Source organism: Chamaea fasciata, unplaced genomic scaffold (genome assembly GCF_029207755.1).
Source record: "Chamaea fasciata isolate MVZ Bird 193981 ecotype frontalis unplaced genomic scaffold, bChaFas1.0.hap1 SCAF_3, whole genome shotgun sequence".
Classification (NCBI taxonomy): domain Eukaryota; kingdom Metazoa; phylum Chordata; class Aves; order Passeriformes; family Sylviidae; genus Chamaea; species Chamaea fasciata.
This window is the reverse complement of record NW_027094088.1, coordinates 21,829,055-21,901,143: the sequence shown is the minus strand read 5'-3', so window position 1 is coordinate 21,901,143 and position 72,089 is coordinate 21,829,055. Positions and strand designations below refer to the sequence as shown.

The following is a 72,089-nucleotide window of genomic DNA, read 5'->3' as shown; positions in this document are numbered from 1 at the left end:
AGATGTTTTTTTGCTCTGAGCAGGAGGCTCATCAGCTGGAAGTAAGAGAGAAGTGTTTTGCTGACTGTCCCAATGATTGACAAATGCTGGGGCTCTACAGCAGCAGGGAAGGGAAGTATTCCCTGAGATGTTCTCCTGGATGTTGCATCAGGGGAAGCATATCCAGGAAACATGTGGGATTCCTGACTACTTTTGTACAAGGCACTGGGGACATCCAAAAAAAGACAGACTCCAGAAGAAGGGGAATTAAATTGAGATAGGAAATGGGGGATAATGGACTGTGTCTTTAGTTTAGCAAAACTAACACTGAGTAGAGGTATATTTCTCCCTATAGATATATTATCAGGGTAAGTGTTGAGGGAGAACTGGTTAAATTAAGGGTGTATTGAATGCCATAGGAACAATTGATAGGAGCCAACTGAATAAATGTTCTTTGGAAAAGGGATGAAGGTTTTAATAATGCAAAGTTTTGGAGCTGCTCTCCAATGGGAGTCACAGGGGCAAGAAAACTACCTGGTTTCAAGAAAAAACTTGAGAAATTTATCAATGAGATTGTGATGTTGTGATATCAATGAGATATGATGTGTCAGACGTAGCAGGGGATGACCTGGGAGGACTCTTCCAGCCCTATTTCCTATGTAAAACTATTCAACAGAGCCCCTGGTCTCCAGAGTATTTTTTTCTGTAAAAAGACTTCAATAGCAAGCTAGGGAAAATGGCCTTTCCTTTGGATTCTTTGTTTGCCCTTATCTATACAGGAGACATAGATCTGATCAAAGTGCCAATGAATCTTGTGGTAGGTTGGATGCAGATCTCTATTATCTGTGTGACAATACCTTTTAGAGGTCCTGCTCATTACTGGGGCCCAGCTACTTTCCATGACCTGACTTTTATGATCCTAGTTCATCTCTTAGCTAAATTCATCTGAAGCTGTTTCCTTGATAGCCCCTTCAATATTTTACAGGATTCTTACAGTTCTTGTGTTGTTGTAACCCTCTGAGGTCCTTCAAAGCAAGCCAAACAATCTTCTACCTTCCACAGTGCTATCAGCTAGCCAAACCCATGAGTAGATCCCCAATTCTCTGAGATAAGATCAATAGCCCATCACCCTCTGCTATCCTAAAAAGATCTGGCAACTGAAGTCTAGGTGTAGCAACTGAAAGAGCTGTTAATAATGGATGATGACTGACAAAACCCTTAGGTGTGAAAGGAGATTTACCAGGAGCATGGTGTTCATGCATAGTGCTCATTGATTGACAGCCCCAACAGGTTAGAGGTTACCCATGGAATACAGTCTTGATGGCCTAGGATGAAATGTTCCCCCTGACCCTTCTGTAAGCTGGTGATACAAAGCACTGGCTAACATATCATTAACTTGCGACACCACAATGATGGGATTAAGACCCAGAGGGCTTTATCTCTACCTTATTAATGGCAATTAAAAGCTGCGTGACAGTTCTAAAACTTGTTGATGTGAAGAAAGTTAGTGCCTGTCTTATAGTGGCACAGTAAATAATTGTCTGGTTGCTTGGCTTTTCGTAATCTGCCCATGCAGCTGTATATTATCATTATTTTGCTGCAAATACAGCTTTTCGATTTATCAACAAAAGAGCAGGTAAGGCTCTATGTAAATAATGATGAAGGACACTTCCAGGTTGGACTTTTTCCCATTTAGATTGCTGAGCATGAAAGAAGCAGAGGATTTTCAAAGCTAATGACAGTTATCTGTTAGACCTGTTTTTCAAAGTCTAATTACCCCCCAAAAATGTTAACCCCAATTTTAGTTACTGCAAACTTCACGTGGCTAATTCATAGGGCAGGTATTAAAATCTCTCTCAACCCTTCTTTATATGGAAAGGGATATTTACTCGTTCTTGGTTGTTTACCATTGTTGGAGTTGTACTGATTTGTGGCAAGAAGTTTCATATCTTTTGGCCTTCTGAATTCGAGGAAATGTGACTACTTCCAGAGCAATATTGTAAGTGCTGTGAACTAGAAGTAGCTCTCTTATGTGCTGCTTCTGTTAAAATCTGAATCTCAATTGAAAGAAAGTATCAAACCCAAATATGTGCTCTGACTGGAAAATCATGTTTCCCTCAAATATTTGGTGACTGTTCTTGTGCTCCTCCTACACATCCTGATTAAGTTCTCTGGTTGTAGCACCTCTCTTTTCAGACTGTTTCTGAACCACCTTCTTCACTTCTGTTTTTCTGTGCAGATGTGCATTAGGTGCCTTTTCATGAGAATTGACTGCTGTGGTTTTGGGGGGACCTTATATGTTGTGAATCTTTTTTGACCTTTTAGGAAGCATGGAAGTTTTTGCTTTCAAGAGCTAATCTCAACTATGTGGAGTGAGAGAGTGGAGGAAAAAAGTCATCAGTACAGCTCCCAGAGAGACTTCTCCCCACTTGCTCCCCAGCAAGCAAGGGCCAAAGACATGAGATCTGCCTTTCTCTGTATTTTTACTGCATTTTTTCCAAGGTTATAAAAGCTGGAGAGCCTTTATGCATTTGGTGTTGCTCTTGATTGCTTTCGGACAAGAGAAAAGGACTCAGCTTTTGGCACTGCTGTAATTTCAGAGGTGTTGGTGGCTGTGGCAGCCTGCAGTGGCCTGTGTGTCGCTGAGCCAACCCAGCTGTGCCCTACTGGCTTCAGGACTCCTGCTGGGTCCCGCCTTCTCCCAGCTCTCCAGAAGCTGTGGGACTGGGAGACATCGCCTGTCATTTTAGCCTCTTGCCACTCCAAGGCAGAGATTGCCTTACACTTGTAGTTTATACAGCCCCAAGCACAATGTCAGCATTACACATTAATTAATAATAGTGGCTTATATTGCTAATCACTTAATTATAAATTATGTCTGCTGGTTATGCCTGCCATCACATATTACTTTGTAGTTACATAGATATACACATAGTGTATCTGGGCTTTTGTAAATCAGCTTGTAGTTGTTCAATGATACAAAGACTATGCCAGCACATAAATCCGATGTAAACTGCTAATCATTTTTAAATGAAGACAAAGCAATCTGAGTTTTAAATCCATAATTCAAGAGAATTACAGTGCATGTGCTTGAAATTTAGGAAGAGAACTTGCTTTGCAGACGTTTCAATTGTAAGCAAAATTCTGACGTTATGCGCATTACATGGTATTTTACCGAAATCAACTCAGTGGCAGATTTGCATAAATGAATGTATTGTATTTTTTATAACTGTGAAAGCTTTAATTACCTAAACTCTAATTAGGCTTGCATTTTTTAGAAAACACAAGATATTAGCTTATTTTGTAGTTGGCTCAACTTTAATGTTTTCCCACATTTGTAACTCATACGTAATAAAATTCTATAAAAAACCAGGGAAAACACAGAGATGAAGGCATCCCTGGAATTTCTGGAGCTGATTGGTTGTTTCTCCTCGTGGTGCACTTAAGCCTCAATGCTTTTCTTGAATGCTGCCCTGGGGACAAAATCACACCTGATATAATTTTGTGGCAGACAGATTTGGTAGTGTTGCATCAAGGGTGAATCTAAACAAGTATATTTTGATAATTTCTTGGAATAAAGATGTTGTGTGGAAGGGAGTTATTGATGATATTATTTTATAGTGGAATTTGGTGTTCTTGGAACTCTTGCAGAGTTCTATGGTTTTTTGTAGAGCAAGATGACAATAATGTCTGGGTACTTGGCCTGTTGGGATTGCAACAAAGATTTAGGCACACAACACAGATTTAAAAGGTTTATCCCAAGAGGACTTTCACATGGCACCCAGTGATGCCTTTCATAAAGTGGGAAAAATTAGCCAGACAAATTAATTGTTATTGCTCCTTTTGCCTAACCTATGAAAGAAATGCTAACTCATCTTATGTTAATTCTGCTGAGTTTTCTCCTTTGCTTCCGTATGAACACGCTTCTTGTCCCTCTGTTGAGTTGTCCAGATTTTGCCCTTTCCTGTGTCATAAAGCTGTGTCAGTTTCCTGTGTGTTTGTCACCATGTGGGTAGGCTGCTGTAATGTGCTCAAACAAAGCTACTTTTGCAGGCAATTGAGAAACCTGTGCTGGATCCGAGCATTCAGCCCAGCATTCACTGAGGATGTGCTGCTGGGAGTGTGCAGCACCTCTGTTCTCTCCTGCTGCTAAGGCAGGTCTACATGCTGTTGACATGCTCATTGTGGTGTGTAGCCTTCCAGATGCTCAGGAGTGCTACTTTTCTGAGTCAGAGGGAGGTGAAGATGCCTCACCTCTTGAAGGACTGTGTTAGGAGAAATTGTATAAATCCTCCAGTTTTATTCTAGGTGCTGCTTGCAGCAAGTGTCAGGTAGACCCAAACAGCACTGCCGCTCTATCATTGCCAGAACAGAAAAAAATGACTATTAATATCTCACCCATTATAACTACTGAGGGTTTCAGCTGTATTTTGTCAGGAGGAATGAAAAAGAGGAAAGGGGCATCATATTTATTTCCTTAATTTTTCCTCCCTTACTCTTTTTAATCCTCTAACATCTAGCAAGAAAGATTTGAGGAGTTCTGCAAATGAACTTTTTAGATGAAAAGTAAGAGATGCACACATTTAGCATCAACAGGTTACATTTCTTGTTTTCTTCTCAAACCTCAAGGCTCCCTTTTTAGAATGCTGACTGTGCCTTTCAGTTAAGTAATTACAGAGCTCTGGGAGACATTCTTCTCTGCAGCACTGGTGGGGATATATCACCGTTTGTGGTATGCTAGTTAGCACTATTTGTGTTAACAAACACCAACTGGAGTGATGGAGAACACGTTATTGAAAGTGCCTTTCGTCTTTCCTTACACTTCATAATATTGACCTAAACATTTTATTTTGAAGGCATGCAGATACCTGTGATTGCAAGGCATCACCCAAGCTTCTGTGCCAGGGCAGACCTCTGAGTGGATTCAGTGATGTCAGCCCTGCTTAGAGCAATCTTCAGAAGCACTCTAAATCCAGAAACCTCTGTGTCCCATTCCCAGCCACCTGCATCATACCTCTGGATATTCTGCAGGCCATATCTGTGTTTCTGTGTGCTGCTATCAGCTGGCTGAAGCTCCTGACGTGCTCCCCTGTAGAACCACGTGTCCCTGCTTGAGGTGTGATAATTGTGCCCTAAAGCTGGTGCAGATAGAGCTATTGGGAAAGATGATCTTGGGTAGCATACAGTGCACAAGTACATCTATATCCTGTTATTTCATGTGGGCCGTCGTCTTCTAAACTCATCCTAAGGGTCGAGACTACTGTGAATGCAGTCTCAGACCCACAAAAGAGTTGTATCTGATTGTTATGAACCTGGACAGAATTAGTTCTTCTCTTCTACTAGGGGCAAAGCATCTCAGGAAACTCAAATAAAGGGTGTATGTAACTGTCTACCTTTTACATCCTTAGTCCCTCTCAGCAAATGAGCCTTTTTGTGTCATACCTTCCTGGATTAGGATTCTAAACAACATGGATAAAGGTGGGGAAAGAGAATCAGGCCTTATGGTATGTTATTTGACATTGATTACTGTTATGTTACTTCATATGTTACCGTTTCCAGACATTTTCAGACAGACAGAAGAAAAGGGGTAGACCTTTTACTTTAGAATAGATGAAACATGTATGTTTTGAAGAAGAAGCAGCAATATTGACATTTTGTGTTTAAGTGGAATCTTTTTCTTAAAACCAGAAATGAATGTCAAATGGCACAGTCAGCTCGAAATCTGTATAAACAAGTGAATTACAACAGCTTCAGCTACTAGACCTGCTTCTTACGCTTCCTGGTAACTTTTGGGTATTATGGCTTCCAACTCTTCTTGTCCTTAAGTTGGTTTATTCTCTTTGTTGTGTGAAAAGCACCAAGGAACTTAGCTATATAATGAGAAAGCACTGAGTAGACTAGGAACTAGTCCATCAAAAGGCTGACATGTTAAGGAAGGTTGCATTAGAGAAGATTGTCCTGCCCTTATTAGCAGAATTTTGTTTGCAACTGCGTGTACAAGAAAAATGAATAAGCTCCAAGAAGAAAAGTTTGATCCAGTATTTAAGTCTCAGCTATGGCACTGGGACATTTGGGTTGATATATTTTACTCCTCCAGAATATTTTCATTTTCTGTACTAGGTCTGGCAAGTCTTTTGGCCCCACAACACTGAGTGCCATGGTAGCAAGAGTCACAACACCTTTCTTCAGTGGTGCAGTGCCCACAGTGAGATTGGCAGCCTCAAGGTAGGTGTGCAGGTTTGTTAGAACATCTAGATGGAGTTCTGGAGCTGGCCATTTGCACCATTGCAAGGTGCTGCCCTCCAGGCACAGACTCTTTAACTGGCACTGTCACCCTGTACCCAGGCTTAGCTCAGTGTCTGACTTTTCTCTCAAGAACCAACAAGGCGACAGCAGTAATTTGTCTGATAGTTTACTGGTTTGTACGTTCATCCAAAACATCGGAGTTCATGTTCCTTTTCTCCTGCCTTAATTCCTTCAGCTCTTTTCTGGTAGGAATAGATCCCATGCATCAAGCTAGGATGAGAGGAGAAGACATTTCACGCCTCTTCTTAAAACAATTATTGTCTTAAAATTCAGGATTAATGGGGATAGAAAGAGAGCGTGAGGATAGCCTAACTCGTTAGCACACCTACTTAGGAAAGGAAGGTTGTATACCGAAGACTGTGAAACATGTAATAGGAATCCAATGCTGCCATTACTGCTGGGCGTGCCTTCCTTCTGCAGCCCTGGTGTACAGAAAATGGAGAGTTCTATGGAGATGGTTTTATATGGAAGGCCCTTCTAGCAGATGTTCCAAAGATGCCTATAAGAGCAGGCTGATCTCCTGAGGTAGATAGAAATGTGTGGATGCCTGCTGGGGCAAAAGGACTTGATGCCCATTGAGTAACGGGGACTTCTCAAGACAGCATTTTCTAGCCATGTATAGAAACAAAATTTTGGAAACTGGGCAAAATGTAATGCAATTGATTGATGTGCCAAAAGACTTCTGGGTGTTTTGAGGCTTATATCTTTGCCATGCAGATGGGTTATATCTTTCCAAGCACTGTTGTGGGTCTGGTCCAGAAGCATTGAGTTTTCTACTAGTAAACTGCAGAAAGTGTCCTTATCTCCCTGAGGAGTTCAGTTATTGTGCCCCATTATCAAATAAATAGTTAACATACAAAGGGCAAAGAAAAGTTTAACAGTATCCCTTTCAGACTGCAACCTGCTAGGAAAATATAATTCCAGCTTGATGTGGGGTGTTTTGACGGGCAGAGAGGAAAAAGGCAAGATTTCAAAATTGTAGGTAATTTGCGAGGAGATGAATTTGTGATTTTTCAAACTTGGTTCTGCATGGTCCTGAGAAGACAATGGGAACTACTGATTCTCAGGCTTTCTGAGACCAGACCCTAGGAGCTGCACCTGAGTCCCCTAAAAATGGAAGATTCTGAGATCAGTGTGAGAAAAAATTTTGGCGGAGTCCCGTGTCACACAGTGGGCTTGTGCCGAAGCCAGGGCCCAGCATCCTTTCTCCAAGTTCTTGTAACAATAAGAACAACCTCCTCAGCAATTGCCTTACAAAAGGTTTGAACATCAGGTTACCCAGAGACATGAGCAGATAGTAGAGCAGTGATGTACAAATGAAAGTCCTACACTTTGACCTCCAACCACATGAAGCCCCATTACAATAAATATCCAACAACACATCCCTTTCCACACCACATGGATGCTGCCTTAGGTACAAAGGTACTAAAATGACTGTTCCATGTAATAAAACATGGTGGGAGAAATTATGAAGTATAAAGTGAGGTTATTGCCTTCACTGCTAATTAAAGTTTACTGTATCTTCTTGCAGCTTTGTTTAATGGGCTCCTACATATCATGGGGTGTTTCTTTAAAGAAATAAAAGAAAGCTCTTTTTAAGGTCACTCACTTGACCTCAATTCATTGTGTTGTGAATGCGGTATTGTAGTAGCACATATTGTGTGGGGTACAACACCATGTGCTGCTCCAAGACTCCTGTGGTAGCAAAGCACAAAGGGCTGCGTTAACGATGATGTGTCAGCCTTAGCTTTGAATTTCCTTGCTTGAGTGCTAGTTTTCATTACTGACACATAATACATGGTGTTAACCATTTCAGGACTGAACTGTGCACAGGGACACACCACCGTTTGTGCTTGGAAATAGCCATTTCTGAAGTGCCAATGATCTGAGGTACAATTATTATTTTATTACTTAATGGCACCAATTAGGGCAAGCATTGTCAACTAGCACACAATGATCTCAGCACCACAGTGTGATATAACTATTACAATGAGTATCATAGCCTGATACTTATGTCATATCGGGAATAAAAAGCTTCAGGTTTTTTTTTTCCTCTTCTTTCTGATTTGGCAAAAAAAATCTGTATTCTGAGGTTTTCACTTTATTTCTTTGTGCCTTCATTTCCTCGTCAGATAAATTCTGTAAAACTCTTTGAATATTGCTCATACTTTATGTAACATTCCCTACCACAAAAAAATTCTTAGCAGTAACTCGTACAGCTCTGTTCTTTGATGGCTAAATCCTTGCTTATTTTCTGTTTTCTCTTCAGTCCTTTTTCCAGTCTGCTAGCTGAGTCTAGATCTGTGTTTACATCATACATCTCAAGCTGCAGCTGCTGTGGACTCTCTTGTTTGGTGGAACTCTGTTACTTTGGTATCTTGGCTCTTTATCTGGCTCGGGTTGCTTCCTCCTCAATACATGTTCCACTCATGAGGCGGGTGATCCAAAGCCCATTGAAGTAAATGGAAAAATTGCTGTTGATTAAATTATTTCACATCTGCACTCCCTGGCTCTACCAGCTTCTTCTATTGTCCACACATCCTGATTCACAAATGTTTTAAATGACAGCTTTAGGAACATGAAAGCCTTTGGGGCAATGGCCTAAAGAGACAGCAGAGGGTAAAATTTGTGAGCATTATAATGCTAGAGCTGTAGTGCTTCCATTAGTCAGTGCTGAGCACCAACTGAAAAGCCTGCTTCAGTCAGGCAAGGAAGGCTTGCATTTCACACACGCAGGCACACAGGCAGCCCCCATCTCAGACTGTAGTTCATCAGGAGGATTATTTCTTTCCAAGTGCAAACTGAGCATCAATTATGCTTGTCCTCCAACCCTGGAAATCACTGTGGGAAAAGCTGGGAACAGGTGGAGGGAGGAAGTCAGTTCCTGTACCTGACCTACTCTCAGGATCACAGATTCATAACAACAGGGTGCCCACAGCCTTCATTTAGGTGCTGGTCCCTGGTACTTCTTTAAAGTGACTCCTTGTGGGGACCCTTAATAGGACAGGTGTAATTTATACTGGAATTTCAATGGACTTCTCAAAATGGTTAAAATGGCAGTGAGGTGTATCAGTAGACCTCATGTTCAGAGGACAGTAGTGGAAATTCAAGTACATTTTCAAAATGAAGGGACTGCTTACCAACATAATATTTGGAAGCAGTCAGGATGCTGTGTACAAGTATGGCAACTTTTGGTAAAGGTCACATGCACTGAATTGCTCAACAACTCAAATATCATTCCCAAGGTTTTTTAATTTTTTTTTTCCTCTTTTCCTCCTTTGCCCCTGTGCCTGCCGTCTCTTGAGCTGGACTGTTATTCCAGGCACAGAAATCATGAGGTAATTACATACAGCCAGGCCCAGATGTAGGGATAGAAATTCAGCACTATGATCTCACCTGTCCTTAGGAGAAAGTTTATAAACATTTGGAAGCCGTTTAAAAGCATTTACAAATCTTTTGATGTTCATTGTCTCGTATTAAGGCATGGATTCAGCTTTACCAATGGAGCAGATGCTGGTTTGTATGCCTGAATTATATAACTTTGTACCAAACCTTTCCGTTCATTACTAAAAGAATAGCAACATCATTAGAGTTATAAATATAGTTACCAAGGAAACCAGTTTACCATAATTGGTTACCCTTGTCTCATTCTTTATCCCAGTCTCTTTCTGTTCTCTATCCCATGGCATCTGACTGTGTTTTCCCCCCCAGTTAAAAGATACGATAACCTGCTATCAGACAGGCTAACTTGTTGATCTGCTTCTAAACAGACATGGATAGACCTTGTCTGCAAAATTTAAATCAGATTTTCTTTCTTTTTCCACTTTAGTTTTTGGGGTTCTCAGGGGAATCTGTCAGTTTATTGTGCCCAAGCTATTGAGAACTGACTCGGATTTCTAGTATTCCCAAATTCATGTGTTGCCACTGAAAACACAATCAAGGAAAAGAGGAAGCAATTCTTGGCTAACAGCTGGAGTTAGCTCCCCTGAAATGTTTAAAATAATCAAGGAAAAGAAGATGCAATATCCTGTGGTAGAGGAAGGAAAGGACTTGGCTTTTCTTTGCCAGGACCTTGAGGCATTTCTTTTCTACAGCAATTGTCTGGTGTGATTTTATTGGGTGTCTTTGGTCCTGATTTCCTACCCATGTAGCAGGTGTAAGCCATGCCATTGATGAGATCAATGACATTATTTGCACAAACGGAATGAAACACTTTGTTCTGTGAAGGCTGATGGGAATGCTCACTTTCCTTGAATTCTTCTGCATTGTCATTTTATTAAGATAGGTGAAAGCTTTAGCTTTAAGTGAATGTCACATCAATTTTATTATGTCTGTAGGCGTCTTTGTTTTTAAAATTCATGACAAGTTCCTTGCAATACATTTTTACTACATTACAGCCACCTGTTCTACCTTGGTGGGTGGCTGTAAATCTGGGACTGTCCTTTCATGTGCGTGTACATGAATGATTGTTTCTTTATGCAGCGTATTAGGAGCTTCCAAAATATATTCATAGCCTGGACCATTCTGGGGGGGCATGTGGATGTTTTATGGATTGGCTTTCCTTTTCTGCTACCACAAAAGGATCACCTGAGGTCCCAATGAAAAACTTCTTGTCCTTCCCATGGGCCACCATATGCATTTTATCCATTCCTAGCCACAGTTAGTTCACTTCTCCTGTATGTTGCCTTTTAAACAATTTGCTCCTAGATCAGCTTCAAATAAATAATTCAGATTTGTGCAATTCTTGACATACCTTTACATTTCATTGTCAATATCTGGCTTACCCAAAGAATGTCCACTATATATATTATGTCTTAGGAAAACATGCCAGCACTTCCTTATGTCCCTTTGGTATTTCTGGGGTTGGAGTCAGAAAAAGCCCTCAGCTTCCATGGAGCTGCAGGCAGATTGGGACAGGACTCCACTTCTTCCTGAGGGAAAGCCCACTTCACGCTGTTGTTCAGGGGTGCAATTGGCTTCTCGAGTTGAGGTGCTGAATGTGAAATCAGGATGACCAACATTCTGTCCCTCTTGTCTGGGTCAGGCTTGGACCAACCATCTCACATCCATGTGCCTTAGTTTCCTAATTTTCAAATGGAGATATTGATATTTGATACTTGCTGTCTCCTTTTTTTCCTCCTGTTTGCTTAATTGCTGCTCTTCATGGTCGTGTTATTGCTGAAAATTCTTGTAAAGCTGTTCATTTCAATATTGTAGCTTTTGATGCTGTTCAGGTGCCAGAGGCCTAAAAGATAAGTGCATTTATTTAATAGGATAAATTACAAATAAACTAACTCAATACATTATTAGAACCCTGGGCTGATTTCAGGTAGAGGCTTATGGGCTTATTTTGTTCATGGCCAATGGAAGCTCCTGGGGGCAGAATCTTCTCCCTCTGTATATTTGTTTTAAAGAGCTGTAAAATAATATCATTATGCAGAGGCTGTCCAGTTCCTTGTACAATATTGTAACCCAAATTCGTGGGCCACATAGAAGGCTCGTGATGATAGAAAGCAGTCTCAAGAGTCAATGCTGCAGGCTAGTCTTTTATTAATCTCCTGCAAAATGAGGTCCCACAGCAGCAAATCACCCAGTGCTGACACATTTAGTGCTTGTCTTCCCTAGTTCACATAAGGGGAAGAGCTCTGCATCCCCATTTCTGAGAGAACGAGGTGCAGCATGCGCTGTGTCTAAGGAAGAGGCTGGGTTTGCCAAGAGCACCAGATGAGACATTGATGAAATCCTGGGAGCGCCTGTGTACTTCTGGTGGTGTGGATTGTAAATCACAGTAAGGGATGTCGATGCTTTAATTATGTGTATGTGATGGTCTATGTGTTTGTGCTTGTGGGTTTTTTATAAGTACGGTAAATGGAGGAGAGAATCTGGCCTGGCTCTGAGGCTGCTGCTGCTACTGGCGAGGCAGGAGAACATTTTGGCAAAGCAGTATATTTATTTTTTTTAAACCTCCCTCCACAGCCCCTCCTGCTGTACTATATTTTTCTTTTTTTTCAGGGTTTTTTGTGTTCCTTATCTGAGGTGCTGCTGGGACTGGCCGTGTGCTGCAGCTCAGTGAGCTCTTTCCCATTTATCTGGTGTGGTTCCCAACCTATGATTTAACCGTGGTGTGTGCAACAGAAAGAGAAAAACAATGTTTGATCTGCTAAAATGTACCTTAAGAGTAAACACACACACATTGATGAAGGTATCAGCTGGGTTCTGCCCACAGTTATGTCAAACAAAGTATGCTAGGAAGTGCCAACTTTCCTTTTGTGCTGTGACACCAAGCGCTGCCAAAAGATATTAAAAAGCTTGCGTGAACTAGGTGATGGCAGCTGTAACTATCTAAGTTATTGCCTGGCAGCTGTAATGCTTCTTCAGTGCTGCTGGCTGCTTTTTATATTTGGTTCCCCATTTGTTTGCCCTTATTCTAGCAACCGATACCACCAAAGCAGGCAATCAGTGTGTTACAGCACATGGCCACTTGCTACTGCAAAATAGGCAGCTTAGTAGTGGCAATTGAGAGACTCTCATGCAGCAGCTGATATAAGTCATATTTCTTTTGGAAGAGAACCAACCTAGCTTTTTTTTTTTTTTTTTTTTTTTTTTTTTTGTTATGTGTCAGTGTGAATCCAAGAAACCTTAGATGAGCTGATGGCAAAAGGCAAACACACACACATGCACGTACACACAGACATTCACATGCACACACACAAAAAAATTCAGCTTTCCGTGTTCTTTCCGTGTTGGCTCTAAATGTGCTAGAACAATATAGCCAGCTCCCAGCCCCTGCCAATCCTACATCTGCTCTCTAAAACCTCCAGCAAATAAGAATTACTGTGGGGTTGTTTAACCAACGCTTACAATATACACACTTTTCATTTTTCCGCTGCTTCTATCTGTACACTGGTGGCAAAGGTTTGAGAGATAATGGAGAATGATACCCACTGGGTGCTTGCTTTTTCAGTGCTGTGAGGTGGGCAGTAGCCACCCAGATCTCTCTGCTGGCATGATTTGGGGCAATATAAAATGTTTTTCATTGCTGTGAGCTTTTGGGAAATTGTCTGTGTGGTGGGGAGTGGGTTTCTGCTGCTTTTAGTGTTTGGTTGTTTTTTTTGTTGGTTTTTTTTTTTGTTTGTTTGTTTGTTTTCTCTGAGGGGAGGGCTTTATATTGTGTGCCCTTCTTTTGAGTTTCTTCTTTTCAGTCATCTCTTAAATAATTCCTACCATCCATGGATGCAATCTTTCTGGGAGATACGTTATTTCTTTTATCCTTTCTCACACTAGTTTTGAAAGTCCTACAACATGATAATATTTTCACAGCATGATCAACCTCAGAGCAATTTCTTCAGCATGGAAAATGGACTGAAGTAGTAGTTGCATCTTGTAGAGGATAGGGCAGAAGATCTCAGTGGAGCTTTTAAATTTTTCTTCCTTTTCTGTGTAGGCTCAGCTGTTACAGAGACCTGAGACAATTGCATGTTGTCTCACAGTAATAAGACACCATAATAATTCTTTCCACCAAAGAGTCCCAAAGCATTCATGAGTGTTTAATTACCTATTCCATTTCACAGATGAGGATGCTGAAATGCAGAGCAGTTAAGTGATGTGACAAAAGACACCTAGGTATTTGATAATGTAACTTGAAAAAGAAACATCATGTTATTAATCCATTTTGAATCACAGAGACTGGATTGTGCTTACCATGATTGTGATTAAAGAAATCTGCATTGCTTCAGAGCCTTGCCGCTAAATTAATTGCTTAACTGTTGTTTTTTACCCTCCTAGTATGCTGTGAGTTTGAAAATCCCCAGTTAACACTAAATCTATTTTGTCTGTGTATTTTGCAAGACAAATCATCACTATTACTTCAAAATGCTGGAGAGATTTGCAGAAAGTGCTCTGAATGGTAGGGTGTTGGTAGGACTGAGGGGAGACTCACATCTGGCGTTACAGATTATCTCAATCCTACAGTGACTACTCTACTGCTAGGAAAGACCTGCGTTGACCTTCTAAATTTTCTGTTAATTTCTCTCTGTAAGGAGAGATCTCTAGAAAAACGTAATTCCTACCTTCTGTTGCAGAAGTCATACCTGTCTACAGTAGTGGAGCATGCCAAAGGAGAGGGGGTTTATTTTGAGAATTCAGATGAGCTCTGCTAGTTCAAAGTTCTCTTGCATTAGGTGGAAACCTGCACATGCACAATAATCTCACGTGGAAAGTCTGGCATAGTTGAGGAGGGAAATCCCCTGTGGGGTCTGTGAAGCAGCCCTAAGTAGTTTAACCTCACGCCTCTCATCTTCCAGAGGGTTTTGTTTGCTGAAATAAGATGACCTGTTCTCTAATTGCCCCAGCACTTGCTTTTTTTCTGTTCATTTTGTGGATAGAAAGGAATGCTCATGAGTCAGATGCACATGTGGGCAACAGCTCCCACAAAGCACCAGTGGTATGAGCCTGTGTCTTGCAGACCACAGAGAGCGTTACCCTTTATATCCCACACACATCAGAGAGGATGGGAAGAATACGCACCTATGGGTTCTCAAATCACTCCTGGCAGTGGGAGATGTTCTTTACCTCTTGGTGTTCTTAACTGCTTGCAGAAAAAATGTTCTTCTTATTCTGTACCTTTACTCCGCTCTGATGAGACCCCACCTGGAGTACAGAGTTCAGCTCTGAGGTTCTCAGCGCAAGAAAAATGTGGATCTGTTGGAGCAAGTCCAGAGGAGGCCACCAAGTTGATTAGTGTGATGGAGCACCTCTCCTACGAGCAAAGGCTGAGAGAATTTGGTTTGTTCATTCTGGAGAAGAGAAGGCTTGGGGTGACCTAACTGTGACCTTCCAGTACTTGGATGGAGCCTACATGAAAGATGGAGAAGGACTTTTTACAAGAGCCTGTAGTGACAGGGTATGGGGGAATGGAGTCAGACTGAAAGACAGTAGGTTTAGATTAGGTAGTAGGAGGAAATTCTTTGCTGTGAGGGTGGTGAGGAACTGGAACAGGTTGCCCAGAGCCTGTAAGTGTTCAAGGTCAGGCTCGATGGAGCTCCTGAGAAACCTGGTTTAGGGGAAGGTGTCCCTGCCCATGGCAGGAGGGTTGGAATGAGATGGTCTGTAGGGTCCCTTCCAACCCAAACCATTCTATGACTCTGTGATTACCACTCTCAACTTAGAGACCTGAGGTTCCTGCTATGTATTTAGAGTTGGTCACCCACAATTGCTGGTCTGTTCATTGAATCTTGTCTGAGATACTTTAAAAGTATTATCCTATCATCTAAATTAATTGCCTAAGAGAAGGTGTTGGTAGGGAACAGTTACCTTGTTTAGGTTTTGTTCCTTTGTCTTCTTTTCAGCATTGTTGCTTTCTCTATGATTATAGAACAATCCAAATCCACTTTCACCATTATTTGCCATTGCTAAATGCAAAATAGATTACTTGGAGACTCTTGTATCTCCATTTTTTTTTTCTCAAATCATACCACAAAATCAAGCATACAAATGCTTTCTTCTGACACACATACCATTGTCAACCCCAATGCATTCAGTCTTTTTGCTGTTGTTGTTTTGTTTTCTTTTCTGGAGGGTGATTTGGGCCATTCCTTTCCTCAAGAAATGTGTGTGTGTGTGTAATGGAAATGCTGACAGACCCTTAACTATAACAGCACGAAAGGCGCCACTAAAATAACAGTGGAACAGATGCTGTCACCACTGCCCCTGGTGGGGAAAGAAGATGAAACAGAAGGGCATTAGAGTTGGTGGATGGCAAATTAATCCTATTGTACTAGCAGCTGCAACCACCAAGATGCTCGCATTCATGCTTAGACACTTCCAGTACACCAAGCTCTAGTAGGGGTGGTTGGAAAGGATGAGGCAATGAAAGGTCACTGGAGCTGTTTATATCTGAACAAGAACAACAGTAATAATCATAAAAAATGTTGGTGCATGTTCTCTACTGTGACTAGGCTCTTTTTACTGTGGCAACCCAATCCATCAATCTGGTATTTTGAGACTCTCAGTATTTCTCGAATGCTGAAGGATAATGCCAATGTAATTTTTGTTTTCTTTTTCCCCTGCACCCAAGCTTCCATATGCTCAAACTCTGATTTTAGATCTCTTTTTTATGCTTATATTAGCAGGGGAAAAAAAATCACTGTTATTTTTAAACAGTGAGTAAGAAAGTTATAATTTTCATCCCTAAGACAATCTGGTTGATTTTGTGGGGGTGTTGTGGAAATTGAAACTCAGAAAGACCTGTGGCCTTAAATGGTTGGATTAAAAAAAGGAATCTTGTTTCCAATGAAGTGGATGGTGTAAATCAGAATTTTAGGGGCTCAATTTATCTCTACAGTTTTTTGGTTGTTTTTTTTTTTTGTGAAAACTTGTTGAAGGGAGCTGTGCAAACAATAGCTTGTGTAAGCCAAAGCTGGCATCTAGCAATTCTTAATGTCTGAATGAAAGTGCTTTTTTCCTCCCCCCCCCTTCACAGTACGTGTTGCCAAGAAAACAAGGAGTAGTTGCTTTAAGCATTTACAAATGGTAATGCACCAACAGCTGGTCTCAATCCAACTGAGCTATTGTAGGGGTATTAAAAAGACAGGCCAGAGTTTGAGATCTACTGCCAACCTCCCTTGTGGAGTTAGGGAACATTTTACTTGGAAAAAAAGGTCTTCTCTTCCTGCAGAGATCCACGGCTGTATTCTCCTGCAGAGCCTGAGCCCTGCCTGGCAGAGTAGGCAAAAATACATCGGTAGGCCAAATGCTTCATTGACATGAAAGTGTAGAACCTAATAGGTCTCCAGCTAGATTATTTATCTCAGTCTAATATTATAGTCTTCATCTGTGTTTCTCGCATTTTGTTTGTTAGATGAATAGTTCTTTCATGTGGCTATATTTGTATAAATTTTCTTGCTTTCCTAGAAAAATCTTTCAACCAAGTGAATATAATACCAGTATTAAGGAAATAAAGTTAATTATTCTGAATTGAAGGATCGTTCTAAAGGGCGTTTAATCTGAAAGGCTTTTCTGCTTTCTGCAAAAAGTACTTACAATCTTTACTCCATTCAGCAGGAATTGTAAAATATTATTTGACTTCTAGGTTTGTAGGTAACTATAATACTTTTTTTGAATATAATTACAGATGAACTATGTTTACAGCAAATGTCCAGATTTACAGAGAGAGCAATAAAAATTATTATTTTTCACGGTAAAGGCCTCTGCTATTAGCAGTACATTTCATATATGCTACCTTTTCTGAATATAAATGCAATGTTTGGCTTTTCCCTGAAAGATAAATGAACCCATTTGTTGATGTGGCACACTTGAGCTGGACATTTATGTGAAATAAAAGGGGCCAAATTAATTGTAAAACAAAACACCCCCCTCCAATGAAAACAGGCAAACAAACCCTCACATGGGCAAATATGAAAAATTTACCTTTTTCTTTCTTTCTAGGGATATTTGTATTTCAAGGGTGTTCACAGAGAGTGGCACGATGCCCACTTGTTTAGGTTTGTGTGTGTGTGTGTATTTATTTATTTTTTTACAATCATATGGCTTGGTTCTGTTTTCCAGGTCTTGTCCGAGAGCTGCTATTCGAAATTAAAATGTTTGTATCCATTTCCTCATTAATCATTGTAATGCAACCTGCTGCAGCTAAATGACAAAACAGATGCAACGATGAAAATTAAAAGTGATGGATACTTATCTTTGGCTATAAAAGCTGCTAACAATTTAGAGAACTAGAGTGCCTTTTGGAGCTAGAATGTGGCAAATGAGAGAACAATAACAGGGCTAAAGAGTTTACTGTTTGTAAACCAGATAACTGTGGGGAGGCTGCATTGCTGTCTAGCACCTGTTTTATGTGGTTTGTCTTTTCTATTGAGTAAGATCAAGTGAGGTATTATATTAAAGTCTGATATGTATAGGATTGTTGGAACTGGATGTAACCTAACCCCAGCAAAACTGCTGGAAACATGACCTTGCTTTTGTATGGTGTTTTGAACTTGAAAATAGGCCTCTTTCTTTTTCTCTACCACACACGCTGGCTTGTCTTGTAAGCTTTTGCTGCAAAATGGAGTCCTTTTCCCTAATGTGAGCAGACCCATCCTGATATGAAATATGCTTTTGAAATGTCACACTTTAAATCTGAATTCCTTACTTTTTTTGTGAAAATGCCATTTTGTGGGAGTACTCACCCTGAAAGGTGTAAAAATACAAGGCTCAGAGTCTTACAGTGAAAATATTTATGGCAGCTCCCTTGGGAACTCCATTCTTGTATACAGTAAGAAGTATTCTCTCATCCATTTCTATCTGCTCTCCTGCTGCAGCTGGGACTCTTACAGGTTGCTCTATGCTATCCTGTGCCTGTGATTTGGCTGTATGCTTCCAAAATGCTTATATACAGCTCTGAAATGAAAATCAAAACCTTCAGGTGCATGCAGTGATTGTCCTGCATGAATATTTTTAAGTGCACAAGGAAGTGTATTCATGCACAAGGAAGGTGTACAAATACTTCACATTCACCCATATTTGAGAGAGTTGGAATGAAGGTCTCTGGAATCACAGAATATTCTGGGTTGGAAAGGACCCACTTGGATCATCAAATTCCAACTCCTGGCCCTGCACAGGACACCCCCAATAGTCACACCATGGGTCTGAGAGCATTGTCCAAGCACCTCTTGAGCTCTGTCAGGCTTAGTGCTGTGACCACTGCCCTGGGGAGCCTGTGCCAGTGCCCAGCCATTCTCTGAGTGAAGAACCTTTTCCTGATATCCATCCTAAACCTCTCCTGACACAGCTTCAGGACATTCCCTCAGGTGCTGTCACCGGGCACCACAGAAAAGAGATCAGTGTCTGCCCCTCCTCTTCCCCTCATGAGGAAGTTGTAACTGCAATGAGGTCTCTCCTCAGTCTCCTCCAGGTGGAACAAGGTAAGTGTGGCTTTCCCCCTAGATCCTTCACCATGTTCATTGCCCTTTGGACACTCTCTAATAGCTTTACATACTTCTTACCTTGTGGCACTCAAAGCCACACACAGGACTCGAGGTGAGGCTGCACTTTTTTCCTCTTATGAGACACTCTGTGCTGACGGGATAAAAAGCAGTGTGACAATACAAGTTCTGTGCATTGCTCATGCTCTGCTTCATATGCAACTTCTCTCAATATATTACTTTTATCCATGTGAACTCAAGTTTCTCTTGAAAATGTAAATGGAACAAAGATTGTGATTTCTCCATTTTCTTCTATCATGATTTATTTGTTTATTGCCTTTAATGATTTCCTTCTTTGGAAATAGAAGTGTTGCCTTGCAATGCAGACAAACTAAAGTGAGGAAGGGAAAAGCAGCTTAGGACATTTTTAACAAGCCTGGAAACCATTTTCTCCAGATCATTAGCTGGAATCTACCCTGGGGAATCTAAGATGATGAGTATCTACTTGTCAGCAAGGAAGAAGTGATATCAGATACTGGGCAGGAAAGAAGAGAATGATGTGCGTGGGAAATTATTAATAGGAAGTGGCAAAAGATAACAGAAGCAGAAAGCTTCTTCTTTTACTTCCTCATCTGTCACTAGGCGTCTTACACTGTTTTAATTCCTTTCAGATTAGTTCTGAAGTTGCTTATTTCTCTATCCATCACCTTTGGTCTGTTTGAAACATGCTGATGGTCTTACTCCTGGCTGCAAAACCAGAAAATCCTGCCTGGAAGCAGGAAAGAGAGCATCCCTCTGGATGTGCAGGAACTGGACCTATGAATGAAGAGTGAAAAAGCCCTCATGTTTAACTTCTGTGGATATCCCACCTGCCACGGCAAGCTGCAGTAAGAGAGGTCAAAATACCAGACTTCTTCCCATTCCCATTGTGTCAAATCATGCCTGCAGGCCTGTGTCAGCAAGCACCCGTGGTGCCATAGCCTGGGGTACACTCAAGCTTGGCTCCAATATCTCTCTGGGAAAAGAGTGCCTGCTCTTATCCTTAGCAGCACTACCTTCATTTGGGTGTAGTCAGAGAGCAAATCCCAATGTTCAGGGAAGCCTGCCCAACGTTAGCTGATAGTGGGTAGAAGTGGCTTCCCTGCTGGAAGCTGCTGCACTCAGATTCTGCTCCTTGAACTGAGAGCTAATGGCTTTGTTTTCCCGTGCATGACAGGAGGAGCATCTAAGTCATGCCATGGCATCCTTAAATCTTGGTGTATTTATCACAGTTGAGACCACTTTGTGCACTAAGCCATGGCTCATTTGCTATCAACCAGTCCTGATGTGAGCTGGTTTCTCCATTCACACTGTTGAACTACAAATCTGCTAATTCAGGTATTTTGTGTGAAGTATTCCAATGGGTTGATTATTTATCTTATTTCTTAAAGTAAGTCCAAACTATTGGCACTCTCAGGAACCATCCTGTTTACAGCATCTTGTTATCCTTTATCCCATAATTTCTGATTACCTAGTACAAGCAACGGCACTTGCTTGAAAAAAAAACCCAGAGTTGTGTTTTCTCAGATTCAGCAGCAAATTGGAGCTGAGTGTCCTGACTTAGAGCTTTTGTCCCTGCACAGGATATATTTTTGAGGACAGAGACCATCTCTGTTATGTGAGTACATGCTTAGCGAAAGAGACACCCTAGATTTACTGGTCAGCTTTAAAAAGAGCCATAACATAAAGCAGTAACAGGATCACCTTCTGAAAATTTAGAGGCATCCCAAAGATTTACCCTCTAAGATATCAGCAATCAGGACTTTAGAACATTTCTAAACTTCTGACTGCCTTGTATTTAATAGTCTCTCATAAATTTATTTCTCCATTCATTTTTCCAATCCCTTTTAGAACCCATTTATACTTCTGGCTTTCACAACCCTTGTGACAGCAAACATCAGAATTTGTGTTGCATGAAGAATATTTTTTTAAAAAATTTTTTTTCTGCTTGATAATTTCATTGAGTGCCTCCAACTCTTTGTATTAACATAACCATTCCTTGTTCACCTTCTTAATACCATTTGTGCTTTTGTAAACTATCACGTCTCTCTTTTGCTGTATTGTTTTCCAGTCTTATTCCTCACTGCAAAAAATCTCTCCTGTGGCTATGGTCAGCTTCATAACATTTTTGTGTTCTGTGTTCTGAGATAGAGACTGGAACTATTCAAGATGCAGGTGTGCTGTGGATTTATGCAGCAAGATGGATTTTTTTTATTTCATTCTGTTTTTCTCTCATTTTCCCTCCTAGTGATTCCTAAAAAAGCCCCTTTGGGCATTTCTGACAGCAGTTGGCACTGAGGTGACCTTTTATAATTATTCAAAGTGACTCCAAGATCTCTCTCCTGAGCAGTGCTGATCACTGCGTACGTATAACTAGAGTTCTATTTCCCCACTTGTTAGTTGCCATTTGCCACCACTGAGTCTCATCTTAGCTCATGACATCCTTTAGCAGCTCTTCACAATTAGCTTCAGCTCTGGCTGTTCTGAGCAACGCTGTATTGTCAGCAAACTTTGTCACCTCACTTGTACTGCTTCCCCAGGTTGTTTATGAATGTAGTGAAGAGCATGCTTGAAACCCTTTTCCCACTGGGAAAACTAATTGTACAGTTTGATTTCTGCTATGAATTTCTTATTCTGGGAATGCTTGGCTTCACTGCAAGTGGAGATGTTCACACTGTCTTGACCTGGTACTGTCTTAGTCCATATGCTCATTGAATACTTCAAAAAAATTGTGAGGCATGACTCCTTTTTGCAGAAACTGTTGGGTCTTTCCCTGAAACATCAAATCTATTTGTGTTTACTAATTTTATTCATTATATTGGTTTATAGCAATTTATCTTCTGCAGAGGTCAGGTTTCCTAATCTCTCATTCTCTCAACCTTCTATGGAGCCCTTAGGAAACACACCAATATTTTCACTTTTTTTTGCCTATTCTTTCTTCAGATAATGAGGCAGAATTGAGGTCTTGGTTACAGGTCTCCAACAGTAACTTAGTAACATCTTTGTTTTGGATCTCTTGAATATGTATTTTCTAATCCAAGTGACTGCTTAATATTCTTTTATTGATTTATCCCAAGGACTCTTCAACTCACCTTTCATTTCCAGTTTAATCTTTTATTTCACTTTCTTTAATAATTTTACATGAGCTTGACATGAACTATTGGGGGCCCTCTGAAAGCCTGGAAAACAGGAGGTGTTGTCTCCAGTAAACTGGGAATGTTCTGGGCTCTTTCTGGATATCTGTGCTTTTAAGGGCAGTGATAACTGCAAATGCTTCATTCCTCTCAGCAGGGAATCCTGTCAGCATTTCTGTATTTCTGGGGGGATCTTGTAACCTCACATTTTGCTTGTGCTTTTCAGGAGAAATTACCTGTATCACAAAGTGCTGTTTTGTCTGTTTTCTAAACACTTCGTCTGGGGCTAGAACATAATCTGTTAGTTTTTGCTCATTTTTCATCATGGGTATTGCTTTTAATTTTAATTTTAATGCTTGTGTCTTTTTCGAACACTGTTGGTGAAACCAGTGTATTTTTTCATCAAACACTTCCCCAATAAGTGATGAGTATATCCTATTTTGGGGTTTAATTCTGTTCCTTCTCTAGGCTGTCTTTACAGAATTATTAACTATCTCTCTGTGGTTTGGAATAGAGCTCATTTAAATAAACAAGAGATCTGCACTGTTATGCGTTTTATATTTGTTTACATTGCATTGGTGAGATGGATTCCTCTCCAAATATGCAAGGGGATTTTTACACCCCACTGGTATTCCACTCTTGGACTGTATCTTTGCAAATGTAACATTACATGATGAAAAGTAAATTTTTGAAACAAACTCCCCATTAGTTTCAACTTGGCTTCTACAGTTATTTTCACTCCTAAGCAAATTCCATTAGGATTTAAATCAGCTGTACACAATTTCCAACATCATCATCCTGATCTTCCTGCTTCATTTAGGGATCTTAATGAAAATGCAGTTGGCTGCTCCTTGTGCATATAGACAGGACCTAATCATCCTGAAGACACATCTTTTGGCAGGGCAACTGATCTAAGTAAATCAGGATGTCTCTGATGTTGGTGAAATGATGATCGATGCTTTTACCTTGATCGAAAATCTGCTTATAACTGTACTTTACATCAAGAAAAGTAACTTTGTAACATACCCTTAAAAAGTGATGAATATTGCCAAATAATTTTATGTTATTAAGAATATCTAAAAATTTCCCCTGCATTTGACTTATTTTGATTACCAGTTCAGACATTCTGTACTGAGTACATCAGGCACATTTCTTGGGCCAGTCTCTCACTAGATAAAAATGGATGGTGAAAGGCTTGTATATTTTTAAAAATCATTATACTTTGTATTTTTTTATTTTTATTCCTCAAGTATTTGATCTTAGATTAAGCTTGCACAGCTTACAATATCATAGTCCACACGTTGAGTCATTGTCATACCCCATGGCAGTTAAAGACTAAGAGAATATTGCCTGATGTTGACCCTCATTTAGTTTTTCTGTTCTGCAATAATGCCAGTGTGAATAAGTGAAATATTTCTGTTTCTAGGATATCTTTACTAAATGTTTCTTATGTTTCTCAGTGCTGAAAGGGATGTTTTGACTGTCAAATGAGCAATTTTTCATGCAACTTTTTTTTGCACTCCCAAATGACAGAAAGGAAATGCTTCCAACTGTGGTCCAGTGCTACATAAAGGACATAAATCTCAGGCTGGTAAGAAAAGAACTTCTCTGCCTACAAGATCAGTCCTGGACTTGTTTGGGCTCCCCCAAAGCTTCTTCAGAGCCTGTAAACAGGTCCTCTTTTGCCTTGAAATTGTGTCTTGGTTTAGATAGACAGTTATCTGCCAGGGAGGGTTGGAGTCTCCCTTAAAATGTAAGCCCCTGCCCCCCTTCTCTAAATTATCATAAATTAGCAATTAAAAGGCTGTCAGGCAAAGATTTTGGGAACAGGTATAGTAGTTCTTTACTAGGGATATAAAAATACAGATGTTGTAGTACAGAAGATTAAGCAAACAAATAAACAAACAAGAAATCCTAGAAAACCCTGACAGAGTCAGAAATACAACCTGACACCCTGTTGGTCAGGGTGTTGGAAGCAGTCCAAAGTAAGCCCTCCTGGAGTGGCAGATGTGGTTCTGTTGGAGTAGAGATGGTCTTGTTGAAAAAAAAAAGGGGTCCAGTAATGGTGAGATGGGTCCGGTCTTCCTCCAGGGAGCCGGTGGAAAAACTGGATACCTAGTGGGACTGTGGCTCTTTTTTATCTAGGTTAAGATGGTTCGGCTCCTCTTCCCTGTGTGGAGCAGCTTACAATAGTGCACTGTAATGTGTAATGTCATTGATGAGCTCTTAATGGTCCATTAGCAGAAGACATTCCCATGGAAGTAGTGAAACAATGAAGAGAGATAAGTAGCACTCCACCATCTGATAAGTGACACTGACCCATTTGAGCAAAGATAAGTAATTCTGCTCCACCCAGATGGAATAGAATAATATGCTCTTTACAAAACCCATGACAAATTGCTCTTTCTAATCTTGGTAATTTACACATTCAACTCCTGACAAGTGCTCAAGAATCAAATCTGACTTTGGCCTAAGGGATTCTCTGCCAGTAACTCTGAGACTTATTTAAAAGTAGACAAGTCTGTCTGTCTTCATACAGACATAGGAATGAGGAGGCATTGAAATAAAGTGATTTACAAGGGAAAATTCTGGTGATAAAATTGATATTCATAGTTTCCTGGCTTTCAGACCTGTAATTGGATCTGTAACAATTCTTCCTCTGTCCTGTGGTTGTCCTATCCTGACTAAAAAAGAGGCCAAACCACGAGCCTGAATATCAACATCCCCAGAAGTCAGGAAGTAGCCTGTAGGTTCTCTCTTAAATACCTTCAGTGTGAAGTAAAATACGTAGAGATCTCTGAATAGTAGTTTGAGGTTTTATTTTCTTTACTAGTTTCTATTTATACTTTTTTTTGATCTACATCTGAGCTGTTGTTTGCAAGTCTGGAGAGGGGCTGGAAGAAGTGAACAGTAGGCTGGTCACCAACCAGTGACTGACAGCTGTGATGAGAAAAATTCTGATGACAACTCTTCAGCTGGGCAGCCTTGGAGGAAAAACAGATGAAATCACTTTGGCTAAAATGGATGTCTGTAGCTTCATTAAATCTCTCACAAAGAAACAAACCCTTGCCTGATAGTTTTTACAAAGACAGGAACAGCCAGAATGCCAAGACCAACACTTCAATGGCATTTCGGTGCAAAATTGCTGATTTCCTCCTTGTGCTGCAAGAATCGACAGCAATACAAAGTCTCAGGCTTAGAATATTTTAAAAGTACTTTTTCCCCTATTACAGTCAGCTTAAACTCAAACATGAGGCAAATGCTGCATTTGAGAGTGCAGCTTTCAGAGAGCAGTGAATCTGGCATCCACACAGTGCATTGTGCTGCCAGTCCTTTTTGATGTAGCAACTCGTGTGCCTCCTCCTGCCTTACGAGCTGGGGCTCTCTGTGCCATGATGTCGCTGTTGTGACAATGATATAGCCAGTTGCCCGCACCATCCCATCTTTTTTGATTTGGAGTTATAAGAAAGAGCAGATTGGAAAAAAACAAGTAAATGTCAACGCTCTGGACTTAAAATTAATCCTTTCTTCTGAGGATCTCATTGCGCTTTTTATACCTAGGCCAATATTCCTGGGAATCACAGAATTAGATGTTCTCATCTAACAAGTATGAGGCACCACAAGTCGAATAGTTTGCCTGGGAGAATACCTGAAAAGTTTTGACTCCAAGAACAGATTCACCCACACTGTGTGCTAGCCAAATAGCTTTTCTTGTCCAGAAGTTCTCTGAGCTGGGGCCTGATGAGTCCAAATTATGAATCCAGTAAAATAAGTTTTACTGTTGCAGTACAGCTTTTAAGGGGAAAGAAGCTGCCTTTGATCAATGTGAGACTTACTATTAGGAGCTTAGGACCTTTGAAAATCAGGACATCTGCTAGTGTATAACATCCTGTGCTCAAATACAGATTACACTGGCTTGGGATCTCCAACTCAGCTGTGGAACACTACTTGTGTGCTCCAACAGTGATAAATGCTCTAACAAGGAGATAGAAAAATACTTCCACTACATATCCTTTGCTGCTGTCTTTCTGAACCTGGACAGCTCATTTGTCTCTCCGTCTCATGGATTCAACCCTTCCATCATGCTATTTTTTTCTCCTGTTATTTGCAGACTTTGTTCTTCCCTTAGCTGCTGGTAACCCACAGTTACACATGATCTACCTGTTGGGCTTTGGATTTCTGTTTTCCTTCTTTGATAATTCCTATCCCTCCCACCTTCTCCCTGTGCAATTTCCTTGTCTGGCCCTTCCTTTGCTTTTGTATCTTCCCACCTCTTTTTTTGTGCTGTGCACCTCTTCACTCCTCCCTGCCTTAACCCTGGATATATCCTGTGCCTTCAACCACTGAGCAGTGGTGATGGCACATTCCTTACAGAACCTCACAGTTACTCAGATGTCAGGCAAAGTCTCCTCAAGTGCGCTGAGGAGAAAGCTGAGGAAGTTGCTGGAGCAGCAGGAGATCTCTTTGAGCAGAAAGTTGGATGTCAACTAACTAATGTCTGTAATCATGTGGTAACAGAGACCTGCAAGCTTTGTGTCTTGTGAGAACACTCATAGAACCCCAGATAAACTGTTTCAGATTCTCATACTTCCAATGTGCAGCAGCCCAGAAGGTGGGTTAGGCAGAGTATTTTGTAAAATGCTCTTAATAAATGAACTTGCATAATTAGGAAATAAACTTTTCCACCAACTTGCCAATAACCCACTTCATTTCCCTGCAGTGGTTTCCGAGGTGAGCTGAAAAGTAGTCATTTCAGTTGAATCTACTCCTGATAAGTTTTTTGCTCTGATTAATATTATGGTCTTTTCTCTGGTCCCTGGTCACTGCCCTTTCTCAGTACAGCCTGTTGGCTTGGATGGTACTTGCAGAGCTGCATATGAACATCTGAGCTAACCTATTAGCTTAGGTAGTGAAAGCAGTTTTTACAGATCACTATGTTACCTTTCCAGGGCTAACAAAATCTCTCTCTCTCTCTCTCTCTCTCTCTCTTTCTCTTTTTTGTTCTTTTACAGGTGTGTTAACCTGGGGAGTTGTTTCTTGTACCTGTGCTTGAGCACTGAGAGTTATCTCGAGTATTTCTCCTTAAAGAACTACTGTCCCCCATCCTTGTCTCCACACCCATCTCTGAAGCTTCTTTCAGGCTTTTCTAATGGCTGGCTTCATATCACTCTTCCTTCAAAACTCCTCTGAGAATTCACTTCAAAGACTCTTATAAACGACAGCTTCAATGACAGGTAAAGTAATTAACCTACTAATAAGAGTAATTAATAAAAAACCCTAGACCATGCTTTCTGTTCTGAAAACTGGCCACAATCAGACAAACCATTTGCTGATTTTCTTCCTGTATTTCCATGTTGTCCATTCTTGTCTCATCTAATCTACATCATGGCTGAGTCCATGCTTACTTCTGTGCATTTTTGTGTATTATTAATGCGCATGGGAGTCCTGATAATACAGCATGTACATGTGATTTGGAAAATATATGCATGTGAATATTGCCTTCCAACTGAACTAGATCCAGAGAGAGAGACATGGGAGGCAGATCTTCTGTTCCCGCAGCTAGTGTGTATATGCAAAGCACCAGACTGAAGGAGCATCTATATTTCTGCTTGCTCAAAGCAGCAGAGACTCTGTCATACATAATACAGAGACATCATTACTAATATAAAACACTGCTGGGGAGAAGGGACACATGGGCGGGCCAAGATGGCAGATGGCTTTTAGTGGCATGCTGCTTTCAGTTCTTCTACCTTTGTAATTTGTGCAATTTAAAGCTTTTGGTTACTGTTTTTAGTCTGCTGTCCATTGGCCCTTGTGGGAGTTTTTGTTGTTGTGTGAGAATGCAGTGTATTTTTAGTGAGGGCCACAGCCAATCATAAGTGCTGTGTTCTCCTGGTGACTGGTGTTACAAAGGCAGCCTAGTCAAGAATAGCTTTTATGATCAGCTGGTTTGCTGAAGAATTGATGAAAATAGCAGTTGTCCCAGCCATAGAAGCTCTGTTCTCTTGTACTGCAGGGTTTTGTGGTTGCTCTGTAAGGCACTAGTACTGAGGTGGAAAACTCTTTGGCAGCTAAAGACGGCATAAAATATACCTCTAAGAGAGGCAGTTTGTAAGTAGGGAGAGGGATGCATGAGAGCATCTTCCCTCATTTGCATAGTGATGGAAAAATTCTATGAGAGGGCAGGAACATGAAGGAGCCAAGGGGCCCTTCCTGTGCTTTAGGAATGGTGTTTATGAAATGTGGGGTTCCTTCTGGCCCTGTTGAGTGGCTTTGCCCAATAGTGGAAGCACAGAAGCGCTTTTAAGGAGGCCCCTGCAGAAAGGAGAGGCAGAAAATGGTGGAAATTTTGTGAGGCACCCTCTCTTCTGCTCTAGTTTCTAGACTGAATAAATTATAAAAAGCTTGGGGAAGGTCTCGTGGAAGCTTCTGAAAGAAGGTCAAGATGCAAAGCCTGCTATTTGGATCTCTCTCTCTTTTTTATTTTTTTATTTTTTTGCAACTTCTCTGAATTTTCTGATACTTTGCTTCCACCTCTGATTTTTATCTTTTATTTGAGGCCCTCTCCAATTACAGCAGGTAAAATCAGCTCTGCTAAGCATAAGCTTTATTGTACTGCAATGTGGTTTTAACCTTTACACAGTGTACATTTTCAAGGCAGTTTTAACACCAAACTGTATTTGCACAGGTAAAATTCATATGCATGCTACCAAGTGGAGGACTTCTTATACTGAAAAGCCAATGCTCAAGCAAGCAGTCTTGCCAAGGACTTAGGTTGCATTTCTGTTGCTGAGTGGGGTCAAATAATGAGAAATAACAAGAACTTGTGTTCACACTCACAGCTCAGAGGAATTTTGAAATATCCTGTCATACACATGTTAGTTCTTTTGAGCTCAGATGATTTTTCAGCCTGGAGCCTAGGTACCAGATGAATTCCTGAAATTAGTTTAGGAATTTTCTAGGCATGCTTTTGGATTAATTTTTAGATTCCAGCTTACTATATTTTTATCCATTTCCTATACTCTCAATGTACATTATAAGTGGATTTTTTAAAATCAGGATTTGAGTGAACATGAAGCCAGAGTGTAACAGCCTATTTTCAACTCTATATTCAGGAGTTGTTATAATTCACAATGCATACAGTAGCTATAAAAAGACACATTATATTTTCAAGGTCTGTCACATTATTTACAATATGAGAACATAAAAACTCCCTGATGTTTCCTGATAAACAGTCAGACCCAGTAGCACTGCTGAACAGCGTGTTAGGTACCTCAGGTGCACAACCAGCTTCAGCTGGAGTAAGAAGCCAAGGGTATAGAAACATACTCTTTTTAGAGGACAAGAGGGTACTCCAATATCTGCAGTTTCAAATGCTGGAGTATATGGGTTAACAGAAACATTTCTGGTATTATGTGGTCTACCACTGCTACCTTCCAGGCAGTCAGTCATCTAAGCAAAATTTCCACATGAGTGGCTCCTGAAAAACACAATGCCCCTTACCCTAGGGTGAATCCTAGTTTTGTTAAAGTCAATGACAAAACTGCCTTTGACTTCAATGAGGTCAGGACTGGTGATATCTGATTTCCACTTGAGTTTAGGATTGGAAGTATCTTGCAGGAAAACAACTCAGTCTTCCACTTAACGATTTGTGGGTTTTTCACCTTTATTATGGCCAAACAGAGTTTATCCTCCTCTGAACCTAGATGTGCCCACAGAAGGTAACACTGCCCTCCTCTTCAGAGGTCACTGCTTCCTCACTCTTTAAATTGTTCTAGGGTTAGTTTTAGGGCTAGAAATTGTGGTTTCAGCTGGGATAGTTGACCTGGAGTGAATTGGGGAGTGCTCACATATACTGCATAGATCATGGACAAGGCAAAAACCAGGAGGTGCAGATTTGGCTGTGAGTGTTAAACACTGTGTCAGGAAAAGGACATGTGCCCATACTTTTGGTCATTAGAAAAGTGCCACCACCTTGTGGCTCCTTCACGTGCTGAAGGCCACCACTTAGCAGAGCTGTGTCCACAGCTAATTCCTGTCAAGGAGGAACCTTACAAGGATAGAAGGCTATGTGGGGTTTGACAGCTTGCATGAACCAAATCTTTTTCTTAAGGCTAAGTGGGAACTTTGATCTCAGGGTCTTACATTCATGTTGGAAAAGCTTTTCTTGTGCTCCTTCTTTGCTGGTCCTGGTATTCCCACAGAGCTGCTGCCATAGGCTGAGGCTGCTGGTGGGATGAGTTATCAGTAATATGTTCTTGTACGGTGTGCTCTGTCTACCTTCAGAGGGTGCGAGGTATCTCACAACAGCTGTTGCAACAGCCACATCTGGCTTTTTCTGCCTTAATGGAGCTTTTGTTTTTTGCTTGGTTTTGGTAGTGCTCCAAAATGACATTTCAAACAGCAAACTTCACAACTTTTGATACAGCCTTTCTGTACTTATGTTTAAGAGCTGCCCTCAGGCCTACTAGGTGCTCACAGAAAAACATGTGTGGTTACACACACAATAGAAACTGAATCAGCACTTACAATGAGATGTTTTCCACAGGTAAGTGCAAGGCCCTGGTGGGCACAGCTGTGCTCAGGTGCTGGTGAATGCTCTGGTATATGGAACTGGACTGATAGGTTGGTGTCTGGTATCTGCCATTTTAATGCCCCTGCAGTGTTTTGTTTATCTCTAAAATGGATGCTGCTGAGCTCAATCACTGGAGAATGGTATAAATCAGACAAAATCAGAACAAATGAAAAATATAACAAATTTCCGGAACAATACAAAAGGATTCCTTCAGCAGGGCTCAGAGCTTTAATTTATTTCAAGAAAAATGACTGATTCATTTGAGCAATAGCCGCTCTGATCCCTTACATGTGGAAATGGATGACAAAGGCAGGCTTCTAGATTTGCAAGTGACAGAAATAGTTGTGTTATGCAGTATGTGTTACAGGGCTACAGGCTCAGATGGGTTTTACAAAAAGAGAAGGCTTCCCCTCATTTTTATTATATAGTTCTTCCACACTAGAATGTCCTCTTTTTGTTACATGCTGCATACTTGTGTACCAAGTAAACAGTTCCGATGGCTGACCATAAACTGTTTTGGTATCTCTGATCTGTATCTCCCCCTTTGTGGAAGAAAGCTATTCTTATTTACATGAACATTTATGTAGCATACAATTTACTTTCAAAATCATAATTCCATAATTCACAAGACTGCACTACTTTGGTGCCAGTATTTCTTTTGCATCTTGTTTGTCTGAAAGAAGATTCTTCTGGCATTTTTTGAATTATAAGTTGGAAAACAAGATTTTTTTTTTTTTCTTGACTTCAAAGCAAACACAACAATAAAGACTTTACAGGTAGATCCTTGTGGGAAGCCTGCTGACACCTTATTTAGTGTCTGATTTTAAATTATGAGAAGAAGAGTGAACTTGTTCAATGTACTTTGTGCCATTCAAATTCTGACTGCAAGGTGCCGTTTCCTATTAGAGCAATGAAACTGTGGCCCTTGTGCAATGCAAGGTAGCTGGGATGTTGAGGCTGGGTTTGTGGTAAGTGTGCCACAGTTGTATAGTGTGAAGCTGCTGACCCCTGTTCACCCAGGAAGGTCCTAGGGCTTAGATGGAGCAGTGTGCTCAGACCAGAAGATGGCAGGGAGAGCAGAAGTAATGCTACACTTCGTTTTGTCGTAGCTTTTGTGCTGAGCAGGTAGACCTGCGTGCTTATTTCCAGGACAAACAATTGAAACAGCAAACTCACAAGGGATGTTTTGGACTCTTCTGTCAAGGTTTTAAAGTCCAAATTCAGCAGCTATCTATCAGACAAGGTGCAGGTAGTTGATCTTGCCTGGCTGCAAGGAGCTGAACCGGCAGACTTCTTGAGGTTCCTCTTGGCTGTAAACTTAACTAATTTTATTTTTATAATGCTGAAATTTGGGGTGAGAACAACTGAAAAGGAGATAAATTCTACTAGCTGAGCAATAACATAAAATGGAAATGCTACGCATTTTTCCTTTTTCTGTCAGGTGATTGCTTTTAAAATGAGCAGTTACTGTAATACTGTCATCCTTTCCATTATAATTTCCTTTGTGATTTACTGGTGTTGGGTCAAAAGGTGACCCAAAATACTGGTGAAAATTGGTGATTTACAGCTGCCTCCACCGGGGACTCAACTTCTCAGCCTCAGAAAATTCAAGAGTGTTTTGTATGACTGGTTATATTTGCAGCTGTGATCAAAGTGCATCAGAGGGTTTGGCAGCGCATCCTTGAAGTGATCAGCTAGTGCTGCTGTACTAGGTTGTTGCACAGTTTTGGTAGAGAAAGTTTTATTGCCCATTTCTGGGCAATTTTGACTGTCAGGTGCAGGTGAAGGCAGTTGAATTGCGTTGAAGGTTGTGGATGGAGATGCCACAGCTGAAGGGTCAGGATCCTGCCTGTTTGTTGGTGCAGAGGGTCAGAACCTGATTTGAAGTTTGCTATTATGGTGAGGTGAAGTTCGCCTGGGGAGTGCCCTTAAATTCTCAAGGTGCAGCAGGCATGATGCACACCACCATCCTACCTGTCTGACACGACTGCTTCACATGAAAGGGAAAAAACAGCTCCTAGAAGGAGGTGTTTCCACCCTCACATGGACACAAGGTCAGCCTGACCTATTATCTATTTCTGTCTGAGGTAAACAAAACCACTTATTACCAAATGGCAGCATCCACACAGGTGATCAATATGGGGACGTCTGCAGCTTGTTCCTTTTGTGAATGTAATAGTCTCCTCTGTTTTCTTTCCTTTGATATTTTCATCAGAATAATTCGGTGTGACAATGTTTTTAAGTTACTGAGAACAACCAAGGGATAAACAGTTCAGTCACCTTGGCCTCTTTCTTCTCCTAGTATTAAAGGAGAGGCTAGCAGTTACTATGATATAGTATTTTACTCATTGACTTTCTTTTGAAGGTTCATAATGTGGAAGCTGTTTAAAAAATCAATTTGCATAAATGCTTTTTAACAACAACAAAAAGTTTACTCTTCCTTGATTTATTAATATTTTTTTACATAGCAATTAGATACAAAATCTTGTGTGCTTGTTCAGATATATGAATATGTATTCACACACACATATGCACATATGTATGCACAAAACTTGTCTCCTGTAGTTGGAAACAGTTCAACTGAGAAAAATTATGTGCACACCAAAACAATTGTGATTTTTCAACAAGATCCCAGTGTTTTCTTTGTAAAAAACTAGGATTGGAAAAACATGAGGTTTTCCTGCCAGATTCCATTCATTTTCAGCAGGAACAATCTGCTCCTCTCAGCTGAACGTTTTACAGCAAGAATGGCTGGAACTGAGGAACCAGCTCCTGTTTGGAAATAGTAATTGTTTTTAATGAAAATGCCTGCCTACCATTTGGAGCTAATACCAGAACCACGATTCCACTAGGACAAAGCATCAGCTGGACAGAAATATACAGTGCAAGAGGGCAAGATGTCACATTACCAGGAAAGCAAAGGAGAAGGTCTTTATTTTTTTCCTGCTTTTTCTTTTTCTCTCCTTTTCTATTGGTTTCATCTGTAGTTCCCTAAGAGATACCAGATAATAAAAAGGGCAAGGGCCAAAAATCACCTGGTGGTGACTGGAGTCATGCCAAACCATTGTATGTTTGAAAACAAAACTGGTGGTAAAGGAACAGTGTGTTAGACCTCCCTGATAGTTAGGGTTTGCTTGGAAAAAAATATAGCCAGCTTGGCAGAAATAACCTGATGTACAAGAAGATGGATGTGATTGAAAAAACCTGGGAGTTCAGCTTTGTACAATCCTATCCACTCACTGCAGAAGCCAGCATTTTAAGATACAGCAAAGTGTTTTAAGTAGATTCAATGTAGTAGAGATTCAATGATTTCTTTGCTATCTCTATTTAGAGCCAGGTTTTGCTGCAGTTCTTATGACTGGATACAGATTGGGAAATCACAGAAGCAGAATATGTTTGGCTACATTTAAAGCCAGATGAATATTTACAAGAACAATGACTCCTGAAATCAAAAATCTGTGGTTGTGCAAGCCCATTAACGGAAATAAAGGCTTTTACATAACATGCTTTCCTTGTCCATCTCAGCTTTCTACCCTCTAAAGTAATGGGCTCTGGCAAGGTATCTAATGCACTGCAACTCTTCCTGTGTTTTCAGTGGTGTGAGTCACCAGCACTACTATTAAAGACATCTCCCAATTAACAACAGAAAGTTAAAGCTGACCCTTTCACCCACTCTTGCTGTTTACAAGGTTTTCAGCATTTACTGGTTTTGCTGGCTCAAGCTTGGCTGTGAAGACCAGACTCTTTTACTCTGACACAACTTTTCTGTAATTCAGTTTATATCAAATAGTTAACAAGCTCAGAATATGGTCTATTAGCACAAGAGCAGCTTATTTTCTATTACTTAATTAGGGTTTATTTTAAATGGAAGGAGTATATTAGTTAAAAAGACATGAATTATAGAATTATATCCATGATAGTCTGAGAATATTAGAAAAGACTGAAAGATTTGAAGGGACAGGTCTTACCTTTTTCAGGTGAGCTGATACAATACAAAATAGGTTATAATAGAAATTACAATACATAGTATATATAAAAATAATATAATAGTTTAGAAATAGTTATATTAAAATGATGTTATAATAGATTATAACAAAAATATGATTAAAAAAATGTTTTCAGACAGATAGAACTTGCTGTTTTACCAAATCTGTGAAGTGGACTGTCTAGAACTTAGGCTATGATATTAGGGAAAATATCTATTGGGATACATCTCAGTGATGCCTAATACAATGATGACACTGTCTATTTTCACAGCACATGTAGGATGGCTTTTGATATCAATGACCATAGGGACCAGAGGCAAACAGAAGTGTGAACTCACTCTCACCCCAATAATTCTACTGTGCTAACACAGGTTAATGTTGAAAATAATTCAGGTCACTGTGTGAATCTACTAGACCCACAGCAGGTTCTTTACAGGAATTTCAGTTTATCATGCTGTATTTTGAGAAGTCAAAAAAAAAAAAGCCCCTTAATTTGTAACTGTCACAGAAATCTGTCCCACTGAGAAACTGAAGTTTCACCTACAAATCTTTGAGTTGTCTTCCTATACCTTCAATGTGTGTTGGAATAGCAAAGAAGAAAATAAAGGTTGTAGCCAGCTTTGAAAATGCCCAAATTTGATAGTGCAAAGTGTCAGTCTGGTCTTGTGGTGGAACTGTGTGTACTCTTGTGATGTTCCAGAGTAGTCAGCTTGGATGGCTCTAACCCAGGCTTCAGCCTCCTTCTTGGAGGTCTGAATGGCTGTGTGTACTGGAGTATTAGAAATATATTCTAAATGTTACATGTACTGAAGTATTAGAAATACATTCTAAGTTCCCTAATTTGCTTAGCAGTTGGCGGTCTTTCAGCCATTGCAATGAAAAGCTCTTGGCAAAGCAGCTATTAATACTTATTTTTTGAAGTTTGCCACTTGGTAATAAAGTGTCAGCAATACTCAGAGGAAAATTCTGAAATTAGGAAGACAAACGAATGCCTGGGCAATGTAGAAATAAGACAGAAATCCTTTCAAGTGTCATCTCCTTTTCTTATGAGATTACTGGAAACACAGAATTGTGGGGGTAAGAGCAGATACCCTGAGTTTGTGACTGCTTTTTAAGAGGGACTTTAAAAAAAAAACAAAACCAAACCTGCATTAAAATGTGGTGCTTATGTTTACTTACAAATCTGATCTGTTGATTTAGGATCCAGATTTTGCAATTTAACCCCAAAGCCACAGAAAGCTGCTCCCAAAAACCTCTAGTTGAACATACTGATGGGCCAGATGTAGTGACTTGGCAGGAAGGGCTCAGATGAACAGAACAGTGTCTTGGATTGAACTGCTGTCTTGGATTCAGAAGGAAGACTTTTCAGCCTGGGTTGCATCTGCAGCCCGGTGCATTTGGCAGCTGATGAATATTTGCTGTAAAACCTAGGTCCTTTGTTCAGATAGGATGTGGCATTCTGGAACATACATTTTGGTTCAGCTGCTTGAGTTAGATCCCCAAGTTTGAGTATCTGATTACCATAAGACTGCAATCTTGCAGCTTATCTTGTGGGCAAGCAGCGGATAATAATTTTATTTTTGTTTTGGTGAATGCTGTTCATCCGGAAAGAAGTTGTTCTGCTGCCCATACCTGAGTCAGCCATCCAAGGAGGATAAATAAATAAGGGTTTTCAAACATTATCCTGTATGTTTTGTTAATAAATGCCAGTTTATTAGTTATTTCCTGTTTTTCCCTAGAAAAAACCAAAAGAATCTATTAAAAGCCTATCCATTGATTTCTAAATGAGAATGACAAAAGATGATAAACCGTGCAACTGCTTCTTTAGATTGAAGGAATTAGATCTGATGCTATTTTCTTGTTTGTCGGGCTTGCTGTAAATAGGTGTTTCTGCACTGAGTGCTTAGAGATCTGTCATTACTGAACAAGTCCAGATCCATTAATAATAATAACTTTGTGTGTGTAACAGGTTTATTCTGTTAAATGCAGTAATTTTATGCTTTGAAAGTTTGTAGTAGATTTTGAGGAAAACAATGGTGCAAAGTTGCATGCTTTTATGCATAATTTCCATGGGTGTTCTTTGAGTTTTATTTACTTCTGACACTTTTACACCAGTTTTGACCAACATTTATCATAAGAAAATACGTTTAGGTGATTACTAGTCAATATTAATAGTTGTTTTCCTATGACTGCGTTGGAATCAAAATTTTAATTTCAATTTAAAAGGTACATTTTTTCATAGTTTGCCATTTTCTTTATTTCTCCTCACTTCTTTTTGATATTTCTTTTAAATTTTAAAATACAATTTTAAAATGGAAAAGACAAAATAGAATTAAACCTTTTAAAAAATTAGAGGTAATTGTGGAACACTGGAGTTCTGTCCTTTGGCTGGCCTTCAGGAAGAGCCTGTATCACCTCTCTCTATTGATTATATAGGGTCTTAGTGTGGGTACCTGAAGTTAGACTTTTAAGTTAGGCAGTGTAGATTCCTCACAAACTCTTTCACATTTATGCTGAATTCATTTGTGAATCAAAGTGTATGGCCATGGCCCTTAGTTAGACAACTTTAAAAAAGTTCCTGTAGAATAGCAGGCAAAAGAGAGGATATTGTACTTTTAGAAATATGGTTGTGAAGTCTCAGACATCATGGGAAGGCTAAAATAGAAAATCCTGGACACAGTCTATTATGCTGCTATTAAATTATGAGAACATTTTCTCAGGTTCAAGTTCATATGGATAGTTCTACCTTTTTTACATTAGGTATTATGAGCCCAAATGCCCTTCTCTAGGCTGCTTTCACTACTGAATTTGCTCTCTGTGGACTAAATCTGGGTTCATGCTGAGGGTTAGGATGATGAAGTTCTTTGTTTTCCAAATGGCTCTTTGTGGACAGTACAACTGTTTTGCAGATTTGCCCTTTGCACTGTAATTGAGTCTTCTTACTGACCCTGTCTCTATACTTAGCCACTATGGGTCAAGATACGCTTCTGAAGTTTGCTTAATAAAAAATTTACATGGCCAAGAAACAATGTAGTCAACGTAGAGAAGTATTCCCATACCTTTAGTACTAAGATAAAGCAATATGCTTGAACATAACTATAAAATATTTGGGAGAACATGGAATACAGCCTGTTATTCAGCTCTTTGGCTGAATGAGGGTATTATCCTTCAAATCAGCTGAAAGTTCTGAAATGCTCAGGACTTTGAAAGGGCACATGTACTTGGGTGCTCTTTTCTGGGCATTGCAAGTCCTGCAGCTTTCTTCCCCCAGTAAGAAAACTCAGTCAACTCTCCTTTAAAGTCTTTGGCCCTGGGCAAGTGCAAAATTGCATGGTAGGTGAGGAGTTAATGACATGCATGCAGCTGCTAATACTTAACTTCTGAGGCAATGTGGTCTTCAGGGGTAATTTCCAGACAGGCTCTGACATGTCACATTTACCATCAAATGCAGCTAGGGCCATTGCACATTTTCTTAGGGCTATCAGGAGCTCCTGTTGGCCTTCTTTTTGCCTGCTGTACAGATTTTCATTAACCAGTTGGACTCTCTATTTCCACATCTACTTCAGCTGAGTGCCTATGCACATACTGGTAACTCCAAGTTTCCCTGACTGACTAGATATGGTTACTGTTACTTGGTGACTTATCAAAGAGTATTGAGTCCTATTTCCCCAAGATGAAGTGGGTAAGGAGAAGTAATTGTGAGAGAAGGTGTCAGTGACAAAATATGGAAGGCCAGATAGCACTATGTAAGGGGAGCTCAGGAGATATTTGAAAGTTTAAATATATACCTGAAAAGAAAATAAGAAAGTTTTTGAAATTAATTAGAAGGTACAAAGAGATATTGGCTGAAGTGGCTCTATGGAGCAGTGGAAGACAGCCCCAAACATGTCCCAAGGCTGTGCCTCTGCTGTGCATTGAGGTGGGCAGATGCACTTGCCTTGCCACTCTAGCCTGGGGAGTAGCTGGTTTGGATGAAATTCCCAGGAAGGCAGGGGCCTCATTTTCGGGTGCCAGAACTCTGGCATTCTTATTTGGCGTGTGTTGACACTTGAACAGTACATACAACTCCATCTCTTTCATGAAGAAGAAGGCAGGAAGGTCCTGCAGTCACACCCCTGACCGCAATGCAGATATATCTTCCCTTGTGCCACTATCTGCTCTATCAGCTCTGCTCTCTGTTACTGTGAGGATAAATCCACAAGCACTCTGACATTCAGTTTGTCACACAGACCAAGAATTGAAAAAATAAAATGAATTAAAATAAAGGGAAGCAAGGTAATTACACTCATCTTCACAATATTCAATTCAGCTCCATCCAGATCTCTAATTTAAGGTCAGTCCAATAATTCAGTGAACAAAATAGAAGTGGATGCCATTAAAAACTGAATATTTACCAGGCTTCAGTGCTCACTGAACATAGCTGTTCTTTACCTTGGTAATTTACTGTCTTATTTGCCAGGCTAAAATCTGGAAAATTCTCCAAATACTACACAAAAATATACTACAATTTGGATTTGAATGGCACCAGTGGTAGTTTGTATTGATTTTCACACACAAGGTAGTAATTTCTGCTTAATTCTAAAGGAGAATATTCACACCTATGCAAAGAATTTTCTCAGTGCCAGGATAGTCAGGGATGGATTATGGAACGATAGCCTTCTTGTGAGTCTGAAATTTGTTACACTGTATGAAGGTTAGTCATTGAGGCAGGTGAATGAATGGGTGGTCTCTGTTTAATTTTTAATCTGCTCATTACTTTAGCTGCTGTCTTTGATGATATTCTCACCAGGGAGGCCAGGGGCTAAGCAGGTAATGCAGCAGAGCAGAATTTTTCTACACTAAAATTTCCTACTGTTACCAAATAGGTCCAAGCACAGCTCCCAGAAGTAAAAGTGATGAATAAGCAAAGTAATGTCATCCAACCTGGAAAACAGAAAGACTAGAAGACATAATCATAAAAATGTTGGAAGTGATGAGTGTCTTGTCTACACTAAAGTTCCCATGAGCGGTAACAGCAAGGGGAAATTTTTAGGAACATTTCAGTGATACGGAGCCATTAAAGTTGGTTCCTGTAGCTCAGGACCAAGGAATGTTTCTGCAGGGCAGTTTCAGACAGGACTGCTTTGTTTCTGGATTATCTACCCTCTGGATAAATCAGATTTTGATTTTCTTTGGTTCGAGTCCATTCATCTGCAGGAATTAGTCTATAAATTAATCACAGCATTAATCTATAAAGAGTTTAAAGCTGTTTATTAACTGAGGCATGACCCCTCTTCCTACTGGTGTGTCAATGAACTTCCAGTACTACCTGGCTGTGACATTTAGGGTGGCTCTTTGCCAACACATGGTTCTGTGGCACAGGCTGGACTCTGGCTCTCACAAAGAGATCTAAATGAGGGAAGGGGAGGCTGAAGGGAAGAGAGAACATACTCAGGTATTAGCAGCATCAGTAATTAACAAACAGCAAAGAGAAAGCAATATAGAACAATAGGTCATATGTGAGGCCTTTTATTTCAGAACTCTCTCTGTTTCAGGACTTGTTGCAATGTGGAAGTTGAGCCTTTGAAAACCATTGCCGAGGAGTCTTCCTGGTGAAAGATGGTGTGTCAGATAAACAGGACATAGGAGGCTGGCTATAGTCTCTGGTGCTGCTGAGCAGATGATGCCAACAGGTTTGGGGACTTCTGTCTGTAGCAGGGAAGCTCCTTGCCCCTGCAGCTTCAAGTGCTGATCAGAGGTTCCCTGTGCTCAGAGCTGGTCTCCAAGTGCTGTGCCACTAAGTTCTGTGAGGAAAAGTGTGAGGCAGTCCATTTAAATGTAACCACCTGTTGTAAATACAGATATTTGGATTTTAGAGGGGTGCAGGAACCTTTTCTCTGGCTCGACTGACAGTAAACAATCCCCTGAATCCCTGGAAAAAAAGAGAGGCAAGAGGTTTTTTTCCCCACTGTGGTAAATTCATGGCATTCTGAATCTGAGTGAATGGTGCCCATGTACTTCCTCTGAAGACCAAAACCACACTTCTATTCCCTTGAATATGAGGGCCAAACACAGGTGAGGAATTGGTTTTGTGGGATGGGAGGCTGGGGGGAGTTCTTTTCCCTATGGGCTATGTCTGTGTATATATCTAACAGAAACAGGGCTAATATTTCTGTTAGCTCCTGAACCTTATGAGTCTGTAGAATGACCTTAGACACCTCCTAACAGTCCCTGGATCTGCAACAGTACATACTGGAATAGTTTTAATTGTTTCAAACGATAATTTTGGCTACAAAACCACTGAAGTATGCAAATTATTCCAAACTTTATGGAATTGGTACTTCCTTTTTTCTTTGTTATTAGCACCAGACAAAGATAAAGCAACAGTGTAAATAGACAACTGAGTGTTCCTTGGGCCATGCTTGCTGATGAGACACTTGCATTTCCCTCTGTTCTCTCTCTCAAGATGCTGAGGCTTTACTCAGTAATTGCTCTCAATGTGGGTGAAGCTGGCCATATGGCAACCAGAAAACAGTTCTGGAAGAACTTTCACACATAGCTATTGCAGTGCTTTCCTTGCTAAATGAGGATTTTCTTCCTTAAGTCCAGATTTCACACTCAGATCTCTGGGGTGTTGCATTAAACCGCAAACAAGACTGAAGTGTTTGCATCAGCCTGTTGTAATTCCTAGGAGAAATCCACCTTCTCCTTCTCTTTTGTGCTATGGGGGTGTTTTGTTGAAACCTCTCTGGTCCATTTGAAGCTGGGGGGAGGAAGAACTCTCTTAGATTTGCTATTTAATCTGCACCAGGTTCATCAACAACTTTGTTGCCAGTATGTTCCCTTAGCACTGTCCCTGACGGGTTTCTCTGAATCCTCCCTCAGTTTTGCTTGCAAAAGTTCATTATGCTACTGTAAGTTTTAGATTAATTTTTCCATTTCTCAGATCTACAATTTGTTCCTCTAAAGCACCTGTTTCAGCCAAAGCATCTGTTTGAGTGTGATTGTGTATACAAGTTTGTCTTTCTATGACTTAGCTTGTCATATTTCGTTCAATCTCTCTGTGGTATCTAACCATCCACATGTCAAGCTGCAAACCAATATTGATTTCAGAGACCATATGCCATCCTGATGTCTACAAGCATTCCTCCTGGTAGTATCAATGGGAGCTCTTGTGGAGTCAGGGCTTTCCAAGCTTGGATGCTACTCTTGATACTTCTTGTGTTGGCTTATTAACTTTTCTTCATGACAGACAGAAATTTAGGTGCAACTCAAAGTAAAACTTGCTTAGTCAAATAACTACTATTTTGCTGTGAATCACAGTTCTCCTTTTAGCAATATTTAACTGCAAACTTTATGAAAAAAGTTGTACTATGAATGTGCCATAGTAGTTAATAGAAGTAACATCAGTATATATCTTTTGGCCTGTCCATATTTGGTGTTTGATTTAAACCTGCTGAAGTCAACAGAAAGATGAACGTGTATTTTAGAAGTCAGATTTATAGTTACCTAAGCCCTCTAGTTAGAGGAGCAGGGCATTTGGAAGCAGTGTTTCTTCATCACACCCTGGCACAATTTAGGATGTCTAGGCTACCTTAATCTGAGTCTGGCTCTCCTTCCATGGCCTCACTAGATATAGGTCTGTCTCAGGCTTTTGGGCAGTCCTCTGACCCTGCTAGCAGGGATGGAGCATGTGAGATGGTGTATGGACAGCACATGCACCTCTATGGAGTTCAGGGACTATTCAGTGGGACTGACTCTCCAGCAGTTTTTGGGCTGTTTTTCTAAGAGGCTCAGCAATGTGGATCTCCTTCATTATTCAGCCATGAATAGGAACTGTCTTGAAGGTCACAAATTAATTAGACTCTCTTATGTATCATCCTCCACAATTAAAGAGTATATTAGAGTGCCATCTTCCACTGTGAGTGTCTTTGTGCTAAAAGATGAGTGAGACCCTTCCAGTCCTGTCAGAAAGGTCGTCCAGCTACCTCTTTTCCTGTTTTGGTTTTTTAAATTTTTTTTTCCCACATGAAATGCCGTGGTCTTAAGCACTGCACTTCTGTAGCACTTGCCTAATTTTAATGTGTTTTTTTATCCAATAAATGTCAAGAAATTAAAAAAAAAAAAAGGTATTTCTCCTGACACAGACCTTTAATTCACTGTCTTTTAGAGACTGCTCTTTCTCAAAAGAGATTCTGGAATTCTGGCAAAAATCTACCAACTGCAAGTGCTGGCTGGAGGATGGCAGGCCATATCATAGAATCATGGAATATCTCAAATTGGAAGGCACTGATAAGAATCATATATTTAATAACCAAATACATGTCCAAGCATAAACACAAGACCCCAGTGTAAAAGTTTGGAAAGAATTAAGCTTCCCTTAGGCCAGAAGAGGAAAATGTTGGGGGAAATACATCAGTTTTAGCTCTTCAACAAGACAGAAAATCTAATGCTCTATGGTTGTACCTACCCAGCTCATGGTCATACCTAGCCCTTGGCCATAGCTACTGTGGTGGATATTGCAGCTGTAAAACAATACAGGGGCTGGAAACACTGGGATGAATACACCTTCAGTCATGAAAGTCTGTTCAGTCTCGATTTGTTGTACTGTTGGGGAAAATTCCTCCCAGACTCTTGCAGATAATTAAACTGATACTTCTTCATAGCACACAAATGGGCATCTATAGGTGTTAGTCATTAACTACAGGTGCGCATAGGCCCGTATGCAAAAGACTGTAAAATAAAACTTTTGAAGACAAGAAGTCCTAAAGTGCTTCTTTCTGGGTTTCATCACCTGGTCTGCATTAAGTTATTAACTTGTAGTCTTTTGTTTATTGCATTTATACTCTTCATGTTTCTATGGTGGGCAAGTACTCTATACAATAATATAAGAATGTTATATGAGAGCTAATGAGAAACACATGCAACCTGCTTAGTTTATTTTAAAACTTCTCTCAGGTTTACCCACTGTATCTGAGGTGATAAAATGAAGCTAGGATGAAACAAAATCTCTGTAAAAGGTAACACAAGTCCTGGTTACCTCTGAGTGAAGTATGATGAAAATACTGTCCTGCTTTTGCTTATCTTTGCTGCCATTTTCATTTCTTTATCTGGTTAAAGAAAGAGAGCTGGTGGTGGAGGAGGAGTATGGGGTGGGTTTGGGAGATGGAGGGCAGGGAGCAGACCTACTGAATAACGTGCTCAAGAGCTCTCCTGCACAATGAGATTAGCACGATGTGATCATTTTGGTGCCAAGGTGCTAACACAATAATACAAGCAAGTTTGCCAACTTTTCAAATTGAATGTATTTGATTATTTGCTTTTAATTAGTGTGAGTTTTGGAGTATGTACAGGATTGTTAGAGATACATGAAAAGCCTCCTATGGCAGGAGAGTGTATTCTCAGTAAAGATGGTACAGCATTGTTCTTTTTTAGCTGCGGAGAATGAGATTTAAGAGCTATGTTAAATGTTTTAGCCCGTTTCTATTGTGCCTCCATTTCAACCTATTGGCAAGCCCAAGTGATGCGAGAAAATAAACCTCTCATTTGATCTGAATGTTGAGCACTTTGCTATAAGAAGAATTTCCAGCCTAACTTCAGGATACAGAAAATATCACTGTTTCTTGACTAAATTCATGCTGTCATTTTTTCCCATGTAGTGTTCTCCTTTATGTTCATTTATCTTGAATGTTGTCAAGATTGTAGGTATTTAAAAATCCTTTTAAATGGCAGAAAGAGATTGCAGCTTTGGAGGAAATATAACAAGGCAAAATATTTATTTTGACCTCTTTCTCTTTTGTTTAGAAGAAGGAAGGCAGAGCAAAAGTGTCTTAGGGATTGTTTGGCTGATTTAGCACTGGCTGACTTCATGACTTGCCAGTCACCGGGAGTAACTCACCTCCCTGGATCAGGAGATGTGTCAGCAAAAGGAAAAGTAACTCTCCTTGCTTGGCACATATTGTAGGTCAATGTCCATTTCTCAGTTTTCAGCATTACCTGCCTTAACCGAGTTCAGACTTTTGGGCTTCCAACATCCAAAGAACAGGAATAAGAAAGACTCAACACACTCTGTGTGTAGTAGCAGAATCTTCTACCTACACTGCTCTTCAGGCAATTATTCACACTTATATATGCACACACATATATGTATTTTAAATACTCTCCCCTTAAACAATAGAGAAAAACAAATGGTTGACAATAACAATGGCAGCAGCTCTCCAACAAAAGCATGCAATTATTACAATTACACTATCCTTGATTAGGCTCCCATGCATTGCATTTCAATGTAATTGATGTTGTAGGTTGACACATTGGACACCAAATATTCTCGCCTGTCCCTTCACTCTTTTGTTTCAGAGCCTGATTTGCATTTTCTATGCTTTTAGTAATGAAGACTTAGCACTTTTCCTCCATTAGAAAAAAAAAGAGAGACACAATAATCTGCAACTCGGCACTTGTTTAAGGATTCTGACCCTCAAAAATACCACTTTGCTTCACACATTAGCTGCTTACAAAGAAGGAAGCTAATGTATCATCTAATTGGGCAAACCACTGCATCTGATTTCTCTCAATCAGACTATTAGCTTCGTAATTACCCATCTGCCTCATGTGGAAAAACGGCAAGGCGAACACCCAGCTAATAACATTCTCAAGAGCTCTCTACCACAATGAGATGAGCATGATGTTGTGGGATATAGTCCCTAACCATTTAAATGCCAAGGTGGTCTCACAATGCAGTGGGAGTCTGCCAACCTTCACAGTCTGAATGTGCTTAATTATTTGTCTTTAATTAGTCTGAGTTTTGGGGTCTGTGCAGGATTGGTGATGAAAAATGAACGTCAGGAAATAAAGCCTCTCGAGCTCCATGGCAGTCTGTTTTGCATCCTCCTGTCTGCTAAAATAGTGGTATGGATAGTAAGGTTTATCACTTGACCAACTCAAGTTCCCTCTCACTTTGCTTTTTATGGAGTAGAAAAAGTTTTCTGGTTACCTAAGCTAGGGAACTTTTTCAGAATTCAGATGGAGGGTGCTCAAACAAACTTCAGCATTGAGTATTTTATTTCCTGCAGTTTTACACTCTTGGCCTTTATGGAATTATTGCCAAACCGCACTAATTTAAGTGAGGAGATGCTCAGATCCCTCTTCAACAGAGAGAGGTGCCATTCTCTACTTCCAGTCCTGGTTCTGCCCCTCCTGGATAGTTCACAGTATCTCTGAGCATGTCTCCCACTCGGTCAACTTGCAGATTGCAAAAGGCTGGAATGCCCTTGCTACCTGACTCCAAGGTTGAAACCATATGGTCAAGTTGCAGGTGATTCTCTGAGAAGGGCCCTTGGCTCTGTTTTCACTCCCACATGTGGTTTAGTAAAGCCCACATCTGGTTGCAGGTAGAGTGCACAGCAAAATGCATCTGCCTAATCTGTGTTCTTTTCATTGATTTGGAAGCTTAGTGGAAATTCATTAAGGAGAAATCAAATATCGATCCGTACTGACTAATTACAAATAATTGAGTTTCCTTCACATGTGCTACCAAAAGGCATACAACATTCCTCATTTTAGTGTAATTTATTCTTTTTTCCTTGTTCCTAGAATGTTTATGGGCTTGATTGTACAAGTGCTGATGATCCCAGCAAGGTAATTAAGAACTCTTACAGACAATCTTACAGGAAAGGGAAAAACACTCACCCAATAAATAATGCTTAAAATTTTTTACAAGAAAACTGTCACATGTACCAAATTATTTTACATATTGATATATTTCCATTCAGAAACATTCATGCTTTGGCCTTTCCAGAAACCAGTACCCAAAATGCTGCCACAACTAGTGTCACAATAATATATAATGGTATATGAGGTATAAATGCAACTATTCATTAGTAACTCGATATTCTAACAACCCTCCCTGCCTTTCTAGCGGCAGGACTAGCAAGATGTGTACACAGCAAATGGAAACAACCAGATGGTCTTGCAGTTATGACCCTCACTCTCTTCTCTCCCATTGTTTACTGTTATCATTCATTGTACTACATCCAAACCCCTTTACAGGTCTGCCAGCATGGATTGCTGGATGAAGGCCCTAAACTGCAAGCTCTTCACATGCCTATTTCTAATACTGCATAAACATGGCTTGGGCCATCACAGATGATCTGGAAACTTCATCCTATAGTGGTTAGTCCAGGTAGCAGTTTTTTGTCACATGAATCAAAGTATTTACTGCCATGGTTGGGTCATGTGAATAACTCTGTTGACACAGGAAATTATTACATGCAGTTTTGGTTCAAGGCTTCTCAGCAATGCAGGCACCACTGAATATGAATACTCATAGTGTGACAGCCAAGAGAGGCCACCCCTGCTCCCAGTGGCATGAGAAATGGCCATGCAGGGTTGATTCCAGTGTTTCACAACAGGTTTGGGAGAAGTGGTAACTCTTCCTGAGGAGAGAACCCTCTTTCTTTCCTCAGCAGTGAAAAATATCCTGAGGACTGAGATATCTCCCTTGGAGACAGAGAAAGCTGGTCTGGCTTTCTGGACAATTGATGTAGTGAAATCCTTGTTTGCCTGTTTTGCTGTCCCTGGCAGTTTGTTGCCACAGACAATTGCTTGCATTGCCTCTACACAGAAACAGCTCTGGTAATTTCGTGAGGACCTGTGTGTTTTTTTGCTGCTTGGTAATTGTGTCATATTAAATAATATTTTTCAGTTGAAAGGCACATAGCATTTAAGCTTCCCAAAACCTTCACCAGATATCATTAAGGGATTCCCAGCTGCATCTCTGTGAAATAGTGTCCCTGTTTTATTGACTGCAAAACTGACATGAGGCCTTGGGCAATGCTGTGTAGTCATGTAGTTCTGTGAACAGCCTGAGTGTTCACCTGTTCATCAGAATGAGTACAGGGCATTAAATAACTTCAACTGTCTTATGCGTGTTGTCCTCACCCAGGTGGCATTCTGATCTTCACGGTATAGCTTGCCTGAGTAAGGACTGTGAGACTGTTACTTCAAATGCCTGTGTTCTCTGTGTTTTACCTTCACTTTCTCCCTGGTGACCTCTTTGTGGGAAAGAAGTCCAATCTTTGGTCAGACACACCACTTTAGTTGAGGTGTTGACTCACTTATGGCTTCAGATTAAACTGGTATGCCTGAAGTGTTAGTGCTCAACCAGTTCCCATCCCCTGTGCTTCCTTCTTCTACAACTGCTGGCTCCAAAGGGGACGGCCCAGCAGCTCTTGAATTGCTACTATTTAGCATCCAAAATACTACAGCAAATTCGCATTGGCTCCAGTTTTTTTTTTTCATATATTGGCCTGTAAAATGCAGCAGTTCAAGAGCTGACTCTTTTCTGCTCTGAGGTGATTATTGTCAGCCACAAAGTGGATAAACCCAGGATAAAGATGCCAGGCATGTGTTTTAGGGCAGGATCCACTACACTGTTCCTGCTGAAAGTACCAGCAAGTGCAGTTCTTGCTCACTTGCTCTGTTTATTGTGGCATGGATGTGTTGAGCCCATACCAGTGACAGTGGTTATTTATGGAACTGTTGCTTGGAAAGATTTGAGACTGAGTTGAGAATGACATTAAAGATGGCAAAAACCTCCTGTTGGATCTACAAAAAGTTTCTTCTGAGTCACTCCCCAGAGGCTGCTGCTGAATGACTCCCCATTTCAAACATGAATGCACATTAACTGGCACTAATTCAGAGGGAAAGCTGATGGGAGCTGTCTTGAGTGTTTTGAACTGCATGAATGGCCTGTGTTGTGGTTGTCGTGAGGGGAGAATCATTCATGAGGTAGAAGAGAAAATTAGAGACTTAAAGGATAACTGAGAGAGCCTAGGAATATGTCTTAAGCAGGAAGATACTTAGGTTTTTCAGAAAAATTCTCCAAGTTAAGATTTCAGTCTAAATATTTTTCTTGGACGTACATTTGCTAGCAGGAGGACTTCCTTGCTAGAGTAGGATTGATTCCTTCCAGTCTAGATATTCATTGCACTCATAAGCAATGGTTTACCTTTCACTAAAAAATAAGTGACTTTTTTGCCTGCTTTCTTGTCTCCAGGATATTAATTTTGCTCTCCTTTTAATGAATGAATGAATGAGGGATGGGATGGCATTTATAATTGTTTCTTAGCAAGGCAAGGCAGTAGTTCATCTTCTTTTCTGGCTCTGAACTGCCCTATTGGTTGTGCTGTCCACTGGCCATCAGTATTTCAGCTATATGTGACCTATTCCCTAAATTTCTGCAAAGCTACACCACTGGTACTTTGGTTCAGTTCCCTGTTTGACCACAGTGTTTCAGTGCTGTCTTGAGGTCCCCACTGAACTCTTGGCACATACTAGTGTTTGTTCTTTCTTGGGATATTACATGTTTCATGTAGTTGTGATATTTTCAGATGCTGAGGTAAAAAGGACCTTTGATATGCCTGGGACAGGTGAAAATGAGCTCCTTTCAGAGGTGGTATATGTACAGGACATAATCTGAAGGGGATTCTATTATGCTGTGTGTGTTCCTGGAATACCTTGTCTCTGCTGCTTTCTGTGAGTTTCTGCAGGATTTAAGCATATTTTGTGACTCTGGACTATTGCTCTAGTCCACCTTAGAAGATCAAACACCCTTATTGGCCCCAGATTTTCAGGGAACAACACATCAGCAGAGCCGGTGATGTTCTTGATTAGTTTAACTCACACAGCACACAAGTGCAATAAGGAACTCAGTCAAATGAAAGTCTTTTTCATCATTCCTTTTTCCTCTTAAAACAAAGCTGGCAAGGGCAACTGCCCAGCACATACAAATCAATGTATTCATAGTTCTGGGAAGTAATGTCTTATTTTTACCATTAGAAGCTCTTGGTTAACTAGGCTGAAATACAGAGTAAATAAAAGAACCAGAAGGGTGTGTTTTGACTTTAGGCAGAACAATCCAGGTGCTCTTCCCAGGGAGAGATTAGCAGCTCTCGTGCTGAGAGATTCTGGTGCACAGCCAGCTCTGAACAGCCAGTCCTGCATGCAGCCACCTCTGGAGTAGACAGAAAGTGAATTTAGGAGAGGAGGCCAGGACAAGTCTCTGTTCTTTTAAGTTAGACTGCAATGCCAGACACTATTTCTCTGTGGTGCCTTATTTAATTCAAGAAACTATATTTAAAAAAAAAATCTCAAACCTTCGCTAAGATTTGAACCTTAATAAGGGCATTAGAAATATCAGACTGAAACACCAGAACAATCCTTCTATGCATCATTTGAAAAAACTTCTTCCTTCCATGGTTTAGCTTTTCTAAAAACTGCTAATACCCAACCAGTTTTGTTTAAATACACAGGATCCAGTTTATTCCACTGGGTTTTTGTTCGGTGCCAGGCTACAAGATCACTTCACAAAAAGAGGGCACTGTCTCCATCATAACCTAGACCTATTTGCGATTCACCCCTTTCACCTTGGCTGCGTGGCTGTTTGTTCTCATCAGGACATAAGCTGAATATTTATAATAATAAGCCTTTATTGAATGGTGGTGTCCAAACTCATGGTATTACTTGCAGCAACACTTGGGGTAATGAAGAGTTCAGTATTATCAGTCACAGACTTGGTTTTGATAGCAGTGAACTGACTTCTGCTATGTGGAGAGACTAATGTAGCTGGACTGGAAAGGACTTTATAAACAGCAGTTTTGCTTAGGGCATCAGCTGTCAATCATTTTCTGTGAGAGCTTCCAAATGAGGTTAGTGTGCTGGATAGGCATGTTGTCTGTTTTTTAATCAAGTCCTTGATGCAATCTTCATGGTCCTTCTAGATTCCTGGAGGAGACTCTGGACAAGGATCTAAAAAAATTGTCAAGAAGTGCACCTGGAATGACAAAGAATGACAGAAGACTCCAGTCAGATGACATCCTCAGAGAAGTTAGCAAACTTGACTTGGTGACAGATGAATTGGAGGGTGGTATCTGATTTCAAAGAGAATGGCTTTTACTCTTTTTGTCTGATAAAGTGAAGCTGAATGGACTGGAATTTATGAAAGATAATATTGATAAAGTTATTTTAATCTGTAATGTCCCATTCCATTAAGTAATAATTCGAAGTTTACACTGCAAATGGACTGCTATTGAAACTGCACTGCTGGGCCATTAATTAAAGTGTGAATGACTTTTATGGTAGCTAAATTAAAGAGACCTATGCCTACCCATATTGCAGTGGTAGCTACTTTCTTCTTGGCCATGACAATCAGTTGATGGTTTTATGATACAATCCCATGTTTTGTACCAGCTTGCTCAAGCTTGTCCATCTCATGGTGAGGGGAGAGCCTTCCTGTAACAGTCTCTTTTCCTAACAGATAAGGTAGTGGCTGTTGCACTGAAGACCAGGGAAGCACACAAGAAATTTGCCAGCTAGGTCTTGTGAGGAGGTAAAGAGCCCAGTAGGAAAATTGCCTTTCCCCTCTGCTTAATAAAACAGGCTGAAGCTGTATTTCTTCATCTCCTTCTGCCCTGGTGCATATTCTTGATAGGATTTTATTTGGTTGCACAGCAAAAGGGGCCTTTTGATCTTCACGCAGGCTCCAGGATCTTGAATAATAAGAATCAGTTTTTAAAATAAAATCTTTAACACAAGCCTACTATTTTAAATCAGAAAGGACTACTTTTTGGGAAAGCAAAATGCATTTGGTCCCATCTTGCCAACAACATGGAGTTGCTGCATGCCTGGTGCAAGGGGAGTAGCCAGGAGCAATAACCCTTGCAGTGGCTGCACAGTGGCTGGCTCCCGGGATTTGGAGGGTCTCTGCCCAGTTTCAGTGGACAGGTGTCATTTCCACACAGTGAAAAAAACCATCCTCTGAAGCAGGCACTAATTGGCCCCCTTGTTGGCAATCTCAGCAGAGATGCCAGAGAGAATGGGCATGAAATCCCTCTCAAACCCTTCGTGGTTTTCTCCTCAGGTCAAGGTTGAGGTGCTTTGGCAGACAAGTGTGAGGAAAGCTGACACTGCTGCTGTCAGTCTCCAGGTCTGTCAAGCTGCCACCTTTTCTAAGCACTGGAACACAGGGGTTTGGGCTTTTAAGGTGTGTTTTTATTACTGTGTTAAACTTTGTGCTTTAGGAAGTGTTGTCCTTTGGGGGGTTGTCAATGCCAATGAACAAGGGACATTTCTAACCTGCTCCTAAGGCAATATATACAGCAATTTATTGCTTACCTAGAGCCTGCCTTCCCTAACATTCCAAACACACACCATCACAGCCTGCCACCATCTTTTATACAGAGTAAGGGAGATCCCACTCCTTCATAAGCAGTCTGTGTCACCCAGAATAGTTCAGGCCAATAAGTTTCAGTTGTTTAATTGATGCCTCATAAGACCCGAGAATTTATCTTCTAAATAGAACTCTCATCAAATACATTACTTTAGCATCAAATATATTGAGTGCAGAAGCTTTTTAAGGCAGTATAATAATTTTAGGGAATGCAATTCAAAATACTTGATAGTATATAGCAAACAAGGACACTTATGTAAAAAAGACTCACTAATTCTTTAATACACATAAATGGTTTGTGAGGCATGTAGGCATTTAAAACTCCTCCAAAAGATTGTGTTGCACTGCACAAAGGCAAGGTTTGATTCTGCATTTACATGCAAGCTAACCAGGGCGTCTGTGGGGATAACACACAGAGCAGTCAGTCAGCAAGACCTCTGACAGCAGCTTTTGCAGGTCATGGATTCATCCTTGCAAGTTATTTCTTAGAAAAGACAAATAATCCATTAAAATTGTAAGCATCTTGACTACTTTGCTGTTTTCTGAAACCTTCTTAGAGAGGCTTATAGTCACTACTAATGCTGTTTTAGTACAAATTTCTGGCCCAGACCCTGAGGGCTCTTTACTTGCTGGCAGATTTTTTTTTATTTTTACTTTTTTTCACTAATGCCTTGCAAAACCACAGAGGGTATTAGCCCATCTGAGTCCAGGTAATGTTGCAGAGGGAACCATTTTTAGTGTCATTTTCCACCTTAATGTTCTTTAAAGCTTTTGTGCTGCAACTAGCTGAAATAAGCACTCTGCTCTAGAATTTGTGCCAGATAACAGGTTTCCCCAAACTTAGTGCTCCCATTACAAGAGCTGTACATTATCTATATTGAATGTTTTCCTGCAGATTTTGATCATGTCTTTTTTATGCTTCTAATCCAAGGGAACCAGTAAGATGGAAGGCCTGCCTAAGGAGATGCTGCATATGCCCAGATTTTGGTCCTTACAGGTCAGCTGTGGCTTCTCCCACTGCAGCATCAGCAATACAAATGAAATAAGCCTCGAAGCTGCAGAAAGCTGCTTATGAGCTGCACCTGTGCAGGGCTGAACTCAGGGCAGCAGTGGAAACAAACCAAGTGCACAGACTTGCCTTTCTTAACAACTTTTCTTTCTGTTTCCTTTCACCTGCCTCTTCTAGCAGCCAAATCACTTAATGTGGTACTGGGAATCTGCTGAGGCTCCAGCAGAGAAATTCTGGATTACAGCCGAATGTGTCCAGAAGGACAAATCCCCTGACTTGGAGAGAGGAAAAAACTTGCAGGAAAAGCAGCTGCTACTGTGTCTGCTTCAAGGGGCCACACTTCACAAGGAAGTTAAGAGGAAGCTTAGAGTTCAGGGAAGAATGGCAGAAAGAATTACCTGAAAATGAAAACTTGGTTTGGAATGAGGGAGCAAAGGAATTTAATGAATTTTATTCATCAAAGAGAAGGCTAAACAGAGGTTACTGTATATACAGAGGAAAAAGATACAAGTACTGATGGGAGCAAGAAATAGTAAAAGAGTCCAGGGTTGGAAGGTGAGGCTTGACTTATTCAGACATAAGGCACATTTCTATCACGAGGATCATTAACTGTTGGAACAACTTAAGGGCTGAAGCGGTTTCTCTGTCACTGGAAAATATTGCTGTGTTGTGCTGTAAGATGTGCTGCTGTTTAATCATGGCTTTTGGATTCAAAATGAGAGAGAACAGAGATTCAGTCAGTATGGAAGGTGTGAAAATAGTAACATTGATGCTTCTTTACTATTACTGTAGTTTATCAACTCTCATTTGCAGAGTATGTATTTTTTCTTTCAAAATTATTGGCAGAAGCAAAAATTCCCTTTTGTCATGTCTATATATTTTAAAATTTTGTTCTGTGACATACACAGCACATAATAATCTGGAAAAACAACTTTTGAAAAAGAATTGGTAAAGAGCTTACCTGTTTTAGTGTCAAACAGTTTTAAGGCACCTAAACTGGAGAGAAGATTCTATCCAGGTGGTTTAAGTAGCAACTGGCTCAGTCTTTTTACAATGAAGTGCAAAACCCACCAAGTATAATTCTGTATCTGTACATGCACTATAATTCTATATTTGTATATTGACACGTTAGAGAAAATACCAATACAATTCTGAAATTAAGCTCTTCCTAATTTTATTAAAAATTAATTTTTTTGGTTTGGTTTTTTTGTAATATGAGACTTACACCAGCATCCACTTATTTTTTCTGTTTCCATCAAGGTGGGTGTGTTTGTAAGAATACCAGTGTAACAGTATAGTTTGGAATAATTATAAGTGGGGCTCTTTTCTTTCATCTGGAAGAATGTGATCTGCATTCTTGCTTAGGTTTGTCAATTTTTAAATCAAATTAACATCAGTTTTGAAAAAGAGAAACAAAGGAAGTAAAAAGATGAAAAGCTAGAGGATACAAGACAGAGGCTGGAAACTATGATTGTAAGGCTGTAGCCAGGTAAATTTAAATAAAGGCCAATTAGGCAGCCCCAGGGGAAGGATTTAAGGGAATTGGTATGATCCTGCTTGGTCAGAATATAAGCAATGATGGTTCAAGTGCTCCAGGGTGTGATCCATTCAATGAATGCACTTGTAGTGGTATAACTGCCAAAAAACATCCTCAAAGTAGTATTTCCTCTGAAATTTATCTTTTAAGTATTTATTTAATTTACAGAGAGGTTCATACTTTTTTTCATGCAAAGTTTTTCTTTGTTCTTTTCCTTGGACTCAGACGAATGATCAATTTGCCATATATTAGATGGGCTGTGGTCATCACCTTCACTTTGGTTTTAGCTGATGTGGTTTTACCTTATTTCCCATGGCAGACGTACCTATCAGGTCAGGTACCACGGAATGGCAATAGTAAGGATCAATCACTGCTGTTCTAAGTTATGCAGCAGAGAGGTACATTGCAAAACTTCCATAACCTGTATTTTGGTCAGAAGCATCCAAGGATATTGTCTCAAAGGTCAGTGAAAGGGATTTAAAAGAAGGTCTGACTGACAGTTACTTGAACTGTGAAACTGTGTGAGTACAGCTCTGTATTAGCTCTATAAAACAAATAACTCAGGTTAAAAGAAAAAAAAAAAAAGAAAGCAAAGGTTTTACTGGTGATCAGTAAGCATTTAAACAAAATTAAATTTCTATTGATTTAAACAGATTTAAACATAGAAATGATATGAATTGCATAAGGAAGTATAATAGGAATTACACAGCTGCATTAATTTTATGTACTAGTAAATGTATGAAATATAATTTTATTATACAGTGCTGCTGGGTATAGCACCATGAACAAACTCTTCTGCTGCAATGCTTAAAAGATTCTGCCAGTCTACCTATATTTTGAGTTTGCTTGTTTACCTTTAATTGTCACCTGATGCTCTCTTGTCTTTCACCTCCCCTCATGTAGGTTTTGCCCCTGCTTTTGGATCTGATTGGAACCTGGATTGTAAATTACCTGATGTAAGAGGCCTTCCACTTAGGAACTGTGTGTGTAGTGGCTCAGACAGTGGTGTACCACAGCAATAATTCTTCACCAGGAGGGCAGTGAGGTGCTGCAACAACTTGTTGCATCAGATGTTGTGGCTGCCCCATCTCTGGAACATATTCAAAGACAGGCTGGACAGGGCTGGCAATAGCCTGGCCTAGTGGGAGGTGTCCTTGCCTATGGCAGGGGAATTGGAACCAGATGGTCTTAAGATCTCTTCCAACTCAAACCATTCTATGGTTTTAGGAATAATTATATAGGTTTGTTGGAGTCTGAGAAACTGCTAAGGGAGCTCTGCCGAGGGACAAAGGTTTGTAGGATTGAGTTGCTAATATCCAACAGAATCCCACAGCATTTGGGAAGGAGAAGCAGATATAAGGCAAGCATTGCCCAGAGCATAGAGTGTTGGCTGAAAAGGTCGAGGTGGGGAAATGCAAGCCAGCAGGGCTTCTTGTTAATCTCTTGACTTTAGCAATCCCATTTGGGGAAGGAAGTGGCTTTCCTTGAGGTAGAGGATGGATTTGGAAAGAGATGCAGTAGAAAATAAGATAAGATCTAATTGTCTGTGCTTCTAACCCTATACAACTGAAATCAGTGGAATATTTGCCTCTAGTGTCCACAGGACATTATGGATCTGGTCCCATGGAAGGATTGTCACTGATCACTCCTCCCTCTATAGCTCCTGACACTCTGAGCTCCTGCACATCCAGATCACATGGGATCATTCCTTTAGATAGCAAAAGGGCCACAGAGGGAGCCTTCAGTGGGGAAATATAACTGAACTGCTGCAAAACTGTGAATTATGCTGGGAATTTGGAACTTTTCCTCATTTAAGAAACCATGAGAAAGAACAGGGCAGTGAATGAGCAAAATCACTGGCCTAAATATTAGGAGAGAGAGCTTCTGAAGCAGGGGAAAATCACAAGATAAAAATATCCTTGCATTTACAGCGCAGGGTGGGGCAAGAAAATAAAGGTGGAGGAAGTTTCTAGATAAAGCATCCTTTAAAAGTACTCCAATTTTTGATGTGATAAACATCATTCAAAGCAAACAGAACAGCTGCAAAATATGATAAAAATCACTTGAAAGTTCATTGATTTTTCAGTAAAACTGTAAGTACTTCACTTTATAATAATTGTTCCTCTCATGCTTTCAAATCTTGTACTTGAGCTACAAGAGTATTCAGGTCAGGGCTGTATTCAGAAAATAGGCACAAAAAGACAATGAAGCTCAACTAGAGAGATACTTTAATCATGAGCTAATTTACAAACCAAAGCAAAACAAAATCATTTTTGTCTAAGATTATTAGAAGATGCTAATTTGCTGCCTAAAATTATCTTTTTTTCTGTAACCTACAAAAAAAAATTAAAACCGAACTCTTATCTTCCTAATTAAATTTCGTGACTTGGCTTACATGGTTGGTTAGATTTTTTTTTTCTTGTCTACGGACAATATGCATGTGTTATTCAAACATGAGCTCCTCTATAGTGTAAACTCATATAAACACTGTCTTGATGGTGCTAAACGAATGACAGTGCTTTTTCTAATCACTTTCTCTTGGCTTGTAACTATATTTTAAAAAAGTGAGCACTTTTATGGAAGAGAGACATATGTAAAAAATGGAACTCTGCTAAGTGTATGCAGCCTTGTAAAATTTGTAAGACACTTAATAACACCCAACATAAAAGAAACAAACACACCCACCACACCCAGCTGCCCTCCTGCCCAAACCTAGCAATTTAAAGCAATGTTGGGTAGCAGGAACATTTCTGTGATCATATGATAAGGACACTCAGCACCAGAGATAGGCAAGGTAAGAATACAGAGTATTCACTTTAATTAAAATGTGAATACATCCTTTGTTATCGGTAATAATTTTTATTTTCTGGAAACATTTGTGAAGCATTTTTTCCTTTTTTATAAAGAAAAAAAACTTGATGGTGATCCTGTGTGTGTGTGCACAAAAAATGTACACACAGTTGCTTGCAAATGTTTTACATTAATAAATGTAAGTATTTTTATCTACATTGGTAATGTAAACGGTTTATATTTTCTTCAGATATGATTGCATAGCCATCTTAAAGGCTCTCTAGGGCCTTTAGGCACGTCTTGTAGCTAATTAGTAATCTGTCTAATAAATAATTGCATGGCTCAAGAGTCTACTCCTTTACCTAGGTCAGACACAGGCTTCATAACTTGACTGAATTTGGTCTTGTGGGTTGGATATCGTGCAGCCTGGGACAGTAATGACATCATCCACTCTAGGAGACCCTTATGCACTGTGACTAGTGGGGTATGGAAAGTTAGTAGGCTACCTGAATGCACTGTGTACAGGAAAAAAATATTTTGCATGAACTATCAGCCAAATCTGCACCACTTCACCCCTCCCAGTTCATGAGCACCTGAGTGTGCTGGCAGGAAGAGGAGAGGATGGGTGAAATGACTGCCAGAACCGATTTGGCTTCTGAGGGCATTCAAGTTTTTTAAATCACAAAGCGCAAAGAGCCATGTGGGGGATTTTATGATTTAAAAGCTTGATGGTGTTCAGTTCTGTCCTAAGTATGTAGCTATACAAAGCAATAATATACACTTCAAGCCATTCATATTAGTAAAGTTCAAACATTAATAATGCAGCCCTTCATTTCAAAAGACTGTGCTTGCACAAAGGCAAGTGTCAGCAAAGGTACAAGCCCATTATTTTTCTTTTTTTTTTTGGATACCTCGTGGCATCTTCTGTGAAGCAGTTCATCTTGTTTCGTCCTCCTCGTTGTTTACAGACCACGCAGGCAGTGCCTGCTGCAGCACCGCCGCTCTCAGTGCGATATCACCACCTTCCCACCACGCAGGGCAGAGATGGACCTGGACCTTGTACCAGCTGCCTGAGCCATGGGTCCTGGGGACTCCTCCAGCTTTGTCTGGTCTGATTTGTTGTGACTGCTGTGCTGCCAGCCAGGCCTCTGGGTGCCCTGAACTGATGCCCCCCTTGATGACTTCCCCATTCTCCTTTCGTTTGTTTGTTAATTAGTGCTCTCTGGATGTTCTTGTTTAAGCAACTGCTCCCTAAGTCGTTGATTGCTTCCTCTTTCCACATTTCTGGTCAGTTCTTTTAACTGTATACATCTGATCACCCTGGTGTACTCTGCAAAATACATCTCCCATTGCTGCTGCCAGCAGTCTGCAATCCTATCAGTGCTGATTTGTCACATTTCTCAAGGGGCCAGTAGTTTTTTAATGCTATTATGTGCACACCAGACGAAACAACAATGCAAGTGAGAGTACCAGGTGTTGGAGCATTACTGTTGGACTGTTGGTTCTGCTCCTTGTCATTTTGATCTTGTGGTGATGCCCTGTGCACCAACTTTCACAAGTGAAAGGTTGCGATAGACTGAAAAGAACATTTACAAAAATGTGTTTAATACAGTACTGTTAAATCTGGGCGAGCCTGTGTTTTTATGCAGAGAAGAGAGAGGAATGGGACTATTACCCAAGGTCATGTGTTTATTTGTCCTTTTTTTTTTGAAGGTCTAACTGCAAACATTTGAGGGCAAATTTAAATTATGCTGCTGAGCCAATCTTTGCATCTCTTTTATGAAGCAAGGGGTTAGGCTGCTCTCAACTAGCATAAAATGACTCTACTTTGGGAACGACCAAATACTGCCTGGTCTGCATGGGAGTCAGAGCAGCAGATTTTTGAGCAGAAGTGTGCTATCACTTCTGAGTCAGGAAGCTTTCTAACTTCTCCTCCCTTTTATCTACATGTTCGAGTTCTTCTCAACATAAACATTCATACTCAAAGGTGTTTTATTCCTTTTAATTTGATCTTAGCATGTGTAATACTGAGTAATACCAGTGGAAGAACATTTCTCAATGCACTCCTCTTTCTGCTGACAGCCAGTGCATCACACAGATGACACAGCTAACTATATCACATTGAAGTTCTTCCACTAGACATATGGCCTATATCTATTGTGTGCCTGAGCTTTGTCCTGTCACTAAAGAAATTAGTTTTACCAAACCCTGGTATTGTGCTCACATTGTCCTTTTAGGCTTCCTGCTGCAGGAGGAAAATGGGATTTGTAGGCAAGGCCAAAGCCTGGGCTGATTTTGTAAAAATGGTCCTCAAAATCCAGATGAAGCATAAAGGAGTTTTTGGAAGCTTCACTTCACAGGGATGGTGTTCTTGGTTACCTCTAAAAGCACAGGACTACCTCAGGGCTTTCTTCAGCTGTTCCAGTGCAGCTGTGAAAGAACCAGCTCCAGATTAACAGTCTGGGCAGTGAGTAAATTTGGCCTCAAAGCCATTGATGAACAAAAGTGGCCACTAAGTCCTTACACTGTAATGGAATAGCAGGACACCAAGCTGATTGATGAAGAGATTAAAACATCTGTAACATGTGTTCAGTTCAGTGTTAATCCCACACCATTGTTGCAATAGGACTTCAGCTGCTGTTTCCAGAAGTACATGTACAAGTCATTGCAGATCTGTCCAGAGCTCTATAGTTACCTCTCACTTCAGGGCTGAGGTGTGCTCACAGTTGGCTCAGCATCTGTGCTTTAAGAGACTGTGAATGTGTAAGACTGTCTCTGGAATTATTCATCTCCAATTTCAGCAAATGTTGACTCTCCTTTTTCTTAATTTAAAGGGATAATGCAGCTGCTGATTCTATCTTCTGGAACACCCAGTCTTCCAAGGTTTTCAGAAACTTCATGAAGCTAACATATGAAATCAAAAGCTATTCATTGTAGGAACTCTGATGAGAAATTATTAAGATTCAGTGATTAACAATTTTGTAACTTTTTGACTTAACTGTCACTGCACTGTTTTCTGCTGGATTTATTTTTGGATCTCTTGTAATTCACAACTGGGTAGGGTTTGGTTCATTAAATTGCAAAGTTTTCAAGCCAATGCTTACATTGTCCATCAATATCTTGGCAGAATTATCCATGATTCTTCTTAATTGAGGGAAGCGGTGAGAATGGGCATCCAATTAGGGCATTCATTGTCTCAAACATCCATTCCTGTTTACGCTTCTTGGAAGCTTTCTCAATGTGCTGTGTTGTACTGGCCTGAGAATCACACTGGTCCTGACCTACTTGGCCTGTTAATCTCGCTCATCCTCTGTCTGTCCCTTTGTCTGACTTTTGTGGTCCGGGATTCTGGGACAAAATATGTAGATGTCTTTGTCTTTTGGATATTCCTTGAAATGCCAAGTTTCTGGGCACTGTAAAACCAGGGAGTTTAAAATGTCATTGAAAAGCTGAGCTTCTTAAACATTACTTCCCACAAGAGCAAATTCTGCTTTATGAGGCGTTTCAGGAGCACCCTGAGGCCCCAGAGCACAGTGCAGTGCACTGCAGAGATCACCTCATTGCTTGTGGTGTGGGGGCCAATTTGCCGTTTTTTCCCCTAAATGTTGAATCTCACTCAGGTCGGATGGCTGTGCACTGAGCTGCCCATGGCAGTGCTGCTGTGTGCTGCAGGGACACCCAGGGACCTTTGGGCACAGTTAATTGTTGACTACCTACAGCAGCCAAACAGCCTGGTGGCCAGAACACCATCTCTGACCACAAGTTCACCAGGATACAGGGATGGATGGAAACCTTCCTGCCACATGGCAGTTCATCACAAGGCAGGAATGTGGTTGGCTATGCCTATCCGCTCCCCAGGGGTGATCTTTTCTGTACTACAATTAACATGTTGCCACTGGTGTGCCCACTTTTAACAAATACCTTTCTGCCGTGGTGTCCTGGCTCCTGTGATGGCAGGGCTGGGAAGCTCCTTCTCGCTTGGTCACATTTGACATCACTGCAATCAGCATTATGTCCTTTACCACACGAATGGTCTGCTTATTTAAGAAGATTCACAGGTTAGCAAGGTTTGAGACTATTTATTCCAATAATAATAATAATAATAATAATAATAATAATAATAATAATAATAATAATAATGACTCCTCAGTGCTAATTTCTGGGCATGTAATGAAATCACAGTAGCCTTGTGTTGCAGGGATGAGGAAAGCTCTTAAATTGCATCAGTTCAAGGCCCCGTACTGGAGACAGCTTGAATGACTGTGGCAGGAGCACTGCCTGGGGAGAACCCCAGGGTAGATCAACAATTGAGGAAATAGATTTGACACCCCCCTTTGCTCTCCATCCTATTATTTTAGGTTATTTTGCTGGTGAGAAACAACCAGCACACACTCAGACTGTACCCTAGGTCTGTACAAGTGAAGCCAGATTTGGCTTAACAATGACAGCCCAACCACCTGCCCATAACCTTGTGTTCTAAAATGTGACTGCAGCACTGCTGTGCAGAGCAATGTAAGTGTATTTCGAAAATACATCCATTTGAAATGTCCTTCTTAAGTACAGAGAGAGTGCTATAGTTAAGGGATCTTGGTTTAGAGGAGGAGGATTGATTAGAAATAATAATAAATTCTGTAGAATATGTGGCCATGCCACATTCAATCTGGTAAACCTCTTATGTCTCACAACCCGATCACGAATTTTCTGTGTCAGTGGGTGTGTAATCACTCTTAATACAATGATTTACAGTTTGTGTGCAGACAACAGATAGACGCCCTCAAATTAGGAAAGACTATCCAAAAAAATATTATATTTGTAATTAAACAACATTCCAACATTGTGCATGCAGTGATACTAAAATCTGTTAGAAGACAGGAAAATGTAGCAGTAATTTTCATCTGAAAATCTGTATCATTAAGGAATTGTCCAAGATTAGACCCCTACAAGCATTAGCTTGTGAACACTGGGGAAAAAAAAAAGAGCAACAGCTTTAAGCATTAATGTGGTTAATCCCACAGCGTAGCACTTGGTTAGAGTCAGGATTTGGAATTACAGCTCAAATGGTGATATTTCAAGGGGAAGGTCAGTTTGAATCAGTGATAATACTTTGCGTTTCTGCTGTGCCTTCCGAATAAGAACCTCAGAGGGGTTTATAGACATTAGTGAATTAAGGTTCTCAGATCTCTGCCAAGACTGCAGTTTTATCCCTGTTCTACAGAGGGGAAAACCGAGTCATGAAGTATTTAAGTGGCCCTGCTGAAACAGCAAAGGGTGGTGCTGTGTGGGGTGCTCCTGGATCCCTACAGCGCTGTAGGGAAGCATGGACACAGCTGTGGGGAGTGGAATGTGCCACTGGCTGCAGCAGGCACATGGTGAAGGGGAGCCTCGGGAGGATGAGTTTGGCACTAGTGTTTTGTGGGTAAGAGTCAGCAGTTTCCTTCCTCTTGTTATCTTGTAAAGTGTTTTACTGCAGCTCCTCAACATGGACTTCTTATGCTTTTCCCATCCATGGTGGCTGAGCTGTTCCATCCTGGTTTTTGTCCTGGAAGACCCTACTTGTCAGCAATTTGTTCTCAAAGAGATCCTGAACTATTTGGAATTTGGTGGGAGACAGGTTCCTCCCCCCGCCCCCCCCTTTTTTTTTTTTATAAGGGTTTCTGTGCTGAATAGGTGCGCTGTGTTCACAGCAGGAGGCAGGGATAGGAACTGAGAACACCAACAAGCATCGTGCCTCAGAGTTTCATATTTCATTTTAGATCATGCTTCCAGTATGTGGCTTACAACACAACTTATTGTTCATATTGAGACTCAATTGAAATCAGCTGCTAATTAAATTTACGTCTAAATTAATAAGTCACAATTATTCAGATCATGTTGATATGAATAATTTCCATTAAGAGATACATAATTTTTAGACTCTGTATTTAATGAACCATGTTGTTTGATAAGGCCAGTGGGACCAGGGCAGTGATTGCCCCTCTGTACTCAGCACTGGTGAGGTCGCACCTTGAGTGCTGTGCTCAGTTCTGGGCCCCTCATTACAAGTGACACTGAGGTGCTGGATGTGTTCAGAGAAGGCCCATGAAGCTGAAAAAGATTCTGGATCACAGGTTTTGGGAGGACTGGGTGAACAAGTTGGGTTTGTTTAGCCTGGAAAAAGGAAGCTTGATGGGGGTCTTTGTCACTCTCTGCAGGTACCTGAAATGAAGGCATAGCCAGGTGGGGGTCGGCCTCTTCTCACAAGTAACAAGTGACAAGATGAGAGCACATGCCCTTAAGTTGCAGCAGGGGAGGTTTAGATTGGATATTAGGGAAAATTTCTTCATGAAAAGGGTGGTCAGGCATTGCAATACACTGCTCAGGGAAGTGGTGGAGTCACCACCCCCAAAAGTGTTTGAAAGATGTGTAGTTGTGGCACTGAGGGACGTGGTTTACTTGGCAATGTTAGGCTAATGGTTGGATTCGATGATCCTAGAGATTTATTCCAGTCTAAACAGTTGTATGAAATTCTTGTGACAATTGGGACTAATAGAATATGTTAACCTTTATTCGCCTCAGCTTGACACCACATTAGACCATGAATTAATTTATAAATGCTTCGAAGAGTTTCATAATTAAATAGCCATTGTGATTCTTTTGGCCTGTCAGCTGAGTTACTTATCCTAGGTCCTTTCTTTGGAAAGCAGTATTCAAAGCAGACCAACAAAGGTCTGTGAAATGCAAACAGGGTGCTCTTATTCTTTGCGGTCCCTCTGTCTGTGCAGGCAGCGTCCTGAGCCGTTTGTGTGAGTGCTGGTGAGATTCAATTACATGTGTTGCCTCCCATAAACACTTCAGCTTGGCCTTTCCTCCCCTCCCCCTGCCACAACCTTGAAATTAAGAACTGGGAGCTTCCGGCCTCTGTGGTTCTTAAATATGTGTAAGCCCTAAAAATTTCTGTGTGCTAAAAATATGAATGCAAAGGTGCTGTCACAAGAGAATTCCCATGCTAACTACCTTTGCCTATTTTGCTTCTTGCATTGCTGTGGAGAAATCCTGGGAACAGTTTCTCTTTGACAGGCTAGAAGGCAAAACCAAGAAATAGATACGAGGGAACCCAGAGTATTCAAGCCCTCTGAATGCTTTGCAAATAGGTTTACAGGGAAGGGAAAGACTGGGGCACTGGAAGCCAGGTCCCTGTGATGCTCAGCTCTGTGGTATCCCGTGGACCTAATGACTGGAGTCTAAGTCCATGCAGCCCCATGGAAAGATTTTAATACCCCCATGCCATGTACTGAGGGACTTCGATTAAGGACTTTAACATGTCTTGTTTCACTCTGAGGAATGTAATCCCTTGCACTGAACAACTGAAAGACATTTGGTAACTACAAAGATATTTCTGAAGAAAAACCTTTATGTTCTGGAAAGAACCCAAATGATAACAACAACAACAACAACAACAACAACAAAAGGTGAAGGAAACAAAGTAAAAGCGTTGAGCTTTGCACCTTAGAAAATATGGAATTCCCATGTGAGAGTTTATCTGTCGGGACCTGCCTTTCTCAAAATTTAAAGGGTTTCGATAAGACATTGCATCAATTGCTATTCCTCCTCTTATTGTAAGTAACAACAAGGTATGACAGGATTATCATCACAGGCCAAATTTTACAGCTGTAGAAGCAAAGTATTAAGGGATTTCTCAAGTGTGATAGAAGTTTAGTGGACGAGTAAACAACTCGGGGTCTGGGATATGTTCTCCAGTGGTCTCCTTTGCAGAATGTCAAAAATTAGGAAGAAAATAAGATATATGCTTATTTATTTCTAGATTTTTTTTTACTAGCCCAGATGTATGTGGGACACAATGTTTTGTAGCTGTTGCTTATATTCTATAACGGCAAGTAAAAAGGCCACAAGAAAATGATTTGCTGAGTAGGAGGAAGAAGGGCCAAACTTGTTAAGGAAATAATGTTACTTTCAAGATTCTCAGGGGATATTAGAAACAATGGAGAGTAAAACAAATACTAGAATTGCATATAAAAAGTACTTGACATAAAAATGTCAAATGGCCCAAACCACATTTCTCCAAAATGCTGTGATGTTACTCTATTGGCAAGGATACAAAAGGGAGCAGGACTAGAAGGTGCCAGCTATTCATTTTATTAAGAAGTCAGAGAACAAAAAAATGAATGGGTAAATTGAATTGTAATAAGAACTGAAGAAATGGCAATGCATTTATTTAGTAAAGCCCTTTTAATAGCAGCAGTTTTATAAAGTGGCTCACCCTGCATCTAACAAGAATGTGAATGCAGTGGCACTGCACATAGTTTGTGTCAAAGTATTCATGGACTTGCCACACTCTTTACTCAGACTTGTCCACGTAGAACGAGAAAGCTTTCTACTTGTTAGAAAGCTTCTACTGCTAACACAGTTTCTACTTCTGTTTCTGCATGTTCTCTTCTTTTGTGCCACAGCTTCTGATTCAGCTCAGAAATGCTTCAGCCATGATCCTCTACAGGGTCTGCTCCGTGTGATGAAACATGATTTAAAACCAGATCTGGTGATGGGTGGGAACAGAAAGCAGTATGGTAGTGTCCTTTCTTCGGTGATTTTAAACAGGGAGTGTGAAAAGAAGAGTTCAGATATATGTACTAATGGAAACAACTCTGCATCTTTAAGGAATATTGTCCCACTCCCTGACAAAACAGAGTTTTTGAAGAAGAAGCTGACTACCCCATCCTGCTCTGTTCACAAACTAACACTGATTCCTTAAAAGCAAGTTTATCTTTGCATGTAATTTCAGGCCCTAGAGTAAGGTGGTCAAACAATATTGACGTTACTCTGCAAGGTTAGTTGGTTTTTCTGTATGTTTTTCTTTTGTTTGTTTTGTTTTGTGGGGTTGTTTGGGTTTTCTGGTCTATTTTAACCTTCAGTTATCAGTACCTTTCCTTTGGAATCCAGGGCTGGTAAGTGAAATAAGACAGGTGTCAGTTAATTCCTTTGGTCTGGCTTAGGTTGATGCACAGGCCATGTTTTTGGTGTGGAGGTATCAAGGTATGAGCCAGGCAGAAGTGGGTAGGACATAGAAAGCAAGCTGCCCTCATCCCCATACACCTGCCACTGGCCGGAGGTGTCAGGCTGTGCTTGTGGCAGGGATGACTGCACGCCGTGAGACATCTTCCCAAAGTCAGGGAGAGCAGGGCAGAAAACTGACTTGCTGAGCTGCAATCTGCTTTTGGCAGAAAAAAGATACACAGCAACCCTTGCTCGGAGCAGATTGTACAGTTACCTTTTAGCCCTTTGCTAGTTGTTGACAGAGTTTGTTCTGTTCATGCTCCAACACAGGGACATTAGTTCACAATTTCATTTAATGTTAAATCCAGAAGTTTAAAAATAGAAAGCAGATGTGAAGATTCCATAAATACACTATAATTAATTAATTAATTATGTCAAATATATACCTATTATATATCACATTATCAAAGGATTATTAGAATGCAGATGTCTGTCTACACAGTCTTGGAGACTTGCCTTTCCATCTTTTCCACAGGAGGTGGCCTGACTTTCAGGACAAATATTAGTCATTAATGCTGAGTTTCCACAGTACTTTTAGCATGGATGTGGTGGAATCACAGAATCACAGGATGTCTTGGTTTGGGGGAGACCTTAAAGATCATCTAGTTCCAACCCTGCTAGAGGCAGGGACACCTTCCACTAGACCAGGTTGCTCAGATTTTCATCCAGTCTGAACTTGAATGCTTTCAGGGATGGGGCACCCACAACTTCTCTGGGTAATGTGTTTCAGTACCTCAGCACCCTCAGAGTCAAGATCCTTTTCCTAATATCTAATCTAAACGTACTCTTTTTCAGTTTGAAACCATTCCCCCTTGTCCTGTCACTACATGTTCTTGTATTGGAGCACTAATACATATTTGAACCTAGAGCAAAACTGTTTACTTAACATAGAGGATCCCACAGTTTCTTTCTCTGAAGTTGGATTCTTTATTTATTCGACTTTTGTTGTTGTTAGTTGATGGCCTCTATTTATTAATATATGTTGTTCTGTTGATTTACCTGCAAAATGCCTATATATTTTTGATATAATATTATTTTTGCATTACATGTGGAGCCAAATATTGCTTGATGATGAACCTCCTGCACTGGTTGAATGAAGCTGACTACCCCAGCAGCAGGGTTGCTTTGAGTTATTTCTGTTTTTCTTACCTGTCCACATCAAGGAGAAGCAATAGAAATGGTTCAGTTTTTGGTCCTTTCCAGGCTGTGACAGAGAGATAATTATATAGGAAATAACACTGTAAACCCAGTTCTAATTTTCATTTTACTGAATGGTCTTCTTATTTTTCTCACTTTTTTTTTGTGTCAGCTGAAAGGAGAGATTGTTTGTTATTTGCCGTGCTTTAAATCAACATCTTGTATTAAAGAGCTATAGTATTGTTTCCAAATATAAGAAAACAGATGCCATTTTTAAACTGAGATGTTACATTCTGGGATAAAAGGGATCATCCATTTTATGAAACTCTTTCTGTTTGCTTTCTCCTTGGGCTTTAATTTATGTTCAACGCGCATTCACTATGGCTGTGAGATGGAAGAAGAAGGGATGACCATAAATGCTTTTGGTAGCTGGGGCAGGGGTGCAAGGAGGGGAAGACCCTCCTGGATCAAGACAATTTCTGCAAACCTAGTGCCTGCAGTGTCACCCACAGCTGATGTGATTGTTGTAGGTCTGGTTTTGCTATGGAGATTGACTAGCCTTTGGAATTATCTACATTTCTGTATGGAAAAGGAAGAAAAACACGGCAAGGTAATAGAGCTTATGGCATTGCTTTGTATGAATTTGAGGGTGGACCTTAGAAAGGCCCAAATTCTCATTTCAATTAGGTCTCTACATTATTCTGTGGCCTTGAAGCAGGCCTTATCCACTGCATCTCAGCATCCCACCAGGAGACCTGATGTTCATTTTATATATCAGCAAGTACTTCAAGAATACTTGAAAAAATCCAACTGCTTTGGCAGTAGTTACTAATCTTACACTGACTCCCTGAGCCCTTGGTTTGGGAAGTATTGGGAGCTGGGGTAGAAGATAAATATTTGTTTCACCCTGAAGCTCTGTGTCATACTTGGAGGGCTGAAGCCACCTGTGCTGGGGCAGCTTCCTCCTGTGCTCTCAGGAAGGAACTTCAGCACAGTATTACCAAACCAAGGGCATGCTGTACTTGAACTGTGGTAGATCTCTACACATGCTGTGGATCTATGACCTGTGGCTTAACCCAGATCCTATCTGCCAGCCAGGTTCCTGCAGCTCTGAGTCAAGGCTGAAAAAGGAGAATTCTTTGGCCTCTGTGCTGGCAAGCGGGTGCTGGTGGTGTGTACCCCAAATCTGAACACCTCTGAAGCTCACATGTATGTGGGGCTGCCCCTAAGCCTGGCCGTGAGCTAAGCTATACACCCAGCTGCTTCTTCTAGCTTGTGATAATGAATTTTCATCGCACTGGAATTTAGAAAGGAATTGCTCTGGTTCTAAAGCTCATTGCTTGCTAACAATAATAACAATAAAAAGAGCCATTTCTTAAGGACTAAAAACTAATCAGCGAATGTGTAGTTTCTGTGTCTCCTGCAGGTTCTTGTCTTGTGGGGCTGCCAGACCGCCTGAGTCATGTGACTGGCTGTCTGATTTCCGACTCAAGCTTTTCATTTCCTAAATGATAACGGATAAAAGATAAAATCTGGCACACACAGGTAATCTTTGCCATCTTAATATTTGTTAAGCTTTTTGATTTACTGAGAAGTTAAAGTCACTGCAGGTCACAAAACCTACACATTAGATCTGCTTCATAAAACACTGTGAGTGAATGCTTTAGTCATTCATTTCACCATCTTTAAACCGATGTAGCTGAAGAATTGCACCTCCAATTTATAAATCTTTTAATTTATTTCTGATTCTGGTTTATAGGATGGGACTATATCCAGCTTTCCCCAGCCATTTGTGCATAGCTAGAGAAGAAACCTAACATATTTCTTGCATAATGGAGACTTGATCCAGCTTACATTTGTTAAATCATCCAAAGGGAAATATTCTCACTAGGAAACTTTTGCACACAGTTAATGTATCTAATCTGATACCTGTGTTTTAAGTTTCTGCTCTTCTGCTGCACATATACTTCTCTCTCCCCCCCCAGCCCAACATGGGCACTCACCCCTCCCTTCTGTAAAAGAGAAATATGATTATCACAGTATCTCTGTCTCTGTTTTGCACATCTGCCCCCCACCCTTTTTCTGAAGGAGACATATGATCCACAGTGAAATTAGAGATGATCTGAACCATTCTGGATACCTACTGCTATGGGTTGTGTGGAGGCCCATGGCTCAGGTTTCACATCTGCCAGCTTTTCAGAGGATGTGATCAAGGGCAGAAATAAGAGGATGATGATGATGATGATGATGATGATGCTACGGAAACTGGTGTGAAGGAAATGGCCTCCTCCCAGAAATCTGTGTGCTCCCTAGCCCAAGTCAAGATCATTTGGATGTAGCAGGAAGGCTAACACAAAGGAAAGTGTATTTTAAATAATGCATTATTTTAAAAAGGGAGCCTATGTCTTTAAAATACAGCATCAGAGTTAAAATCTGCTTTAGATTTGGGCATGGTCTTTGACCTTGGAACGCTGACAATGTAAAAAAGAGTGAAATGGGTCAAAGAGTCTGTCAGACAAGGTGAGAGATACTAAGCTTGCCTCTGATCTCACACCAACATGCAGTGGTGTAACTCCATTGCCCTCTGTAGATTTATGCAAACATATGGAGAGAAAAACCTGCCCCAGAATGATTCAATACTAAAATAGACCCTTTTTTTCCATGGCAATGTAAAAGCCTTAACGGAGGAGCACACAAGATTCTAAAGGGCAAAATTTTGGCCTGGATTAATACTGCTTCCAGCCACCCCATTGCAGAAACTTCTCTCCAATTAGCTGACCTTGATGGACAAATTCCTCCTTTTTATCTTCCTCCAACCTTTCCCATATTCCATCTCTTCTTCTCCTTGATCCTCCTGATAAAGTCAGGCTGTCCTTCCAACTGTGATCAGCAGAGCCTTTAGCCAGTGCAGAGCTCGCTCTCCAAGGACTCCTGATGCCAGGGGCTCCTTTCATTTTCTCTGCAAATACTTTTTAACAAATTCAAAAGGCCTTATTGGGAAAGGAACAAAATACATTTGTGTGTAGTGATGTATCTGCTAAACGGTGTGTGCTTTTCCCCACATAGCTCTCAAGGGACCTTTAGGCACGTTCTGTGGGCAGAGCACATGGAATTGCTCAGATGTATTGTTTGCATAATGCAGTATTTCTCTGAGTATCAGATCCTGGGAGAGAATTAGGAACACACATAGTTTTTTGAGACTTCCTGGGCTGAGTGGGCTAGATGCACACCATCCTGTTCAGAGCCTGACTTTGCCTTTGCAGTACAGGACAGGTGAGTGTCTGGCCCTCACAACGAGGTTCAGACCACTTCAGCCAAGTGTCCAGGCTCCCTCCATCATCAGTGCAGGCAGGAGAGAGCAATTCATCACATGGCATCAGTCAGACACTTTGGGTAATTGTTTTGGGGATGGGGCCTTCAGCCCAAAGTTCGTCAGGTATCTGCCTTGCCTGGTCAGCCAACTCTTCGCATACTGTGCAAAGAGCAGCAAGTAGTGGGTGTTAAGCACAAACTAGAAAAACATTGCTTCAGCTGGGAGGGTTTCAGCAGCTCACAACTCAGTCTTCTCATTGTGGGAAGGAGGATACTAATGGAAAACAGCCAGTGGAAGAGATATGAGCAGGCATCAGAGGGCCTCTGCTTTTCAGATTGGGACTTGTGTGTCAAAAAAGAAATTTCGTCTCTTTGGATGGGAGAAAGAGGGAGACAGAAACTTCAAGAAATCTCTTGATGGCATAAAGAAGTGTGAGTATGTTTGCACTGGGACACGTGTAAGACAGCTATTAGGTGTGTCAGTACCAGGTGCTTTACCCTACTGAATTGTCTGCTTGTGCTATAAAACCACTTGGCATTTTCTTTTGTCCCTTCAAGATATAACAAAGCGACATTTTGTTTGAACCTCCAAATTTACCTCTGAGCAGTTTAGGTAGTGAAAAAACCCCTGAGAGTTGTGACTGTACATATATGCAAGGACAAGAAAGCAGGAAATGTACCAGCTGCTGGGGGAAAAAAGGGGAGGAAGGGCTCTCATATTTCTTTTCCATGTATTTATTAGTTCACTGCTCTTTGATATCCTTCCCCCAGCCACTGCTTCCACTAGATTTTCTACCCTTTTACCAGCAAACAATTACTCTTCCCACAGCTTTGAAGTTTTTGTTCCTCAAACTCCTGTTTTGGGTTCACAAAAACATTTACTGTATTTTTTATTAGTTTTAGATCTCCTGAGTTCTCCTGTAAGTTTTTATAATCTTCACATTCCAATAACACAGGCCAAATTTGTTTGACCCTGCCCTCAGTTTCTAATGAAATATCTTTTCCCCCAGGGTGCTGGGAAAATAGTAGTGTCTGGGGTGGAATCGTGTGAAATTAATTCATTTTTTGCATGTCCTCAACCTTAGATCAGGCAGTAGTGTCTTACGACGTG

General features: G+C 40.6%; 1 long non-coding RNA gene across 2 annotated transcripts; it reads left to right on the top strand.

The window, feature by feature from the left end:
* Positions 1 to 16,884: 16,884 nt before the first annotated feature.
* LOC136287626 (uncharacterized) lies at positions 16,885 to 51,078 on the top strand. 2 transcript variants are annotated; one of them, XR_010720213.1, is made up of 4 exons: positions 16,885 to 17,026; positions 23,915 to 23,972; positions 27,394 to 27,615; positions 50,698 to 51,078. It is a non-coding gene; the product is annotated as an uncharacterized lncRNA (long non-coding RNA). The 2 variants fall into 2 exon arrangements; XR_010720212.1 differs by lacking the exon at positions 23,915 to 23,972.
* Positions 51,079 to 72,089: the final 21,011 nt, after the last annotated feature.